General features: G+C 37.9%; 5 protein-coding genes, 2 long non-coding RNA genes and 1 pseudogene across 9 annotated transcripts in view; 4 read left to right on the forward strand and 4 right to left on the reverse strand.

Moving 5' to 3' along the window:
* The first annotated feature begins 20,371 nt into the window (after positions 1-20,371).
* On the forward strand, positions 20,372-21,133 carry LOC137723750 (wound-induced protein 1-like). Its single transcript, XM_068462942.2, has one exon. It carries the CDS (start codon positions 20,481-20,483, stop codon positions 20,943-20,945), a length of 465 nt encoding a protein of 154 aa, XP_068319043.2. The 5' UTR covers positions 20,372-20,480; the 3' UTR covers positions 20,946-21,133.
* A 1,138-nt stretch (positions 21,134-22,271) lies between these two features.
* LOC148697594 (uncharacterized) lies at positions 22,272-23,051 on the forward strand. The gene is made up of 2 exons (XR_015961253.1): positions 22,272-22,658; positions 22,735-23,051. It is a non-coding gene; the product is annotated as an uncharacterized LOC148697594 (long non-coding RNA).
* An 825-nt stretch (positions 23,052-23,876) lies between these two features.
* Positions 23,877-25,820, reverse strand: LOC137722106 (uncharacterized; annotated as a pseudogene).
* An 833-nt stretch (positions 25,821-26,653) lies between these two features.
* Positions 26,654-31,329, reverse strand: PAP28 (purple acid phosphatase 28). 2 transcript variants are annotated; one of them, XM_068461644.2, is made up of 5 exons: positions 30,777-31,299; positions 30,537-30,684; positions 28,983-29,401; positions 28,156-28,634; positions 26,654-26,921 (listed from the first exon to the last, which is right to left on the reverse strand). In XM_068461644.2, exons 1-4 carry the CDS (start codon positions 31,032-31,034, stop codon positions 28,170-28,172), a joined length of 1,290 nt encoding a protein of 429 aa, XP_068317745.2. In that variant the 5' UTR covers positions 31,035-31,299; the 3' UTR covers positions 26,654-26,921; positions 28,156-28,169. The 2 variants fall into 2 exon arrangements, with proteins under 2 accessions (XP_068317745.2, XP_068317744.2); XM_068461643.2 differs by lacking the exon at positions 26,654-26,921 and adding an exon at positions 27,631-27,862 and having other exon boundaries at positions 30,777-31,329.
* Positions 31,330-33,917: 2,588 nt separating this feature from the next.
* LOC137723455 (uncharacterized) lies at positions 33,918-41,723 on the reverse strand. 2 transcript variants are annotated; one of them, XR_015961782.1, is made up of 25 exons: positions 40,995-41,723; positions 40,799-40,870; positions 40,669-40,712; positions 40,482-40,593; positions 40,294-40,365; positions 40,128-40,190; positions 39,731-39,808; positions 39,532-39,624; positions 39,203-39,322; positions 38,962-39,039; positions 38,635-38,844; positions 38,499-38,546; positions 37,924-38,172; positions 37,377-37,459; positions 37,033-37,277; positions 36,750-36,818; positions 36,605-36,669; positions 36,322-36,491; positions 36,083-36,161; positions 35,326-35,581; positions 35,195-35,240; positions 34,747-34,855; positions 34,574-34,636; positions 34,067-34,295; positions 33,918-34,001 (listed from the first exon to the last, which is right to left on the reverse strand). XR_015961782.1 is itself a non-coding variant. In XM_068462653.2 (24 exons), the coding sequence occupies exons 1-24, from the start codon at positions 41,316-41,318 to the stop codon at positions 34,203-34,205; spliced, it is 2,841 nt and encodes a 946-aa protein (XP_068318754.2). In that variant the 5' UTR covers positions 41,319-41,445; the 3' UTR covers positions 33,918-34,202. The 2 variants fall into 2 exon arrangements, 1 of the variants encoding a protein (XP_068318754.2); XM_068462653.2 differs by having other exon boundaries at positions 33,918-34,295; positions 40,995-41,445.
* Positions 41,724-54,183: 12,460 nt separating this feature from the next.
* Positions 54,184-54,819, forward strand: LOC148697595 (uncharacterized). Its single transcript, XM_088691960.1, has one exon. The coding sequence runs from the start codon at positions 54,184-54,186 to the stop codon at positions 54,817-54,819; it is 636 nt and encodes a 211-aa protein (XP_088548086.1).
* Positions 54,820-67,189: 12,370 nt separating this feature from the next.
* On the forward strand, positions 67,190-69,102 carry LOC148697596 (uncharacterized). The gene is made up of 2 exons (XR_015961783.1): positions 67,190-67,548; positions 67,684-69,102. It is a non-coding gene; the product is annotated as an uncharacterized LOC148697596 (long non-coding RNA).
* A 1,360-nt stretch (positions 69,103-70,462) lies between these two features.
* Positions 70,463-71,923, reverse strand: part of LOC137723794 (pentatricopeptide repeat-containing protein At2g38420, mitochondrial-like) — a 2,597-nt gene continuing 1,136 nt past the window's right edge. Inside the window, exon 1 of the mRNA XM_088692809.1 lies at positions 70,463-71,923. This exon is cut by the window's right edge and continues 1,136 nt beyond it. Coding sequence (XP_088548935.1) covers positions 71,817-71,923 — 107 coding nt within the window. The 3' untranslated portion in view covers positions 70,463-71,816.

The following is a 71,923-nucleotide window of genomic DNA, read 5'->3' on the forward strand; positions in this document are numbered from 1 at the left end:
GTAGTGTGGTGGAATATGTGAATGAATTTAAACCTAAAAGTGCCTAAATATAAGAGTGCACAGTGAGCGGGAATGAACCCATTTCACACGTGATCTCAGAGCATAAGTACAGTACAATAAGATAGGGTGAGAATTATACCATCGAAGGTAATCGTCTACCCCAAGATTTGTCAAGAATCTTCGTTACTAAAACCTGGAGGGGAGAAAAACAAGGGTGAGTGGGCCTGAAAATAAAGTTTTAATAAAAACCCTTGAAAATGTTATAACCCCTCGCCGTAAAACATGTATAGTTTCCAAGGTATACATACTACATATAGTATGAAAATACTCATCGTAGCCTGCAAAATATCAATATATAAATACGGCACAATAGTTCATATATAAGTGCATGACGTCATTAATTGTATACTTTCGCATAAGCAAACATATCAACCAAGTGCTCATCGACACATGTTGACACACGAGTTCATGCAGAGTTATTCTGACATGAACATGACTGGGTGTAATAATGATATATGCTATAATCACGTGAAGACTGGCGCTATTCGCGGTCACATACGAGTCGGAGTTGCCTATTGCAACCTGTACGACAGGACTGACACCTACTTGGATCCAAGGCGAGCGTACGGTGCAGATGTGGACATACATGTGAAAGATTGGCCCTGGCCTTGGGAGACCACTAACATTGGTGCATCAAATGATGAGCATAAAACATAAATATAGTCATGCCATAGTGATTCGATAGTTTTAATCAACATAATATCATTCATAGCCATAGGTATAATCATGGCATCAATAAACATACGCATACCTGTGCATACTGTAGGATTTATGATCACTTCGTAATTTTTCGTTATTTCACTAATTCTTATGAGCATTAGTCTAAGCTAGGCATACGTAGTAAATTCTCTTTCAATGTATAAATGGAAACTAACAAATATGTATATACTATATAAAAGAAAAGACCCACTCACCTGAAGTCCACGCTACAAACTCGCTATCAAATCATGTCTCAGAATTCTTATCGATAGAACATGTAACTTACATAAAACACATCCCCAATGATGTTCTAGAATGATTTGTAACCCATTGACCAAGAGTCAACCGTCGGTCAAAGGTCGACGGTAAGGTCCACAACCTTACGTAACTCGATCTGGAAGATCCACACCTTAAATTTCCAATTTGCAACTTCCTAAGAAAAGTTTCAGAATGATCTAACGGTCGGATCTCTGCCAATCGCTAAAATTAAGTGACGACCGATGTTTATATTTACAGACTTAGAAAACCCATCCGGGAAGATTTGTATGTTAGATTCCTGATCCGTTAGTTCCTAATATCCTTAAATAGTGTGTACTATTACTCATTAAAGTTTGGTGACGATCCAATGGTCGGATTGTCTAATTATATAATAACCAACTGGTGGCCCTTAACGGAAATATAACCAAACAATGAAATTTCGTCAATTGGATGTCTAATATGGAATCAGGGCACCTATTTTAGCCTAGGGAGGTCAAGTGGTGTCTCTTCCCACGCGCCGCCTGGACTTGCCGGAAAATTCAACTATTTTAAAAAATTCTCAAATTTTACAAGAATGAAGATCTCAATGAGTAGAGCAAGTTTTATACCTGTGCCAAGTCCAATTTGGCCGGAAAAAGCCTCAAATTTCCACAAACCTGCCAGAACCCTAGAAATGGGTGCACTTCAATTCGTCTGCTTCGGTGTTCCATCGCCCCCAAACTTGTTTGGGGTTTGTTCCTGGCCTCAAGAGGATTCCAAAGGTGGTGATGATTGAAGAGAAATGCTTCAAAAATGGTGGATCACCATCAAAGTTCCCTCACACCCACCGGTGCGGTTCTCGTGAAATCGAAACTAATGTCTTCGATTTTTGGGTGAATATGGAGGAGAGATTAATGCTAACTTGTTTCCAAGTGGTTCCGCGTCGTGAATCACTGGAGAAACGCCGGAGATGGCGTCGGGAATTGATGTGGAACCCGGATATTCTACCGGGTTGCGCGGGTCAAACTTGTCGGGGAAGGTTTTGGCTACCTTCCCCTTCCCTCCTTTCTCTCTTCTCTCTTCTCTTATTGGTCCACTCCCTTTCTCTTCCTCTCTCCTCTTCCTTCTTTCTCCTAGTTCTCATTGGTCAGTCATTCTCTCTTCTCCCCCCGATTAGGTAGCTCTGCCCTCTTCTTCCTCCTCTATTTCTTATTATCTCCGGTTCGTTCTTCCTTTTTTCCTTATTTCTCACAAAATAATCTTAAAATAATAATATAATAATTAGGATAAATATATAAAATAATAAAAAGTAATCTTTATAAAAGTACTTTTTGGATTTGTAATTCCGTAAAACCCCTATCGTTACTCCGATTTCGATTCAGATTATGATTACACAATCGTCCCCGTCGAGAACTTCGAGAGTACGGTAAAATAGTAACTTGCATGCGTCACTAGTCACTACATGGCGGTCAACGAAAATCAACAATCTCGCCAGTAGGGCATTTTCGTCAATTCACTCTTTTAAAAATTAATAAAATTGTAAAATTAGAGACGGGTTATCACAATCTACCCACCTTAAAAAAATTTCGTCCCCGAAATTCAAAATCATTTGTTATACAAAAATAGTGAAAGGACAGCAGAAAAATAAATATGTAAAGAAAAGATCAAGTTAGAGCGGTTACATAAAAGAGAATGTCATTCCGTCACGATCGAATTGTAGTGATTCCTCTTTCAGGCCTCCAAACTTAAGTTTTCCTTATCCTTGAATACAATACTACAATATAAAATCCTTTATGCTCAAGTCAAAATAGAAATATAATAACATATAGTCAAAATACGTATATAATATAACATACAATTTAAAATAGTTGTGCTGAAGTCAAAATTGAACATAGAAAAATTTCACCTTCGTACTTGTAGAGTCACGTACTCCGAGAATAAGCATGTAGTAACTTTGGGTCGAGCCCAAACAATAAATAAATAAACTAACACAAACAGCCTAATGGTTCACTTTCTTAACGAGTCCAACGAATAAGTTATCGATATTATAGTTTGCAGCCTGCAATACCGACAACTCATAGTTGTCTCGATAAGTAAGTAACAAATTCCCGAGGGTGCAATATTACCATCATGCCCCTTATTGGGAAATACACGTAATCATCCAATTAGCGTTTCAATCATGCTCACGTACTGCCTTCTTGAGCGACAATACAAATAGCACACAATTTGCTACATTGTAATTTTGATCATTCAACTACCTATTCACAATACTCTTTTTTCAATCATGTGCTATGCCTAAAATTTCCATACTACATCTCAACAGTGCCATACCTAAAACCAAAAATTGTAACCGTAGTTACAAGCAACTAAAATAAAGATAACTAAGTGTTACAACCATGCTAATTGTAGAAAGGACAAAATGCAACATGTCCACTAAGGTTTGAGTATCTTGTTTCAGACTAATTGTTAGTCTGAGGGTGAAATGTGGTACGTGACAAAGCTTAATACACATGGCCTTCAAGAAGGCTTCCCAAGACTTGGAAATGAAACATGTGTCACAGTAAGATATAGTAGTGACACCTACACCATATAACCAAACAATGCAATTCATAAAGCCATAGTGAGCAGGTTCATATTGAATTTCCCTCGAGTTTAGCAAAATTATGCCAAGAAGAACAATCAAGATTTTGAGGGTCAAACAAGTCCATTAAATCTAGGATACAAGGTAATTGAAATTAATGCATGACGTCTCGTTACAACGGTAGCTTCTGGAACATTCAGTCACCAACAGTAAGGATTTGCTTATCAGAGTATTTGTTGAGTGATTAAGGAACTAATAGTCACAACTAAAATCTTAATGTTCGGGCGATTCACCTAAACGGTCTATTTGCTTCAAAATTAGTATGAAGTGCAATAGGGTAAACATGGTAGGGTGACTGGAATGCATTCCATCGCAAAAGGTGAATATGAAATCATAGTCAAAGTAGATGTTGATCTAAACGCCATAAAAATCTGATAATTTCAAGAATGAGTAATTTTCTCAAGTGATTTAAAATGTAATCCTTCTGGACCAACTGAAAGTAAGCTAACTTTTCAAGTCGGTCAATAATCACCGAAACATCATTGTAATATCCACATGTACAAGATACCTCGTACCAGGAGCTTGTGGTGATATTTTCCATCTCCATTCGAATACAGAAAGTGAGTATAATCACTCGAACGATTTCTTGATAATTTGTAAGTAATGTCAACCCAATGCTTGTGAGTTCCAACTAAAATGAAATAGGACATACCGAAAGCATTTCGGGAGTAGATAATGTCTTTTGTTGCGGTAAACAGTAATTACGTTTACACAACGGGGATGATGCATAATTGTGTAATCATAGATGTTGATTTGGTTCCTGTATCGCTAATGTCAGAAATCTAATTTTTCTCAAATGGACAAGTACTTGTGAGGTCTAAGATTGATAGAGATTTTGGACATGTTTCTCTACAGAGAAGTGTCATCCCGTTTTCAAGTAAAGATGGTAACTGTTAACTCTAAGTCATGAATAATATGGTTCATTCCGAACGGTTCCAACCGCTGTAAAATATACGCGATGCTCTATCATGCTGCATTTACACAACCAAATCATCCAGAGAAAACGTCGTCAAGGATTTCGAAATGATTAATGTCATTGAAAGGTGTAAAGCAAAGGTGAGGTGAGACAACAATTTGGTTGTCAGAAACTTTAATCATATCCAACATACTAAACCAAACTAACTTTCCTTGGTCAATAAGTGAGGAAAAACACTATAACCGAAAAATTGCTAACCAATTGTCGATAAAATTGACAAGACCAAAGATATCTCAAATTTCACAACACTTTGTGAGATTTTCAACTTTCTTCCGCTACAACCTTTTGGGAAAAAGAAAAGAATGTCGTCCAGTGAGAGCATGGCTCCCAAGAAACAAACATGTTCTAAACAAGTTTAACATTCAAAGAATTTGATTCAAAGCTAACTATTGGTGTTTAGAAAATTTAATCTCGTTGTTGGGATAGGTGGGAAAGTCATTAGTAAGACCACTACAAATTCGTTAAGCTATGGAAGAAAACTTAGGTTACAAAAGTTGGTCGGGTAGACCATCAATTCGAAGTATGGGTATTAACAGTTTTAATTGTCACCCGATTGGGTTGCTAAAATCTAGGTATGATTCTAAGGTTCGGCCTTTCACCTCTGCAAATAGGTTCGAGGTTCCCTAGATAAGGTGTTTGGTTGGGTAAATTTCTAATCAGTAAGCTTTTGTAACTAAGTTCTCTCAATGATGTAGGACTTGTTCGAAAAGGATGCAAGGAAAAATTGGTGTAATACGAGAAAGTGGATCGATGGTGTACTTCACTCTACCATTTGGTGATATCCCAAGTAAAATTTTGGAATATGACGCTAGAGGTGTACGTCCTCGAACGTACCATACTACTTCCTTTCACTACGCCACTTGCGAATAGGCCTTCATATCTTTCTTGATACTCAAATCACTCTAACAGTGAGAAATCGACTCGTACTTCGATTTTACTATTTACCTGTGGAAGTGATCGAAAATGTGACTAGTTGAAGAGGTTTTGATTACCTAAGTGGAAAACATGGTTAAAACAACTGCGAGTTTACGGTCCTCCTACAAAACTTGCTCCTAAGTTTCCATGATTTAGTTTCTTTGGCTCAGGTAGTCATTGTTAATCAGTCTATCAGTCGGGCCACTAATTAACGTATATACGATATTTTGATATTGTTCATTACCCTAAAACTATGAACCGACATTCTGGTATAAAGTTATCACTTCCAGATACTAGTACATGTGTCCAGTATCAGAAATCATACTGCCTAAATACTGGTTGACAGTTCTTGGATATTGGACATTATCGTTAATTAGTAGTGCCACCATAGGCTGATTACAGGCTAGAGCCCGCTCGGGTATTTGGTTTTAGATGATTAGTAAGGAACTGGTCCTGTGAGTTGGTTTCATTAATTCTAGAGAAAATACTTACTACTTTGAGGTTTTCTACTGACCGTAGGTATAACAACTCGTACACCTGTGCTTATGCTCGTCGAAATGACGAGTACATCATCAAAAGAAATTCGAAAAACTAGTATTGATCGAAACATCCTAAAGCCGGAAAGGAAGTTGTTATTAATCTACTTTAGAACGAACTTAAACGGTAGTCGATCTTCTTCCTAAAGATCCGGAATGATCATTAATGCGTTTGAAAAGATTAGTGCTATTAGGGACCAAAAGTGATTGTCCCAAGATGTTCTCCCGTCGAGTGCTACCGTTTTAGCATCACATTGTCACATGAGACATTTTTGAAAATTTTGATGAAGTAAACTTCGTGGGAATTCTAATAAATGATATATTAACAGATGTTGCCAAGGAATCAAAACTATTTTTGGTTTCCATTCTCGAAAGGGTTGGTAGAAATGACTAGATGGTAGTAGAATTGGTAGGTAAATCCTCTGTAATGCACAACTATCGATATGGTAGCCTTGCCTCAGGGTCATCAACTTGTCTCAACATCTTTCCTTTGCAGGGAAATTCTTTACTTAAAGTTTAGAAACGGTCGCCAAAGCGATTTTCTCGAATGTCAATAAGTTGCCTAATCCACCCAAAACTTAGGAAAACCTAACACGTTTTTCGTAGTCGACAAGGTGTCAAAATTCAACATTTAGGCTCAAGAATCGAGAATGCTTACATCACGCGTGTGATGAATGTAATACTACCCAAACTTATGCTTTGATACCAAACTAACACACCTCGACCAGGAATGTCCACTTGGACTCCGAAATCGAGTTGTGATGGCTGACACCTGGAAGGTGACGAAGCCATAAAGTGTACTATGGTGGAATATGTGAATAAATTTAAACCTAAAAGTGCCTATATATAAGAGTGCACAGTGAGCGGGAATGAACCCATTTCACACGTGATGTCAGAGTATAAGTACAGTACAGTAAGATATGGTGAGAATTATACCATCGAAGGTAATCGTCTACACTAAGATTTGCCAAGAATCCTCGTCGATAAGAAAGCTAAGCTATTAAAACCTGGAGAGGTGAAAAATAAGGGTGAGTGGGCTTGAAAATAAAGTTTTAATAAAAACCCTTGAAAACATTATAACCCCTCGTCGTAAAATATGCATAGTTTCCAAGGTACACATACTACATATAGTATGAAAAAAGTCACTGTAGCCTGCAAAATATCAAAATATCAATATGGCACACTAGTTCATATATAAGTGCAGGATGTTAGTAATCGTATACTCTCGCATAAGCAAACATATCATCCATGTGCTCATCGACACACGTTGGCACACGAGTTCATGCAGAGTTATTTTCAAATGAACATGACCGGGTGTAATAATGATATACACTCTAGTGCTACAATCATGTGAACACTGCCGCTGTTCACGGTCACATACGAGTTGGAGTTGCCTATTGCAACCTATACGACATGATTGGCACTTACTTGGATCCAAGGCGAGCGTGCGGTACGGATGTGAATATACACGTGAAAGATTGGCCCTGGCCCTGGGCGACCACTAACACCGGTGCAGCAAACGATGAGCATAAAACATAAATATGGTGATTCCATAGTTGTTCGATAGTTCTAATCAACATAATATCATTCATAGCCATAGGTATAATCATGGCATCAATAAACATACATATACATGTGCATCCCGTATGATTTATGATCACTTCATAATTTTCGTTATTTCGCTAATTCTTATGAGCATCAGTCTAAGTTAGGCATATGTAGCAAATTCTCTTTCAATGTATAAATGGAAACTAACAAATATGTATATACTATATAAAAGAAAAGACCCACTTACCTGAAGTCCGCGCTACAACTCCCTAGCACGAATATTGAGGCGTCATGAACAATCGTTGCCTAGAACAATTATCAAATCACATCTCAGAATTCTTATTGATAGAACACATAACTTACATAAAACACATCCCCAAAGACGTTCTAGAATGATTTGTAACCTATTGACCAAGAGTCAACCGTCGGTCAAAGGTCGACGGTAGGATCCACAACCTTATGTAACTCGATCCGGAAGATCCACACCTCGGATTTCTGATACATAACTTCCTAAGAGTTTCAATCAGCTTTTAGAAAAACATCCTAAAGTTTCAGAATGATCTAATGGTCGAATCTCTGCCAATCGCTAAAATTAAGTGGTGGCCGACGTTTAGATTTACAAAATTAGAAAACCCATTCGGGAAGATCTGTATGTCAAATTCCCGATCCGTCAATTCCTAATATCCTTAAATATTATGTACTATTACTCATTAAAGTTTGGTGATGATCCAATGATTGGATCGTCGAATCATATAATAATCAAGTGGCGGCCCTTAACAAAAATATAACTAAACAACATAATTTCGTCAATCAGATGTCTAATATGGAACCGGGGCACCCATTTTAGCATAGGGAGGTTAAGTGGTGTCACTTCCCATGCACCGCTACACGTGATTGCCGGCCGCTTGGACTTGCTGGAAAATTCAACTGTTTAAAAAAAATCTCAAATTTTATAGGAATGAAGATCTCAATGAAAAGAGCAAGTTTTATACCTGTGGCCAAGTTCAATTTGGCTGGGAAAAGCCTCAAATTGCCACAAACCCGTCGGAGCCCTAGAAATAGGTGCACTTCAATTCGTCTTCTCTGGTTTTCCACCGCCGCCAAACTTGTTGGGGTTTGTTCCTAGCCTCAAGAGGATTCCAAAGGTGGTAATGATCGAAGAGAAACGCTTCAAAAATGGTTGATCGCCATCAAAGTTCTCTCCCACCCACCGGTGCGGTTCTCATGAAATTGGAGCTAATGTTTTCGATTTTTAGGTGAATATGGAGGAAAGATTGATGCTAAGTTGTTTCTAAGTGGTCCCGCGCTGTGAATCACCGGAGAAACGCCGAAGATGGAGTCAGAAATTGAAGTGGAACCCGTATATTAAACCGGGTTACGTGGGTCAAACGGGTCGGGGAAGGTTTTGGCTGCCTTTCCCATTCCTTCATTTCTTTTCTTTCTTTCTTCTCTTATTGGTCCACTCCCTTTCTTTTCCTTTCTCACTTTCCTTCTTTCTCCTGGTTCTCATTGGTCAGTTCTCTTCTCTTTTCTCCCGATTGGGCAGATCTACCCTCTCCTTCCTCATTTGTTAAAGTTTGGTGACGATCCAATGGTCGGATTGTCGAATCATGTAATAACCAAGTGGCGGCCCTTAACGGAAATATAACCAAAAAACAAAATTTCATCAATTGGATGTCTAATATGGAATCGGGGCACCCATTTTAGCACAGGGAAGTTAAGTGGTATCTCTTCCCAAGCGCCGCTGCACACGGCTACCGGTCGCCTGGACTTGCCGGAAAATTCAACTATTTTAAAAAATTCTCAAATTATAGGAATGAAGATCTCAATGAGTATAGCAAGTTTTATGCTTGTGGCCAAGTCCAATTTGGCTGGGAAAAGCCTCAAATTGCCACGAACCCATCTGAGCCCTAGAAATTGGTGCACTTCAATTCGTCTTCTTCGGTGTTCCACCGCCCCCAAACTTGTATGGGGTTTGTTCCTGGCCTCAAGAGGATTCCAAAGGTGGTGATGATCGAAGAGAAATGCTTCAAAAATGGTTGATCGCCATCAAAGTTCCCTTCTACCCACCGGTGCAATTGTCATGAAATCGGAGCTAATGTCTTCGATTTTTGGGTGAATGTGGAGGAGTGATTGATGCTAAGTTGTTTCCAAGTGGTCCCGCGCCGTGAATCATCGGAGAAACGCCAAAGATGGAGTCAGAAATTGAAGTGGAACCCGGATATTAAACCGGGTCACATGGGTCAAACGGGTTGCAGAAGGTTTTGGTTGCCTTTCCCTTTCCCTCATTTCCCTTTTTTCTCTCTTCTCCTATTGGTCCACTCTATTTCTTTTCCGCTTTCCTCTTCCTTCTTTCTCCTTGTTCTCATTGGTCAGTCTTCCTCTCTTCTCCCCCGATTGGGCAGCTCTGCCCTCTCTTTCCTTCTCTGTTAAAGTTTGGTGATGATCCAATGGTCGGATCGTCGAATCATATAATAACCAAGTGGCGGCCCTTAACGGAAATATAACCAAAAAATAAAATTTCATCAATTGGATGTCTAATATGGAATTGGGGCACCCATTTTAGCCTAAGGAGGTCAAGTGGTGTCTCTGCCCACGCGTCGCCACATGCGGCGACCGGCTGCCCCGACTCGCAGGAAAATTCAACTATTTTAAAAAATTCTCAAATTTTACAAGAATGAAGATCTCAATGAGTAGAGCAAGTTTTATACCTGTGGCCAAGTCCAATTTGGCTGGGAAAAGCCTCAAATTGCCACGAACCCGCTGGAACCCTAGAAACAGATGCACTTCAATTCATCTTCTCCAATGTTCCACCACCCCAAAACTTGTTTGGGGTTTGTTCCTAGCCTTAAGAGGATTCCAAAGATGGTGATGATCGAAGAGAAATGCTTCAGAAATGGTGGATCGCCATCAAAGTTCCCTCGCACCCACCGGTGCGGTTCTCATGAAATCGGAGCTAATGTCTTCAATTTTTGGGTGAATATGGAGGAAAGATTGATGCTAAGTTATTTCCAAATGGTCCCGCGCCATGAATCACCGAAGAAACGCCGGAGATGGAGTCAAAAATTGGTGTGGAACCCAAATATTAAACTGGGTCGCGCGGGTTAAACGGGTTGGGGAAGGTTTTGGCTGCCTTTCCCCTTCCTTCATTTCCCTTCTTTCTCTCCTCCTATTGGTCCACTCCCTTTCTCTTCCTCTTTCCTTTTCCTTCTTTCTCCTGGTTCTCATTGGTCAGTCATCATCTCTTCTCCCCCGATTGGGCAGCTCTGCCCTTTCATTCTTCTTCTGTTTCTCTTCCTCTCCAATTTGTTCTTCCTTTTTTCCTCATTTCTCACAAAATAATCTTAAAATAATAATATAATAATTAGGAGAAATATATAAAATAATAAATAGTAATGTTTACAAAAGTACTTTTCGGATTTGTAGTTCCGTAAAATCCCTATTATAACTCCGGTTTTGATTCAGATTACGCTTACACAATCGTTCTGTCGAGAACTTCGAGAGTACGGTAAAATAGTAACTTGCACACGTCAGTAAATGATGGTCAACGAAAATCAACAATCTCGCTAGTAGGGCATTTTCGTCAATTCACTCTTTTAAAAATTAATAAAATCGTAAAATTGGGGATGAGTTATCACATAAATTGAGGTAATAGCACTTTAGCAACCACCCAACACCAAAATGTCCCACCAAAGAGAGACACCCGATGGGCGGAGTAGAGGTTGGCGATGAAAAACAAGAAATATATGAGGAAGAGAAGAACATAAAAGCCATGATCTGTGACATGCACAGAGAAGTTGAGACCAAAGCCTAAAGAACACTAGAAATTAAGGTCCAAAATGAAATAGAAATGCATAGAGGCAAAAGAAATAGAAATAGAAGGAAGTAGATGTGATTAGCAAGTAAGAGGAGTTGCCACTGACCTCGCCCAAAAGTAGGAGAGATTTTTTAGTATGACCGGTACCATCACATGTCACTATACAAATAGTGGGATATGTGTGTTAAAAAATTAATAACTTAAAACTAAAATTTCCCACCACTTATATAAAAACACGTGGTATACCACCCATATTCCTGTCACAATAAAAAATTTCTCGAAAAATAGGAGTCGGCAGCAAAAGAGGGGGGGGGGGGGGGGGTTAGGGTTTTTTTATGGCTTTCAGAGGGAGAGAGTAGCACCCAACTTAGGCGTGATTTTAGATGGAATCTAGCAGATGAAATCTCACTCTACCCTTTCTATTTTCTCATTGCTCTCTATCTGCATCAACTTAGGCACTTCAAGACGCTGGTTCTTTAGCTGGCTCATCCAGCTATAACTATCATAACTCTACCACTCATCAAAATAGTACTAATTTCATTCATGTCGTAGAGAATAATGCCAGTCGACAAGACAATAAGCCTTAATGTGGATTAATGATTAATACAACAAACTTAATGCATCATAAGCCGTAATGAATCATTGATTATTCAACCAACAAAATCCTAAAACCAACTTTAAATTGATCCACATTTTAGGTTTATAGACCCAAATTTGGGCCAATTTCTGTTCAATGTCCATTTTCTAAGATAGTGCTCAGCCTAATTTGATCTGAAAGCGCGCATAATATAATCATCAGTGGCAAACTTTGTAGCCTAATTTAGTTTCCCAGTTTTGAATGCTGATTTGGTTAACCTTAATTAACAAGGAATTAGCTTAATTAAGTTTGGAAAATGGACCTCCTCCTACTAATTAAGATAAATATTTGCATCCGAGTTGGCGAGCATTGTATTCTCCATTCCGCACTTGAGTTCGAATCTTCTTCTCGTAGTTTAAATAAGATCTTACACACACACACACGTATGTGTGTGTGTATGCATATGTGTGTGTGTGTGTGTGTGTGTGTGTGTGTGTGTGTGTATAAAAGATAGATAGCATGGATTTTGTGGATGAGAAGTTGTGGATTTGAAGATGAAAAAAAAGGATAAAAGAAAATCAACGCAGATGACATTAAATTGATTTTTCAAACATTCCATGAAAGAGTCATCAGACAACAAGAATCTAGAAAATTAGAAATGATGGATAGAAGACATATTTGAGAAATAATGCTTCGTTGGCTCAATGGTTCCCGTCCATCCATATGAGTTTTCAGTTCATTGGACTCTCAATAATTTGCTAATGTGGGTCACCGGGATTAATTAGAAAAGAATGTCTATCCCCTTGTGCACGAGGGGTTCTGGTTTTAGGGTTGGATCCAACTGGTCTTCATAAATGTATGGGTCGCTCAAATGTCATTGTCATATTTTTGTTTTCCTTAAGTTATGGTTAGGTTTGGTCCAAAATTTAAAAGATGGTCTAAATGTAGGTTTGGTCACTCAAATATGGCCCATATTCACATTATTTTTTTATACAATCATATTGAGAATAGGACTGAATTAAACCTTACATTGAGTCGGTGTGTTGAAGTACACCAAGTGTAATAATACAATTGAAATTTGAAGAAAAAAAATTCAACCAATTAAATTACTATGCTTGATATACCGGACTGTATCTCGACACACTAAAAAATTTCTCGTTTCAACACCAAAATACTTTGTTATATAATTAAGATGGTAATCCAGTATATGTAACCATGCAGATTACAACCCTTCGACTCCTCTTCGACTTTACATACAATAAGGTTATGCATTGCCAGCATGCACAAGAAAGAAACTAGTCAGGTGGGTGGGAGTGGGACTGTATAGGAAGGAAGAAAACAAAAAACACAGGAACTCCATTTTTTACTAGGTTAGGGGTCCACCAAAGAAAATTAAGACAGCTTGGAAGGACATTTTGGGTATCTCCATGTCCATGCCCGCTGAAAGTGATGGCGAGGGAGGCTACCTTCACTAGTTAATGGAATCCTTAAAAAACGACGATACAATCGAATCCAGTCAAGGCCGTCTGACTCAGTTTCCAGCCACCGACAATTATTTTACTATTTTCGGAAGCGAAATAAGTTAAAATTTCACTATAAAATTAAATGAGAATATAAGAACTAAGCCAACTTTTTGTATATGGACCGGAAGACATATGTGGGCCCTTTTTTTATTTTTCTCAATACGTTCTCTTATTTGTGATAAAATTATCAAGTTTAAGACCTGAATAATACAAATTAAATAACGTAAAACACTTATAGCCCGTTGGGCTTTACACGTTAACCAACATGTTCTAATACAATGAAGTTTGAGGTTCCACAACAAAAATCATCAACAATAAGAAAAGTATAATCCAATTCTTTATAAGCACAAACAATGCCTCTTCTTTTTTCATCGTTAAATTTACTATCGAAGATTTTGAACGCTCAACTTTACTCTTATCCATCATCCTACACCCACCTAACCGTATAACTAGGCTAACCTCAGTAATATCTTCTCCTTCCATAATTCTTTCCACTCTGTTTTGTTTTTCCTTAAGGTGCAAAACAAATAATTCGTTTTCAACACACTTAGAAATTAATTATTCCAAGGGAAAAGTTTGAAATTACTGACAAGCATTGCAACCTCTTCTTATTAGTCGATGTTCGTTTAGGATAGGGATGTTACTATTGAGGTGTCCCGGAGCTGTTTTTGGCTGCAATTCATTCTCTTCTGTATTACCTTCGAGATAAAGAAGGAATATACTTTCACATTTACTAAGTTATGTTAAATTTGTGAGCGGTCTTTCCCGTGCACGTAGGGATGTAAGTTGGGTTTTTGGGAAAATGTTAATTCCATGAGCCTTTTTTTAACTAAAGAAGTTTAGGCAACTCTTATTTTGGTGACGTCGTCTGTAACACTTGATAAAAAGAGGTGTCTGAAATTACTTTCCACCTTAATTTATTATAGAGTTTTTTCAGTGTGCCGAAAACACGGTCTGGTACGTCAAATATAATGATATAATTGGTTGGAAACTTAAAAAAAAATTCCAACTAATTGTATTATAACACTTGGTGTACCGAATCAAGTTCCCGACACATTAAAAATTTCACTAATTATTAGGAGTGCTTCACATAATGGTAAAGGTAACATGTATAGAAACTCAGAGTTCTTGAGAGAGAGAAGAGAGAGAGTTTTCTTAGAGATGAAGAAAACAATATTTTCTCATTAATTGATAACTGAATAATACAATCACACACATATATATATATATATATATATATATATATAGCCTTTGGCTATTGACTGTCAACTAACTAAGACTAATTACATTTGTAACAAACTTATAACAACTAATAACAAACTATAGTCATGATGTGGCATCTTCATCTTTACACCCCCTCAAGCTAAACTTGGAAGAATCAAAGGTTCCAAGAGAAAGGTTGGACTGCAGAAACATAAATCGATTTTTAGACAAGGATTTGGTATGAATATCTGCAATTTGATCATGGCTACAAACATACTGAATTGCAACCAAGTTTGCAAGAACTAACTCACGGATATAATGATAATCAATCTCTACATGCTTAGTTTGAGCATGAAATATGGGATTTGATGCAAGTGAGATTGTCGAGATATTATCACACCAGAGAGTTGGTTTTTGAGATGAATGAAAACCAAAGTCTTTGAGCACTTTGCATATCTAAGTAACCTCGGCAGCAGTGTGAGCCAAGGACCTATACTCTGCTTCAGTTAGTGAACAAGCTACGGTGGATTGCTTCTTAGCTCTCCAGCTAATTAAATTGGTTCCCAGAAAAACACAAGAACCACTTGTAGACCTTTTGTCATAGGGACAACCAGCCCAGTCTGCATCAAAGTAGGGTGACAAGTGCATAGAACGACCTTTATTAGGCAAGAGGCCATAAGCAATTGTACCTTTGAGAAATCTCAGTATGCATTTGGCTGCTTGCATATAAATGACAGTAGGTGCATGCATGAATTGACAGACCTAGTTCATAGCAAAGGAAATATCAGGCCTTATCCGAGTTAAGTATTGGAGAGCACCCACAAAAGATCTGTATTCAGTTAGGTTATCAAGTAATTCACCGATGTGATCTAACTTGGTAGAATTGAGAGGAGTATAACATGGTTTAGCTCCAATCATGTTTTTTTTTTTCTGTAACAAATCAAACAAATACTTGCTTTGATGAAGAAACAAAGCATTAGTGGTTCTTTAGACTTCTAAACCCAGAAAGTAGTGCAATGGCCCCAGATCTTGGACATGAAATAGAGTACTCAATTTCTCTATAAACTGCTTGTCGATATTAGTATCAGGCCCACTAACTAGAATATCATCAACATAGACTAGTATTATAACTAGAGTTAGAGCTTTAACTACAAACATAGATGCATCAGATGAAGATTGACTAAATCCTAGAGATTTGAGAGCTTGAAACAACTTGTCAAACCAAGCTCTTGAAGCTTTGTTAAGCCCATAAAGAGACTTTCTAAGTTTTCAGACATGATGTGGCTTGGTAGGATCTTGAAAACCAGGAGGTTGTGTCACAAAAACATCTTCCTGTAAGTCACCATGCAAAAATGCATTACTTATGCCCAGGTGATTGAGAAACCAGTTAAATTGGACAACAAATGATAAGAAAAACCTAATAGTGATAGGCTTTGCAACTGAACTAAAGGTTTCTTGTTAGTCAAGACCTTCATTTTGATGAAAACCCTTAGCAACAAGTCTTGCTTTATATCTCTCAATAGATCCATCATGATTCTTTTTAATTCTAAAGACCCATTTGCAACCAACAACATTTTGGTAGGGTGAGGAAGGAACAAGGGTCCAAGTACCAGTAGACAAGAGAGCATTGAATTCATTTTGCATTGCCAATCTTTAATTTTCAGACTTAAAAGCTTGAAGATAAGTATGAGGAATGATATATGTGGAAGAATGAAAGGGATGCCTGGTGGCAACGAAGACTTTAGGTTTGTACCATTTTTGGATCTGGTAATCATAGGATGAACATTTGGTGCAGATTGAGAAGAATGCACATGCACAGTTTGGGAGAATGAGCTTTGTTGAGGTTGCACAGTTTGGAAGGATGATCTTTGTTGTATAAAGGAGTCAGAGTGCATAGGCACATTAGGCATAGATACAGACACAGGTACAATAGGCATAGATGTCGAGGGCAGAGGAAAATGAACATCAATAGGGGATAACAGAGATGTGGATTGATCAACAGATGCTGAAATGGGCTTAACATCTTTGAAAGGAAATGTAACATGTCATGAGATATAAACCCTATTGGTGTCCAAATCCAAACATCTATAACCTTTGTGTTGTAAGCTATAGCCCAAGAAAGCACACCTTTTGCTTTTCCCATCAAACTTAGCAGAAATGTACGGTTTTAACCATGGATAGCAACTGCAACCAAAGACTTTAAGCTTGGAGTAATCTGGATACTTATGAAACAACAACTCCCAAGGTGATTTAGTATTGCCAGACATAAGTAGCCTATTAATGAGATAAAGGGCAGTGGTAAAAGCTTCAACCTAATAGTGATGTGGGACACTAGATTCAACTAACAAAGTCCTAGTTATCTCAACAAGGTGCTTGTGTTTCCTCTCAACACAACCATTTTGTTCTGGTATGTGTGGACAACTGAGTTGATGCATAATGCCATGAATATGAAGAAATTATTTAAACAGTAAGTTTGTAAATTCACACCCTGAGTCCAAACACAAGATCTTGATTTTATTGACAACAAGATTCTCAACATAAGCCTTGAACATTACAAAGGTAGAATACACATCTGATTTAGCCTTCAAAGGAAAACACCAGCTATATTTGCTAAAATCATCAACTATAAGAAAATAATACCTAAAACCACTTACATAAGTGACAGGTGCTGGTCTCCACAAATCACAGCGTAAAAGTTCAAGAAACTGAGATGTTGATGTAGTTGATGAACCAAATGGCAGTTTATGATTTTTAGCTATAGCACATTTGGAGCAAAAGAAATCAACAGATGTTGTACCTTGAATAGCAAGCTTATTACTAGATAATACTCTTCGATATATAGCAGAAGAAGGATGTCCCAGTCGACTATGCCAAAGTTTGACTGAACTTGTAGCACTAACCAGAGCCTGAGAAGAGCCAGTGGACTGACCAGTGGAAGGACAACTTTGCAAAAGGTAGAAACCATCTTTAACTGGATCCTGCAAAGGTGTCTTCCTCATAGAACGATCTTTTACAATAGAGCCATCAGAGTCAAAACTTAAGGCACAATAATTATCCTTAAGAAATTGATAGGCAGATAATAGATTATGTTTTATTTGAGGAACATGAATGACATTGCTTAATTTAAAAGTAGCATTGGATGAATGCAATGAAGAATAACCAGTATGATGTATAGAGAGACCTTTACCATCACCGATGTAAACTTTGTCCTTCCCAATGTAAAGAGTTGATGAAGAAATGTTGGCAATGTCATTGGTAATGTGAAAGGTAGCCCTAGAATCCAGAAGCCAAGATGGTGAGGGTTTAGAGCTATAATGAACATACATTGCTGGAAGCTTTGCCGGAGGAATCTTTCTAGAAATGTCAGGGTTTATGCGATTAAAGTAGTCAATGGCTTTGTGACGTGTAGATCCACAAATTTGACAAGTTATTGGATTTCCAGAAAAAAAAAATGAATGTCGAAACCCTTGATTCCTTTGATTTTGACTGTAATTGAATGAAAGGCCATGATAATTGCCTCTGTGACTACGATTGTTATGGAAATGTCCAGTATTGTGATGTTGATTGCCTCAAGTAGTAGTCCTTCCACAATAAGAATTGGATCGAGAGAAATGTTGAGGTTAAGCAACATAAATTTGAGGCGGTGGAGTTGGAAGAAAAGGCGATTAAGATTGAATAGAAAACGCATGAAAGGGTTCAGTGCCGGAAGAAGAAAGCTTCTTACGATGAGACATTGAAAGCTCATTTGTAAGTAGAAGGCCACGTAACTCATCCAAAGATATGGAAGAGAGCGTAACATGACAGAATCAATGAATGATTCGAATTCATTAGGTAATCCAACAAGCGTAGCCGCCATTAAATCACAATCAGAGATAGGTGCACCAGCAGCAAAGAGAGAATATGAGATTTCTTTCAATTATTGAAGATAATATGCCATAGATTGAGTGCCTTTCTGAATTGCTTGAAGACGAGATCGAAGTTGGTGGATATGAGCATCAGAGACACCACTGAAACGCTACTCAAGCTTGATCCAAAGATCCCGAGAAGAAGACACACCAATAGTGAAAGGAATTACATATTTCGAGAGTGAGCCAAATCAAAAGATTCTTATCCTTTTCATACCAAATCTCGAAAGCTAGATTAATGGAGCGATCTGGAAGAAATGGTGGGGAATACATCTCGGTGCCATCAACAATGCCAAAAAGTTTGTAGTGCCGGAGAATTGGTGCAAACAGAGCACGCCATGGAAGGTAGTAGGATCTCTTGAGCTAAATCGGAACCATGCTTTTGATGTTTTGAATGGTGAGAGAAGCATACAAATTCAACAAATTAGGGTTTGACGAAGGATTTGGGGTTGGATTCTGAAGAGATTCATGAGGAGAAGAAGAGTCAGACGGAGAAGCCATTGCAATTAGAGACAAGTATTGCAAGAAGAGATCGAGAATCAAAGAAACGAAGCAAAAAAGAAGATCGAATCGGTCGTGAGCCAAAAGGCAAAGGATACCATATAGAAACTCAGAGTTCTTGAGAGAGAGAAAAGAGAGAGTTTTCTTAGAGATGAAGAAAACATTATTTTCTCATTAATTGATAACTGCATAATACAATCACATATATATAGCCTTTGGCTATTGACTGTCAACTAACTAAGACTAACTACATTTGTAACAAACTTATAACAACTAATAACAAACTATAGTCATGATGTGGCATCTTCATCTTTAACATGACAGTTCAAATACGATAAAGATGTATAAATACTATGTCTAGTTTTATTTTGTGAAAAATGTATATATATGAGCTATATTTTTGTTTAGACCAAAAAAAAAAAAAAAATAGAGAAAATTGTTCGATGATGATGCACAGGTAAAGTTACATGAGCAACTTTTCAGTGTTCATTGGCAATTCTATAGCTAAAAAGAACTACAACCACCTCTTTCGTTTTGTCCCACAAAGCATAGAGCCTTATCAATATTTAAATGTCATTATATTTAATCTCATTAAAAAAACATATTATCATTATCTAATAAGCCGAAAGGAGAATAATATCTCATTCTAAATAGTAGATACATCCATTATTTTTGGAGCAATTCCTTACTATTGAATCATACATGTCATGAAAATAAGCGTTCACCACAAATAGTATATTCTCAAGAAGGCTACTTAGCTCTTTACTCGTGCTGTATATCTTCTTATCCGTACGTTATGATTTGAATAAAAAAAAAAATACAAACATGTTTACTTATAAGGATTGAATTTGTAAGAAATAATTAACTGAGCATATCATTCTTATTTATGTGCTTAATAATAATTAAAAAGAAAATTACAGGTATAAGTTTTGATGAGTTAAGAGACTAATGATCATAAATTTTTAATTGATGGATCATTACTACAATTAAATAAAAGTTAAGATACTATTACTACAATTTTCTCAAATAAATCGCTAAAGCAGATAAAAATTATACAAATATAAAACTACGATGTATTTGTAAGAAGAGAGACGATGACCAGTCACAACTTAACAGGGATCTAAATATTTTTTTTATTATTCTTAAACCATAGCCATGTAACTTCAGGCTCCTCGTTTCGCTATAAATAGTGGTCCAATAAAGCCATATTGTCATGCACCCAAATTAGAGAGCAAAAGCCAATAATATTCTTCGTTAATTCCGCTAACTTCCTATCCTCTCCTCACCCCCAACACCCCCCCCCCCCCCTCCTCTCTCTCTCCTCTCTAACAATCTACCAAAAATGCAGAACAATCTCTCTCTCCTCTCTAACAATCTACCAAAAATGCAGAACAAGGCAATTGTTGAAGCTCTCTACAAGGCATTGTCACACGGCAAAACAGACACAGTGGGAAAGCTTCTAGCCAGTGACCTAGAATGGTGGTTCCATGGCCCCCCAATGAGCCAGCACATGATGCGCGTGCTCACAGGGAAGTCCAGCCACACTGACTTCAGGTTCGAGCCCAGAAGCATCACAGAGATTGGAGATGGTGTGATCATTGCCGAGGGATGGGAAGGGGCCAAGGCCTACTGGGTCCATGCGTGGACCCTCAAAGATGGGTTGATTACGCAGTTCAGGGAGTATTTTAACACGTGGCTGACTGTGAGGGATCTGAAGCTGGAGGGGTGGGAGAGCTTCACTGTGTGGGAGAGCATGCCGAATGACCTATTCCACCGCTCCTTGCCAGCCCTATTGCTTGCTATTTAGAATTTTAATTAGAGGACTTGATGTTGTGAATTAGCAAGAAAAAAATATGGGATATGGAGAAAAATTAAATAAAGGGTACTTGTGGTTTGGAGGTTTGAGTTCGAACTGTGCATGATTTGGATGTGTTAAGAAAAATTGAAGTGTAGTTTATCGGATGAAATGGAACAACTCGTAAAAATGTTTTTGAAGATCCAAGTTTCGTTCTTGATTAATGAAAACATTCTTGGTAAAAACAAATTCCAATTTGTCATTAATAAATTCAAAATTTTACTTCTAAATATGAAATGAATGTCTCTGATGAAATAATAATGATCTATATGATGGTGATTTCACATAAAAAGATACGCCAATTTGCTAAGATGCGTGACTCTAAAAAAATGGGTATTGTTTTATAGTGAAGAGATACATCACTCAAATATTGAACTGGATACGATGAATGTATAAAGAGGTACAATCCTTGAATAGATGGTTACACTCTATAAGGATTACATCCATTCAACAAGAGTTACATATATTGAATGGTAACATTTGGTTGTCTATAAATAGGTTTGTAGTCAAACCATTTCATTTTATCCCAACTCAATTGCCTATTAGAGTCTCGGAGAGAAATCTTCCAATGTGATCCCCTTTAACCGACTCTCCCAACAAACTAATACGACCGAATTCTTAAGTTGTCATCCCATTTTAATGTTTCATAAGCTTGGTTTAAGCACTTCAATTTCTTCAAAATGGAACCATTTATTTAATTGTTTGATGAATTGTTGATGTCTTAGTTTGTACGATCTTTTTAATGATAAGAATGTCCTGTGTTGAGAAAGAATCTCACATTGATGGGAGAATGATTTTGCATAGGCTTATAAGTAAGTTGGGCTACTCTCTATATTGCTAATTGGTTCATGGTGAAACCTAAACTTTCTTCGTGGCTTCACACGACATATGTTGTCCACGTGTTAAGCTTAAAAATTGGCCACATGTGAGGGACGTGTTGAGAATGAATCTCACATTGATAGGAAGAAGAACTTTGCATGGGCTTATGAGTAAGTTGGATGCTATTTCTTATATTACCAATTAATTTTATGGAACCTCAACTTTCTTCATCCTGCACCATAGGCTTGAACCTGAGTTTACTCCTCAGCAGCATCACGACCATTAATTAGGGGATTTTGCGAGTTGTCACCAAAATCATAGTGATATTAGCTCTATGCATGCATATTTTGTGTGGTTAAAACGGAATAAAGATGTAGTTCTCCTTTATTTACTGCAGTAAAAACAAGCACAGTAAAACTCCCATCTTTTTCACTTATCAGAAAAAGTCCGCCTCTCAAACTTTCTCTCCGAGGTGAGAGATTTTCTCTTCACACGGGATTCATTCTCACTGTTTGTGTAAGACTTTTAAACCTATGTTTCACCAGTGGCACTGGCCCTAGCTTCAACTGGGGTCGATTTTCGTGTCCTCTTCTCTCCCTTTTCCTTCTTCTCTCTTTGCTTTTACTATGTTTCTCCTTAAATCTAGTCTGCCCAATTCTTCTAACCCTAAGGGTATTTCTCATCCCGGCTATCCCATGGTCCAATCTTCAGCTATGTTTCCTACTAAGATCGTGTGTAGAGTTTCGGAGTTTACTCCGGCTCGGGTGTTTCCAATACCACCACTTTCTCTTTGTTATCTGCAGGTTCTGGCAGTGTTGCTTGTGGGTTTCCTCAAGCTTCATACAGGTAGTTAGCTTATCTCACTCTGTTACCGACTATCCCCTGCTTATATGACTGTGCTCAAGTAACTTTTCGAGGTCAGAGATGGCGTTTGGTGAGGTATTACTCGGCGACGGTGGATTGGGTTTTGCTTGAATGGACTGGAATGCTGATGGTGGAATGGCAGTGGAAGCTTCTCAATTTCTCGGTTGCATTGCAATTCTTTGGGCTTTACTATTTCTGTGGGCTCTTTCTCTGTTTGTTTGTTTTTTAAGTCTTAGGCCCTTTTTTTGTTTGTTAATAGGTGTGTCTTGTGTCTTGTTTGCTTGTAATTTATGTGGTGGTTGTTTAATAAAATCTCCTTTTGACTAAAAAAAAAAAAAAAAATACTTTTATGAAAAAGGTTTATGCTAAGTTTATTTGTCTTTATAGCCAAAATGATCCCTAAAATTTGCATAACACATCACTTTGGTCCTTGAGATTGAAAATCAATAGAAATGGTCTCTGAGATTGTCCACCATTCATTATTTTGGTCATTCCGTTAAAAACTCCATTAAGTGTCCTGAGCTCTTGGTTGAAAATTTAGACAATTTTCAAAACTTCGTAACTCAATCGTTTCTTTACCAAATTTGACCCATAATATATCAAAATAAAGATAGAAAAGTGTAGAACATGATTATACCTATTTGGAAGCCAAATGGTTGCCGAAGTTGGCCGGCAAACAGCCTGAAAAGTGACTGATCTGCGCAAAAACTGGAAAACTTGCCGGAAACTGGGTAAACTTTAAACGTTCATAACTTCTTCAATACTCAACGAAATCGAGTGATTCAAAAACGAAAATCATACTTCTCAATGAGATAAAGAGAATGATATCATTCTTGAGGGCTAATTCGCCGTGGTTTGGCCGGAAAATGGCTCGAAAGTGGCTAACTCGAGACCAATATAGTCACTTTCGTGCCATTTTCCGGCCAAACCACGGTGAGTTAGCCGTCGAGAAAATAAGGATATTTATTTCGGTACTCCCAATTTATCTTTTGATACCTTTGATTCTCCTATGATAAAATAGGAGTAGCGATTTCGGTATACCCTGTTTAGCTTTCAATACCTTAAGTTCTCTTCTGATAAAATAAGAGCAGCAATTTCGGCCCCCCAAATTGCGTTTTTCATAATTTTTCTACACACAACAGTAGTGCCAGAGGGTGCACTGATTGCCAAATTCTCTACCCGTGAAACAAATTTCCAATATGTATTAAAGGTGCAGTATACTTTTATAGTTCATTGCAACATACTACAGGTAAAGTTGATTGAAGACATACGAGAGGATATGATGGAACTGAGGAAGTATATATTAAGATTCAAACAGATTTATGTTTATCAAAAACACATAATAGTGCCTGCACTCTTCCGAGAGCTTCATCACTAGTTCCTTGCTTTTTATGTCTTCGGTTCGATATTTTCTTCTCTCTGTATTTTGGAGGAAACAGGAGCTTCATCAAAGTCTGTTACTGCAGGCTTTCCACAGCATAAGTTATTCGCCGGCAAGTTGAATCTCTTCCTCATTTGGATTCTCCAGAAGCCACCGTACAGCAAACCAGATATACAAAACGACAATGCCAGTTAAAATCAAGGCTTCTCTTGCAATTTCGTTGTCGATATGGGAGGCAGCCAAACTGAGGATCCAAAATGGGGCTGTGCGGAAGAGGAGAAATGTTGCAGTGTGCATATACATGTTGCCAAATCCAAGCCTATCGGTGTTCCACCTGAAAACACAAAGGAGCAGAAAAAAGAAAGATGTGATGTTGCAATATCATCTTGAAAATCAAATAAACCCCCTCTCCATTGGGGTTCAAATTCAGCAATCTTTTGCTCATTTCTAGATTCAAATGTTCGTTTTGTGAGAATATGATCCTGCGATTCGCTATCAACTTCATACTCCGTGCCAAGGGAGCTGACAATGCAGTACACACCTGCAATTGCAGGAGCAGCAATTGCAACTGAAAGGCAGATACCAACACCAATAGGCGGTCGCTCAGATCTTTTGTATCCCAAGTTAAGCGCACACAAGGCATACTGAGCAAAGCAATCCAGATGGAGTAACACAACAACGACCATAATGTTCATCTGTTCACGGGGCTTGTAAGTTCCGTTCTTACAGTATATCCTTTTCGGGTGATGGTAAACATTCATGAGAGTGAAGAGAGCATTGAGAATTTGATTGTTAATCTCATGCCACTCATTTCTCTGTGACTGCGTCGGTAGGACATGGTTTAACATTCCTGTCATCACGAGAAAAAGGATTGCTCCGGAGACAGCAACACAAATTATCCACAAAACGAGTGCCATATTCAGATGATTCTTGATCCATTTTCTGCAGATTTTACTCGGGGATGGCCAATCAATCTTCTGAGAAAGAATCCCTTTGAAACTTTTTCGAAAACCTTGCCTATTTGAAGAAGGTGCAGTACTTGATATTTCATCTGTTCTGTGACCTTTTGTCACTAAGTAAGCCGTCCCCTTTGTGATTTCGAAAAACAAAGCACATTGTTGTCATCAGCCTCGTAACCATCTTAGTGGTACTTCACTCTCAAGTTAAGTCTTTAATCAATCTCTTTTATGCTATCACCATAGCTGGAGTCACATTGCAGCTAAAACTGAAATTTATACAATGAATCTCTTGCATTCGGAAAGAAACTGCAATTCAGAATGCTGAACCAGACTGTACCTCGATCGGTATCTTTTACAAGTTCATGGAATCACGTTCAATATCCTAATATTGCATCAGATATTCAATGCCAGAATCCCAAAAATCATAAACATAAGATGAAGAGTTCAAAACAAACAATGGACAAAACTCAAAAAAATTCCTTCTTGTAAAAGAAGATTACAAACTAAAAATTCATTCGCCATGGAAGTTGAATCACTACACTAGGCAAGGCTAAAGTAGACATCACTAGGGCGAAAACCCATGATCAAATTCATTGAAATCCAGAAAAGAGAGAATTGTTACCTATGAATTCAAAAGATCTTGCTGTGGCTACTGATGATCAGAGAGGAACAGTAGAACACATACATATCAAGTACATTGATGTTGAAATTTGTTGTCTGTCTTCTGTCTTTACCAAGTCCTTCACAAGTTCCGGTCTTTCAACTGGTGACATATGTCATCCCAGTTCCCACCAAAAAAGAAGGATAAAAAGATCTGCAGCTTACAGACAGCGAAAAAACAGTTTAATCTAACCAAGTTCTCGAGAAGTGTTTTGACAAACCTATTACCGGTTTGAAATGTCTTCGTGCATTCTAATTATCTGATGGAAAAGTCCATCGAGGGAAAATGGAGTGAAGAAAGTTTTGGATTGTTTTGCAGGATTTAAGAAAAACAGCACAAAAACTAAGCTGCATCGATTTAATACCACGGTCGCAACTGGCCTTTTGGTACCAATGGAACGCAGGGAATGGAGTGGAATATCAGTCGATATGCTCCCGCGTTTCTCATCCACTAACCTAGAGAATTTGATCTTATCTGTCGAAACAAATAGGCGCTCATTGTTGCTATCTTTTGGTCCCCGAGGAGAGGAGAAGACTAGAAGCTTTGAGGTTAATTCATAGCATGTATTACGTTTGGTATTGATTAAGTAATGAGATCTCTTTTCCCCTCAAATCTTTGTTGATAGTAACAACTCCCAAGTCTGATTGCTGTTCACTGTAAGATGAAACTCTAATTCTTTCGAACCCAAAATCTTAACGTTGATTTGAGCTTGCTTTTGCAGAAAGCACTTCTAGTCAGAACCATATTTGCTAAAAGTGATTTTAGTATTAACTAGTAGAAAATTTTCATGAAACGCATGCTTCTCCAAGACGTGCGTTTAAAATTTTCTACAGAGTGCAGTTAGAAGCACTTATGCTTGTCGAAAATCACTTTTAGCCCTTATAGGACCAATCTCAAACAGGGCATTAGTGGTTGCAACAGATCGGATCCTATAATAGCGGTGACGATATATCTTGTCTTAGGTAGTGATGATATCTTAGTCAGAAGCACTGAAAGGATGACATAAAATGTAGCCCAAAAAGTTCATCCACAATCCAAATGAAACAAAAAAGGCATTTCTTTTACACAACATTCGCCTTCTGAATGTAATCACAGCATGTTATTCATTAAAACAAACAAATATTTACATGAGAAAAAGAAATGAAAACCGCGTAAATTTGCCTGACAGTTGTGAAATTCTGATGCTTTTGCCTTAATCAAGTTTGTTTTCCGGTTGACATTACTATATTACAAACATCTTCTCACTGCATAAACAACAAACATGAACATTGAGTGAACAAATACATATGGTCATTCCATAAGGTCACAGTTGAGAGGGGTACCCTCCAACCCAAATAAAACAAGTTTATCAAGACGAAAACAACAGAAAGATGTCGACAGTAATTTACTAAGACGTATAAACTGTCACGTCCCGATCCTGACATACGTTCAAGATAGACACGTGACGTTACTAATTACATGTATATCTAACATACCCCGCCTCCGGGATATGGCAAAGCTTAACTCGAGAATCGAATCACATTGTAATTTTTCGTATACTTTATGGCTGCATCTAGCCTCCTCGTTAGACTGCCTACGTACCCTAAAAGGATATCAAGCCATTCGTAGTTCACCCTTCGCTACAATTTGACATACATCACAATCCGTTCAAGCCGAAAGGCATAACATTCCTCAATCAATCATTTGGACTTGACAAGCATGAATTATTCGATTCAAGCTACATAACGAGCCCACATGACAATCAAGGTTTATATTTCATTCATCATATAAATCACTATGTTTCAACATAAAATCGCAATTCATAGCATGTAATATATCAAAGAATCAACAAAGCACAATAGTGTCCTCTAGTCACATTGATCAACTAATCTAATCGTATTAATAACAATCATATCCAACGACACTCCACAATCACGTCAATTAATCAAATCCATGAATCAAAGATGCACGGTATTAACGTCAAACTACGTTAATCAATCAATGAAATAACATATCATTTCACAAATTTAATTAAAGAACCGTACATAATTCCCCACTTGGATTACAAGTAATAACATGGTGAATTTCATTTATATTCACAAGGTCTACTGTGGGTGCTCCCCATTCACTCGAATCTAGGGTCGGACTAACCAAGCAGTGTACAGAAAAACTCGTGAGGGCACATGGGCAGTTCCTCTGCTAGTGCCTGAAAATTGAAACGGACAAGAAAAATGTCGACCTAGTTAGCAGTTCCTACTTCCTTAATACACATGCTCACTCTAAACAGTATTGCATTTGATCATCCTCTTGTCAACAGGTTTTAAACTTCCTCAACGGTTTGAAATACCAATTTTTTTTTTCAATTACCAATGAAGAGTGATTATTTGAATAATTACGTGTTCCCTCGATTGCAATGCAAAACCAAAATAGTTCGATTTAATTTCCACTGCAGGCTCAAAAGTAACCCTCAAAAGAATTTTTTTAGTAGAAATAGGATACCTTATGAATCGGGACTATCCTGATGGTTCATATTTCCACAAGACTTGCTCATCAATCTTGCTCAGTTTCTCATCGTCAAGACGCTTCCATGTCTTAATCCTCTCAACGCCCATCCAGCCTTTCTTTCCCTTCCCAAGTTCTGCCAATATGACCCTTGCTCTCCTTGGCCACCTAGCGTTTCCATAACCATGGTACCCGAAGCCCCCACCATAACAAAACCAAATACCATCAAGATTCCCGCAGAAGTCATTGGTATGATCGTGTCCCATGAACACGGCTTTCACATCTCCCATGGATACAAGGGTCTGCAAAACTCCTGAGTTCACTTTTGAACATGCCACAGCCTCCTGAAACTGGCCAACAATCTTTTTGTACCACAGCTGCCGGACCTCTGGAATTGGGATATGAAAAAATACAAGCGCTGGTGGTTTGTCCGGAGGAAAAGCCTCTGCTGAGCGATCTAGATATCCAATGTGGCCCTGTTAGTATGTTTCTTGCAACATGTTAATGAAATCTAAATCTAATGAAACCTCCCTTGTGGGGAAAGGACGAACATGATGAGCAAATCATACAAAATACAATATGAACAACTTGATGCAGGTATGGAATTGCAATTTTGCAAACAAGAGTGGGGGGTTGTTAATGTTTTTTGAAAACATAGGGAACACATTTCCACTAAATACGGAAATGAATATGTGAATTTTAATGAAAATTTCACTTTACCAAGCAAGTATGAAAAGTTTCTCAATTCAATTCATAATCACCAGAACAAATGAAACAAAATGCAGCCGCATTGTTCTTATGCATTGTATTTGTTGAAAGTATACCTGAAATCCCTGAGAAATGTCGCGAAGCCAATGGAGTTGAGATTCCTTAATCCAACCATAAGTTTGAACTCCTTCAACAGTTTCCCTGTCTCCACTGTCAAGAAAGAAAAGATTGAGGATGCTTGTGTTTGCCAAATAGGATCCCAGGGCACCATATACTTTCAGATCATAATTGCCAAATCCATCAATGTTTTTCGCGCTTCCTCCTTTAGAGAGATCCTCAGCTAATGGATTAACTTGCGAAACTGAATAATCCATAAGTGAGATAAAAGACATCAGTTCCTCACGTGTCATCGTAGATTCTTGGTCGTGGTTTCCTAAAATTGCTGCCCACGGAACTCCTGAATCAATGGCAGGACCAAATGCTCTAAGCATGGATTCAGCAGCATCAACAGAGCTTGACCCGAATATATTATCTCCTGTTTGCAAGAACCGAGTCAAAACCGATACTTGTGTGTGCGTCTGCAGTTGAAAGTTGGGCCATAACACATTGTAAACTATAAGTACAGTTGGCTTTCTTTTCAGATAATTGGTGCCTACATTCACTTAGGAACACTTGCATAACTGAGGAATTAAGTTTACCGGATTATGGCTTCGTTGGATGCATGAATTGGGTGGGTTCAATATGGTTACCATACCAAAATCCTCATACGAATTATCATACCAAACTTTGGTATGACAAAATCTAGTATCATTGACATACCAAATTTCTGTTTGTCATAAAATCCGGTTGACATGTATGGTGATGGTGTTGTACCAATTTGCTATAGGATTATTTTTTTGTTCAGGCCCAAAACGATTTTTGCTTTATACAACCAAGATTCATCATTATTTCACACACATTTAACGAGTCAAACCATACATCAAGGATTATAGATATTAGGGTTACAAACCAAACCAAATCAAATAGAAGTCGAAGACTTCAATTTGCAAACTAAATGAAATATATTAAAGATAAATGTTAGTAATTAGTATTATATTACAATTCCCTCTATATATATATATATATATACACACGGTAGGATTTGGATACCAATACCATACCAAATATCTTTGGTTCGATAAAATTACCATTTGGCATACAAAATGGCACAAAATCGGTATGGTAATAGTATGGTACGGTAGAATGGCAAAAAATTCTGTTCCTAAACCAACTAAGGCCACATTTAACTTTTTGCCACCTCGTAAATAATGTGCTGCATGAAGAACTTAGGCCTTGGTATAGAAGGTAAAAAAATATGACGGTCCAGAGGCAAGAGCTGCACCTAATATATAACCTAGAGATAATCAACAAGTTTTAGTTTTAAGCATTCATCCTTGTGTGGACTTTGATGTGACTGTTTTTCTTGGTTTAGATGTTTAATAAGCTTTGATAACCAATTAAGTTGGTTTAGCATCTTAATCAAATTATCATGGAGCAATATCCACAAAAAAAAAAAAAAAATATATATATATATATATATACACCTAAAAACTCAGACAGCCAACCAAAACAAAAACAAAAACAAAACAAAAAATCATAAAACATATGTCGGAGAAACAAAAAAAATGTACCTGTAAAAGCAATGAAATGAGGCTTCTCAGCTTCAATCATCTTCCTCAGGAAGTGGGAGGTGTTGAGATCAGAACACCGGTCAAACTCGGAGTCCAACACATCTCGGCAGCGAGTCAACCTTCCATTCCCGTAATGCATATCAGCCACCTTAATTAACGAAAACCCCATTAAAATCCTAATCATTTAGTTAATCTTATAGATCATACAGTATAAGCATAAGAATACGATGAGTAAATTACCTGCAGGATTTTGAAGGTTCCGTCGGACCGGAAACGAAGGGGAAGATCTGGGCTGGTTTTTTTAACCCTGACAGGCCGATGGCCGATTAGCAAATTGTGAGAGATTTGGGATTGAAAAAAGTAGATGACTGAGCAGAGGAATGACAAATACAGGACCGAGTGTTTCCAGTTTGCTGCCGAGGACGATTCCACTGAAGAGTCAACATCTTCGGACAGCATCTGGTATTTCAAGTTTGCTGCCGAGGACGGCGATTCCATTGAAAAGTCAACGTCTTCGGACAGCCTCGGGTGTTTCCAGCTTGCTGCCGAGGACGCCGATCCCACTGAAGAGTCAACGTCTTCGGACAGCGTCGGATTTGCGGGCTGTGGGATGGCGACCAGTGAGGCAGGGGTGGCCGGCTTAGTGGCTTTCAGGGCTGAGTGGATTGGGGTGGGCGTGGTGGGGAGGGGTGGAGACTCGGGAGTTTTGTAACAACAGACCCGCAGCCATCTAAAATAGCCTCTTTGAAACAAATAACAAGTTAACAACAGGAATGTTTTTAACTTGTTTGGTATTTCTAACAAAAATGTCAGCCATTGTAAACAATAAATTGTCGGTTTTATTTTACAAAATTCGTTTCTCTAGGCAGTTAAGAACAACAGAAATAAAGTGAATTTCTTACATTTTACAACTACTAGCCTCTTACCACACGCTAATTTTATTTTACAAAATTTGTTTGTCTCGGCAGTTAAGAACAACAAAAACAAACTGAATATCTCGACATTTTACAGTAATTAATCTCTTGCCACATACATGTGCGTTTAGCAATTGACTTTTTTATAGTAGATTATGCCTTTTAAAATTTTTAATTAAATAACTAATTTATAATTTTATTAAAAACTTACTTTAAAAAAAAAAAAAAAAAAATGAAGCATAACCATGAAACCACTAACGTGGGAGTTTTTAGTTTTTGTTATTTTTTCTCCAAAGTTCTAAATTTTAAATTTATTCAAAATTAAAATTTGATAAATTACTTTTTAACTCTTTCTGGATAGGTTACGTTTTCATATCAGATTGGTTCTTTGAGAAATTAATATTGGCAATAGATAGGCGTATTAATAGAATTTTTTTTGTCAACTAAAAGAGGGTAAAAGACTATTTAACAAAATAAAATTTTGCTATTTTTTGTTTAAACCTCACCCACAGGTGATTTTAACAGCTCTAATATTTAAAAAAAATTAAAATATATACATTTTAACATCTTTATATTGTTCACTTATTATTTTACATTTCAGCTTAAATATTCTACAAACATACACTTGTTGCTCCATAAATTGTAAATCCGCTTCCAAATACATTATAAAGATGTTAAGTTGAGACTTTCCGTTGAAAGTTTTGAGTGTCGAACCCCATTTGACAATGTTCTAGGACTCACTATTATGTTTTTCACTTATTTTTTTAGTTTTCGGCTCAAATATTCCACTAAAATGCATTTGTTGCTCAATAAACTGTAAAATTGCTTCCAAATTCCTTAAAAAGTTCAACTTAATGCTTAGGAAAAATATTTTGCGAAGATAAAAAAAATTTGTCAAAAAACATGGGTATTAGGCGGGCTCGACGCACACAAAATGAGATGGACTCAGCTCATGCAGAACGAGGTGAACCATGACACGCAAAACAAGGCAGGCTCTGCTCATAGAAAACGATGTGGGCTTTTAGCATGGAAAATGCTTGTGCATGGAAGGAGGCAGGATACGTCGCACAAATCAAGACTAGCCATGTACACAGAAAACAAGGCTGGCTCTGTGCACATCGAAACGACGCGGTCTCCGTGGACACAAAAAAGGGCGGGCTTCTGACACGCAAAATGATGTGGACAACTCGTATGCAGAACAAGGCAAACCTAGGCACACAAGACAAGGAAGGCTTCATGAACACAGAACAAGGTGAACTCCCTGGGCTCAAAAAAAGAGTCAGGCTCCACACAGGGAAAAATATATTTTGAAGAACATGAATATGATAGTTTGTTATAGTGGTAAGAAAAATTAACAAAAATGTAAAAAAATGATTCAAATTCTTGGGGTGGCAAAAAATCACTCGTGACTTTGGCTGGCACAATGTCACCAATCATCGTTGTCTCGCTTATCAACGGAGACTTGCGCTAAAAGATAGGAGGTCCCATATGAACAACTTAGCGTGACTTTCTGCCACCCTAAAGAATTTGAATCATTTTTTTTTTCCTTTTTTTTCTCTTAACACTACAACAAACTATTGTATTTATGCTTCTTCAAAATATACTTTTTCATGCAAAATCTACTATAATATATATATATATATATATATATATGAATAGTTTGGTCTCTGGTGTATAGTTTCTCATATATTTTGTTTAGTTTTTACTTGTATATGCCATGCATGACTTTCTGCCACCCTAAAGAATTTGAATCATTTTTGTTTTTTTTTTCTTTCAATTTTGCTTACGACTACAACAAACTATCGTATTCATACTCTTCAAAATATACTTTTTCATGCAAAATCTATTATAATATATATACACACACACAAACCCTTTATGCAAAGGGATACTCATTTTTTTTTTTTTATAAAAATAAGGATTAGTAGTGAGGTCTACACTACATCAAATTTTAACAATCTAAACCGGCTATTTTTCAAGTTGCACCTTATAGATTATCCTTACAAAATAGTAGTCAAATCAGAAATGTTTAAGACATCTAATTGGGTTCAAAGAAATTAACGAATAATTTGTTATATAAGAAATAATAAAAATGGTTTCGGATTGAATTGAATTTTTGCAAGGATATTGTATGAATCGAGGTTCGAACCTTGAAGTCCGATGTGGAGTGAGCCCCACACCAAACCCCCATATTTTGAAAATATGAAGATCCCTTTGCATGGCCTATATATATATATGAATAGTTTGGTCTCTGGTGTATGGTTTCTCATATATTTTGTTTACTTTTACTTGTATATTGGATTAAAACTCATTGCTTCCAAACAATTTGTGCATAATTTCAAAATTGCCCTTCTCTCGTTAGGGATTCAACAGAAAAAACAAATTCACAACAAAATAAAAAATACAAAAAACCACCCACCTAGTGAGACTATGAGTGGTTAGCAAGTTTATTATTTTCTAAAATATATTTTTATAAAAAACAATAATAAATAAAAAGGACTAATTGCCAGACGCCAGTTGACATTACAATATTATTACAAACATCTTCTCACTACATAAACTACAAACATGAACATTGAGTAAACAAATACAATATTATTACAAACATCTTCTCACTACATAAACTACAAACATGAACATTGAGTAAACAAATACATATGGTCATTCCATAAGGTCACAGTTGAGAGGGTTCCCTCCATCGCCAATAAAACGAGTTTATCAAGACGAAAACAACAGAGATATCGACAGTAATTTACTCAGGCGTATAAACGGTCCTCTCTAATGCTAAATCAAGCAGCTTCCGGAAAAACTCATGAGGGTACAAGGGCGGTTCCTCGGCTAGCGCCTGAAAATTGAAACGGACAAGAAAAATATCGACCTAGTTAGCAGTTCCTCCTTCCTCAATACACATCCTCACTCTAAACAGTATTGCATTTGATCATCCTCTTTTCAACAGGTTTTAAACTTCCTTAATAAGTTTGAAACACCAAATTGTTTCGAATGTGTTTCCTCTAATGGAATGCAAAACCAAAATAGTTCGATTTAGTTTCTGTTGCAGGCTCAGAAGAATATTATCGATGCAAAGTAACCCTCGAAAGAAAATTTTAAGTAAAAATAGAGTACCTGATGAATCAGGACAGTGGAAGGCGTCATTCCAGGCACTGTGTTGACCTCTATCATCAAGACCTTCGGAAAGAAATTGACAACAGAATGAAAATGAGTTAGCAAATAACATGCGCACAATTCTTGCAGAGTACTCCAAACTCGATCAGTTAAGCAGAGAAAAAACATCATACCTCTCCACTGTCCACGTTGACAAATGCATCAATCCGTGAAAATCCTTCTAATTCAAGACTGTTTGCAATTATTTCGATATATTTTTTACATTTCTGCAAGGCCTCGTTGCTGATTTAAGAGGGGAGAAAGAAATTAGACTAATGATTCGAACATGCAAAGCTCAAAAAGGAAAATAGCTTTTTAAAACGCGAGAGAGGATCATACAATATGAACGGAATAAGCAACGTATTGTGGAAGTTGCATTTTAAATGAAATCAGTCAGTTTAGAATAAAATATCCAAGAATGACGCTGAAACATCTGGCGTATGAGAAAAAGTTTTACTGCCTATGTATGGACCTATTTAACGGCAGTTTCTACACATCTTTGACTCGAATAACAGAATGCAGAACAGAGAACGAAGAGCACCACTAACAACAGTGACAGGAGGATAAAGGTTCTGTACAAACCTAATTATAGATGATGGAGGTGGAGTCAGATTGATGCCAGTCCCACCTGCCATATGCAAGCGACTTATCATTAATAACATGTAAGCAGGAAATTAACGAAGGGGCAAAGAAAAAAATCAACAAAAGATTACCTTGGAATTTCTCCTCAAGTGTTAAAATGTCACCACTCTCCCTGACTGTGATGCTAGGAGTCAGCGAGCGCATAGATCCTTGTGTTCCAACAACTCCAACAGTTATTTCAACCCATCTACTCTCTCCGCTCCACAAGATCTGATGCCCCTTTTCATTTCTAGATTTTGATGAAACAATTATATTATCGGTCCTGATAAAAGGCTCGAAGATTAAGAACTCTGGAGGGGGATTTGGCATCTCAATTGTTCCATGCGCCTACATCAGAAACCAAGATCAAACTTGAAGGTGGTATACAGTTTCTATAAAATGGCTAAATAAAATTAGAAGAAGCAATATGATATATGTGTGTGTGTGTGTGTGTGTGTGTGTGTGTTATACATAATTCGTATCTCTCCAGCTAATATCACCTACTAATCCTAGATAAAGATGTTAACTTCCAAGACAATACACACTTAGTGAAGAAGAGTGACAAGGCTTGTGAATACTTGGAGGAAGCCAGAGAATGGAAAGACTTGAATTAGCATGGATCTCAATCACTTAGAGGCAGTCAAGCCAAATGTTGTACAGCCTAAAGGACAAGCTACATTCTACTTTCTCATGGTTATTGATAATAGTCGCAGAAAACATGGAGCAATATTTTTACTTTTTAGTGAAAAATAATATAAACGAACATTTGTAACAAATATATCTGAAATGAAACTCCAGAAAGAGATAAGAGGCCATACTGAGAAGATCTACAATTAAACCATTTTATACCTTAGAGAAACTATTAGGAGGAATCCGGTGAAGACAGTCTTCCAATGCTTTTACATACACTAAAAGGTCTTCAGCGCAGCTGCATGCAAAAATAAATTTGACCCGAAAGAGTACATCATAACTCCATTGCAGGACAAGGCAATTATGGTATTGAATGCATAAAGAGCTTACCAGTCTATTGACTACCATTGAACAAAACATAATTAAAAAAAGGAAAAGGTAAACAAGGATAAACCTACCATAACCTTCCAACCCCCGTTGAGCATCCATCTCTTGCAGGTTTAACACATAATGTTTCACAGTGAAGCTTTGAGGTCAATTCATGCCATAGATTTGGTATTGATGAACTAATGAGATCTTCTTTTCTCCTCAAATCTTTGTTGATAGTAAGAACTCCCAAATCCGACAGCTGTTCATTATAAGAGATCAGAATGCTTTGTTAAGTAGCAAAATATGTGGGTCATACAAACACAAACTATCAAAAAAGCCAAATTCATCTTCTTGGACATTTAATTAGCATACATGATTAAGAGCAAGGGATGTTGCAAGTTTGTCCATACAAATCTTTGATGCCATCACCCCAGGACCTTCAATTTAAAGATTAAAAGGATGGTTAACAACAACAAAAAAGACAACAATGTCCTCAACCGAGTGGATTAGAATGAACCTGTATGTGGAATCCCTTCAGCCTCCAACAAAGACTGAAGTGTGCCATCTTCACCAATGCCACCATGCACTGTAAATAACATTAGATAAACCTCGTAAGTATTTCTGAATCTTCTGATCTCTAAGCACAGTTGCATAGAGCCTAGTCACACTCTAATAAGTTGTTCTTGATTCTCACCAATTCTTCTCATAGAAATGGTAATTATGTTATACTGTACTGATATAATGGAGAGAATCAAATATCATCATTCTACCACTAGCAGATAATGGTTGGCAAAGAAAACCTGAAAGAAAAACTGTAGCCTGAACTTCCTTGGCTAGCTTGATCCACTGTTCAACCGATAATTTTATGGGCAATTCATCAGTGATATCAAATCCCGTAAACCAAGAATGTTTCTTCAAGCCTTCTGTAAGATCGTGAACAACTCTGTTCCTTAAGTGAGATGTATGAGCAACTCGGTCTGGTTCAATTGCCTCTACGCATGCATCAAGAACTTCCTCTATGGTGTGTCTCAGAACAAGAGAGTAACTGTTCACAAAGAAACCTAATTAAATGCTATGAAAGCAGTGTTTAGGGGACTTGTACTTCAAATAAATGAGAAAACTTTCAAGAGAGGGAGAGACTTACGGTAAAGACCAAACGGTTCTGGAACTCAAATCAACCTTGTTTTTGACAATTGTGGGGGCAAGCAAACATGGAATCACTTCAAGCTGTAGGCAACAAGAATGCCAATTTTAGACAAAATCATACTGTCATGCACTTGATTAATTAAATAATACTTTCAATGAAAATACACTTATCTACAGACAGAGTGAATTAGTTCTAAATCATTAAGTACTGAAGATAGTCTCAAGAACTTTGTAAGAAGCTGCCAAAACTCTTCAAACACAGACTCAAAGATTTGATGAAATGTTCCTCTTCTAAATGAAAACAAATGACAAAAGTTATAAGTTTTGAACGAGTGTAAAAGCTAGTTGACTCATGGTTATACATTCAGCAGTTTAATTCCAAAATAGGATTTCTATCCAAATCCTACTCCATACTTCTATGTATTGTCATGAAAATTCAGTCAGTGTCTCCATTCTAAACATTTCAAACCGCAACTTCAGCATATCAAACCATTAAGCATATTGTAAACTAAAAAAACTACGGTCCCCATGAATTGGATGCTTACATCGTCAAAAGCTTGCAAATTAAGCCAAACGTTTGTTCCGCTGATAAGAGATACCTGTCTCTCTGACGAGTCTCCTCCAAAAATAACAAAAACTTTGCGCTTACCCTTGCAAACTGGTTCACTACGCAGTGAAGTTTTTGATCTTCTAGGAACATGATCTGATGCACTACAAAATGGTGCAAGGTTTGGATACCGCGTACAAGCACGACGGATTATGCTCCGGAGAATATTTGAATGAGAAAATCCAACCTGGATCCAAAATGGGGCTTTCAGGCAAGGTCGTGGCACCAAAAGGATTATTGTAACAAGTACTGAGTGAATGGAAAAAACGAATGGTGTGTGGGCTGGGGAGTATCATGCATAACAAGCTTTTCATGATTTGCATGCCATGTATTGCCTATACTCTAAAAACCATTCTTAAAGGAATGTTTAACATTTTCATAACAAATGCTATTGTAGTGATTAATATAAAATATTAAAATATTATGATCCTGAACAACAACAATCAGTTACATGGTCACACCATAAAGAAGCTAAAATGACTCCCGTTACAAGACAATTAAAAACAGGATAACCTTCGAGGCTTGCTGAAATAAAAAGCTGGTCTGCTCCATCCCACTAATCTGATGAATCAACAAAGAGAGTGTTAAAAGATAAGAAGGATCAACACCTGGAATGTATATCATTGAGATTACAAGACACCACTCCTACCAGGTTAATGTCAGTATAGAATATTGTACCCATGTCAGTCCTTCCGAATTTGCTATCTGACATTGTTGGTACATGAATAGAATTAGGGAGAAACCATCCATCAATACGAGCAAAGTCACGAAGACCAAGCTTTCTGAATAACTGAGATGCTCCTTCTCGAATACTTTCGATAACGCCAATAGGAAAACGAGGTGGGGTATGATAAGCAACCTGTTTGGCAATTTATATACTAAAAATCAGAAAGATGAACTAGCGGTCTAACACATATCGTGTGATTCTGTAAGGTCTAGAGGTCTAACACATATCGTGTGATTTTGTAAGGTCTACCTGTTGTGTTGGAAGATATTTCCTCCTGTAGTTGAAAATTGCATCCTTATCAACACTGTCATGGAATTGAAGTTCTACCTGGTCATTTTAAAGACTAATATTAATCCAAATATTCATCGTACAGTAGTCCCTATTGCATACGTAGTATACCTACATCCTCTCTACACAGTGAGGATGATATTTCAACCAATTAATTCCAATACAATGAAATGAAGCAAATGCAATCATGACTCATTCATACCTCGCTTGGTAGTAATACAACAGGATGGGAATCTAATCCAGACCCCACATCAAGAACAATCGCTGTAAACTCACTCCCTCCTTCAAGAAATATTTCTACAAGGACTTTGGAGTCAATTCCCTATCATACATAAAAAGAGCACAAGTTTCATGAGAAATGCTTTTTACTAAAACCTTGTTCTTGCAAAACTAATATCAAGATATTGCACCTTCTTTTTCATAAAAACTCATATTCACATTAACTCGGTCCAACTTCATGTACACTACTTAAATTTTCTTGAAATATTTACAAGAGTTCAAAAAGGACAAAAAAGAAACAACGAAAACTACCTCTGTAATAATTGCATTAGCCTGGCTAAAAGTATCAGCCACACCATATGCAACTGTAACACCAATGCTTGATCCCGCTCGTGCTGGTTTTACCTGAAACAAAGTAATAAAGACGTTATATCTTATAACCTGACCAAATATAAAGTATCACACTAAAAAATGGGTTTGTTTACATTACAACACTAGATATGTGTCTTACCACAACTTTCCCTGACTCAACATCCAGTCGATTTCTTGCAAACCATTTTGACAGTTCAGATTCATCTGCTTCACTTCCCTACAGGTCATTAAAGTCAGAGAAACTGAAGGAGCAAGTACATCCAATGCCAAAATTCACAAAAATGTAAATAAATATCCGAGTTAAAGTCCTTAAAAACCAATATCAATACTAAAAATCAGTGACAGAAACAAACATCAACACGTCAACTAACGATGTCATCACGCATGGACACAGGTTGTGCAACTTACAGAAGACTACCCGGTCTAGGTTGTTGGAAATGTTATGAGTTAGTCACGTACTACTGTACAGATGTTAATCCCTAGTGTCTCTAGAAAAAGCACATCTATCTAGATAAAGAAAATTTTAGCTAAAGTACCTGTACTAAACAACTTGGTACTGTTATAAATCCTTGTTTGCTGAGCTCCAACGAGGCATTGTACTGCGATAACTCAAAATCACACAGATATTGTCATCTTCTTTCTTTTTCCCTTACATATGTATGTTTATTGAAATAAAAATCACTGTCGATTGTCATCTGATACCTTATCGAATGCTTGGCAACATTCACTTGACCCCGTGCCAACAAATGGAACGTTATACTTTTCCAGCAGCTCCTGCAACATCATGTGTTCAAATATTAAATTCCAAGGGAAGAAACAGAAAATAAATGCACCGTTATGTGTATATCTTGAAAACTTGCAATGGTAGTAAAGGTTATGCTATAATGCACCTGAATGCCACCGTCTTCACCAAATTGACCGTGTATGACTGGGAACACTATGTCCACAGAGCCAGCTAGATGTTCAGCGAAGTCAGACAAAGACTGGAAACCTTGGGCAAGGCTACAGAAACAAATACTTGGGCAGATCAACATACAAGGTCACCTAATTCCAAACTTCAAATACACAAGATTTTACCTTTCGAGTTTGAAATCAAAATCCGCGGGAGTGTTTGAGTAAACCTATATAAATGTGCAAAATTAACAAACTCTAGAAGATCAAGTTACGAAATTTTCGAATCAATTAATGCATTTTTACATAAACGAACCTGAGCAGGGGATATTGCAAATGCATTGAGGCCAGCGTCAATGTAATAGCAATTCACATGTATATCACCTCCCTGTTTCAAATTCAAAGCAAACAATTTACTCACTCACTATCTACTTCACTATTTTCTCAGCATCCAAACAGAACCTATAGAAAATCACAGCCAGCTCTACACTCTATAGTGAAGAAACTCTTACCTGAATGTGATCGAGAACTGATCGAGCCGAGTTGAGAGAAATCCCACGCTCCGCCGGGGGACCTCCGCAAACGACGCCTACTCTCAGAACGCTACCTTTCTCCTTCTCTTCTACCTCCTCTCCCCTCTCAATAACTCGACCGCCCACCGCCTCCGCAGTGGCGCGTGGAACTCCGACGCCACGCCACCGCGTCATCGACGAAGCACAGCTTCTCTTCAACCGCAAGAAATTGAAGTTCTGGGTGTACAGCAGCGAGCTCCGAAAAGCGTCGGTTTGCTCGGAGCGAACTGAAACAAGGCCGGAACCAAATGCGATCGTCGCCATCGGGAAATGATCGTCGAGTCGGAAGCGGTAGTGAGTGAGTGAGTGAGTGAGCGAGCACAGCCAAATTGCCAAATTTTGGAGGGAGCACGCCCTGCTTGTTGGCGGTTGGTGTTGCCGTTTGCCTTTGTAAATTGATTTTAATTTCTGCAAATTAAAAATAATAATAAACATAAATATGTAATCCTGCTCACTAATTTTGTTTTGATAAAGGTCTTTTGGATTAATTTTATGAAAACAGTTTTGTCTTATTTTTTTTTTTTAGTGAACTGCTAATTTAATTTCTGAATTATCACGTGAATGAAAATTAAAAAGAAAACTAATGAAAAGGTCTTCAAAACTTTTATTTTTAACCAAAAAACCTTCTACTAACTTTATTTAATGGTAAAGACATAAGAGAAAGAGAGAAAAAAATAAAGGATGATGGGAATCTGAGTCTTCATATCTGCAAATTATTGGAATATTATAATTTAGTTATGATCATTTTGCAAATATATTGATAATTTAGTTGTTCTTGTCTGTGTTTTGGAGGAGGGACAAATAAGTGGAAAGGTTTGGGAATTTCAATAGTTAACGAAATTAAAAATAGCTGCTTATGAAATTGGGCGAGACGGTATTTATGAAATTAGGCCAAGAAAGAAATATTACTTATGAAAATGTACTAATTACTATACATTATTTATAAAACTGGACAAGAATTAGACACTATTTATAAAACATGACTAAGAACTAGACACTACCTATGAAAGTTGACCAAGAACTAGGCACTATTTATGAAACTCGACTAAGAATGAGACAATATTTATGAAACTATACCAATTTCTATACACTATTTATGAAATATGACCTAATAACTAGGCACTATTTATTAAAGTGAACCAAGAACTAGGCACTATTTATGAATCTGAACCAATAAATAGTGTAGTACCGTTTAGTTTCATAAATAGTAAAGTATTGTTAAGTTTCACAAATAGCGTAGTATTGTTCAAGCGCGGATCCCGTGAGTCCTTTTTTTTTAAATATTAAAATTGTGTCATTTTCATTAAAATTTAAGTTCTTTTGTCATCTTTATTAAAATTTAAAGGTTTTTTTATTAAAATTTAAGTTTTTTTTATTAAATAAAGTTATTGCATGATTTTTTTGTTAAAATAAACTTAGCCCAAATCATTTTCATGAAAACTCCCAAAATTAGACTCCTAAACTATTTTTTTTTAATATAGAAAAATTAGTTTTTGAATTATAAGAATCTGTCAATTACATCCCTAATATGAGATTCGAAGCTACTATATTCAAATTTTTGTTAATTTAAGCTAAGTTACTTGCATGTGATATACATTGGAGGGTAGATTGGTAATTTTCATAAAGAAATAATGTATGGAGTTAACTTTAGAGGATAAAATAGACGTTAGATTCACAACCTATATGAAATGTTAAGGGCTTACAGGTGACAAAATGACGGTATTACACTCTAAAGTGTGTTAAGTGACTTAAGTTGACAAAAAATAGTTAAAACAACTTTGAATATAATATTATGGATGAAATTAGCAAATTTTAATGAATTTAGAGACTTATTTTACTAAAAAAAAAATTTAGAAACCTAAATTTCATTAAAGTGATAATTCAAAGAGCACTTTATTTTATTTTATTTTATTTTATTTTGTCCAAACAGTTTTGTCTTATTCTTTAAGGGAAAAAAATCACACCATTAGTCCTCACCTATCACATAATTTTGTCGTATTATTAATTTAATTGCCATCATTAGTTACTTTTAATGTAATTATTCCACTTTAATTAGAAAAGTTCAGGAGTGGTAGAGTGAGGATTTAAGCCGTGGCCCAAAAGGATGTGGATGAGGGAGCAAATCCATAATCTTTTGGTTAAAATAATCTAAAATTAGTTCTAAAATGGTGGAGTGAGGTTTTAGAGCAAATCCAAAATCTTTTGGTTAAGATAATGTAAAATCAATTCTAAAATGTTAAACTGATTGAAATGAAATATCAAAAATTGATACATATATATATATAGACAATATATCGATGAGATATTGGCTACAAATTGAAAACTGATCATTAAAAAAACGGTTTCACCCTCAGTGAAATTATGAACTCGGGCTCAGACTCAAATTAAATTAATAATATAATATTTTAGCAGCTAGAGACTGAAATCAAACCATTTCAGCTAAAAGCCCAGGTTTAATTAACAAAATATAAACTGAAAACTTAACAAAAAATAAAGGAAAATGTTATTCAAACATCTATTTTTACCTCTTACGAATCTTTGTTAATTTTTTCATTAAGAGGAATGTGAAAAGTAAAAATAGATATGTAAATACAACTACCGAAAATAAAACATACTCTAAAAAAGTTTAATCAGGAAATAAAATGGTAAAAAGAGATAAACAAAAGCATAGGCCGAACCCTTGAAAAAACCCAAAAATTGGGTCCAACTTTTATTTGAGGGTGGGCAACATGGATAGGCCAGGTTCAGTCGGAGGATCCAGAGTCCAGAATGTTGTGGTAAATGAAAGTCTGACATTAGGCCCACACTTAAAAAAAATAAAGAAAAATAATTCTCTAAGAATTTTGTTAAATTCCGAATGATCCTATAACCCTTTGAATCATGGGTTTTTATCACCTTTTGTCTTGGACACATACAAAACTCCTCATTTTCGTCCCTTACTTTGAAGGTCTATAAAACTACCTCACGTTATAAACCACACATCAATTTCGTCCTCGTTGTTAATTTCTGTGAAAAATATCATAAAAAATGAATAAGGAGTCATTACATCCTGAATTTTTTACGAGCATTTACATCAAAATACAACTCAACCATGACTCTTGTCATCTGGCCTGGACATTTTATGAGGTATGCATTCGACGGGTGACTTTTTTTTATTTTTTATTTTCTCCAAACTCTAATCTTCATTCTCAGTTGATTACATAAAGTATCACAAACAAATTGTTGTTTAACACAAAACTAACACAAATTAATTAGGGGAGATATAAGACTCTTCCAATGTATTTATTAATTAACTTGTAAGTGAGAGGTCTTATGTTCAATTCTCGCCAAAGACGAATTTGAACTATATTATTGCTAACCTATTGTGAGACTTAGCCTGCCCCCTCCCCTTACTGTAGATAATATCGTTTGTTAAAAAAAAAAAAAAACAGAATTAACTCTAAATGATTGTGTTAAGTATGGCCATGGACGTCTCTTACACACAACCAACCAATATATGTCTAGTCTAAATCTTGATTAGAGAAGAAGCTGATAACGATCTTAAGCTAGTACGTACTGGGGATTCTTATTTGGTTGTTATATCAATTTACCTGCTCTCGCTTTCATTTGACTATCAATCTTCTGAGTTGTGGCTTTAGCTCATGGACCCGTGCATGCATGTTGCTTCTCTTAACAACCTCAATTATTTAAAAATCTCAGGAGAAAGAGGGACCACTTTATATGCCTATTGATGGCCAAGGATTCTCGCTCAGTGTGCTTAGAATGCGGTTGTTATTATTTTACTCAAATTTTAATATGTGTGTTTGTTTATATTAATGTACTTTAGAAGTGAGGCATATAAACCTTGTCCTCCATTCTTATTACAACACGAAAATAGTACATTTTGAAATTTGTGTTCCTAATATCTATAAAGATTTCTCTTTGTTGTTCTTGGTAGGTTATTATTTGATTTTATTTTACAATTCTGTATCATACATCCTAGTTATACAAGGCTATAACTTTCTATGAAAGATATCAAACTTGGGCATTTGAAGGGGTTTGGAAAGTGACCACATTCTCTATTGGTCCTATGTTTCTTCTTAAATGTAAGCTAATGACTTTTCTTGATCGACCCTTATTTTGGTCTCACCCTCATTCGGTCTTAGGTTTCTCCTTTAGAGTAAGAAAGCTTTTCTAGGTTTCGCTTTCCTATCATCCATATTTTCGTCTTATGCACACCCTCTAGAAAAGTTGAAAAGTATGAGATGATTTCTGGTCTCGAGTGTTCTAGCTTCCTACGTGGTGTAGGTGGTTGCTTCACATTCTTTGAAGTCACAACCTATACGTTTGTTTCGTCTGTCGCTAAAAGAATGTGAGGCGCAACTTAGCTTTTAATTTAATAGTATTTCACTTTTTGACATTGAAACTTAAATTCAAATCCCTTGGTTCCGCTTGACAAAGAAAATAATTTGGAGGACATTTGCAAGTTGAACTGTGATGGAAATGTCAATTCTTCTAGCTTGAAACTAAGGAAACTAATTGATAAACCTAGTTTCTGAAACTCAAACAGATGATGCGTATTCCCAACTGTTTTTCTGTTCCAAACGGCCGTAACATGAGATAATTGATCGAGTGCAGAGCCATCAAATTAGGTTTGAAACGGAAACGGTTTCCATCCAAAAACCTCTGCTAATTTAATTGATTTAGTTTATGATATTATGTGCGACCATAGTTTAGTTCAACAAATTAACTACTAGACAGGTGTCTTGGGATTAATTGTTAATCAGCTATCATTATTTGAGAAGAAAGATTTGTCCATGAGTCTTGACATGTTTATCCCATATGGGCTGTGACAAATTTTTATTAATAATTAATGAGAAATCAATCTCTTATATAAACCAAGGATTACATGGTAAAATACGATTATAGGCTTCTAAACATATGGTTGTGTGACAAGCTAAAAGATCCGTTTGAGTGAAGACAAGAAAAGATGAGGATCTTGGACTTGGACAATCGTTCAGACAATTTTCCACTTGATTAGACGAAATATAGTACTAATCATGCTTGCCACTCACAATTGAATTAATGGTGCTACTCGTCAAACATTAAGGCTGCAGACTCATTACACTTCTCTCTTTGTGCATAAAAACATTTAAGCTCGGTCACTTATATGTGGAGGGAAATTAATTGTTTTTATTGAAATGTCTCAATGTCAATATCTCAAATATTTATACATCATTATTCTCATGTCATTTCAAGTGCATGAAGTTCTTTTTTAACTGCACGTAAATGAATATAAGCGGTTGATTATTGTAATTGTGCATACTTGTGAAGGCTGAAGATTACGTAATGCTCACATTTTACTCAATCCCAGTGTACTTACTGTTTGTAACTGGTAATAGTCAGCATAATCCAACTTAGGGTTCTGGATGGAAACCCCAAAACCCTAACAAAGTTGATGCCTAGACCTTACGCCACTATGACGCTGCCTCATGCTCAGGAATCAGGATATTGTTTTATATATCTTGGAGAGATCATAAAGTTATACATGGATGTAGGGCAGGCGGATATGTAACACGAATGGCCCAGTATCTAATTCCAATGATAATCTTCTTTTTGGGTAAGATAATTGAGAACAGATCAAGGACTTGTTATTAGTTGTTATTTTATAATTTCTGTACAAACTGAAGGGACACCGATCGTAACAGCAAAGCTACCATGTCACTTACAATAATATTGCAATAATATGTAGACCTTCTTAACTACTGATATTAATTAAGTTAACTTCTTCAATTAGTTGCAAAATGATGAGCGTAAGATTAGATAAAGGCTTACTGATAAGAAACTTTGTCAATTATGATGCTCCATCACCCGTTGGTCAGGTTGACTCAATCGTCAGTCTGTGAGACAACAAAGATTAAATAATTACACACACTAGGACTTGTAAATATAGTAAATTAGTGATGGAGAAATAACTATTTTCTCAATACTGAAAGATTCTATTTTTAATGTATTTATGTTCACTGTCACCAAAGAGATGAGTACAAATTGTGAATTAAGACAGAACAAAATGTAAGAGCTAAAGTGAAATTTTATGTAAGCTAAAATAAACCTAAAAAAAATGGATAAGTAAATTAGTGTTGGAGAAAATAATTATTATCTCAATACTGAAAAAGGTTTTTTTTTTTTTTTTTTTTAATTTCTTTAACGTATTCCTATATTTACTGCCATGCATAAAGGATGAGTTCACACGGTGAATTAAGACAAAATAAAATGTAAGAGCTACAGTGAAATTTCGTGTCTTTTTATTACAACACTAATCGGGTTATATCCATCGTGCACCAATGTTGCTTTTATCATTTTTTTTTATACAAACACTTGCTTTTCCAGGATCCCCAACAATACATAGTTATCCCGCCAAGTGTTTCAACCCATGTTCTAAGCATAGGTGAAGTTCTCTCGTCCGAAAAGTATCGTCCATTAAAGGCCGTTATAGCTACAGAACTTTCGGTGTGAAATGTTAAGAGAGGAGCCCTCTTACCTACCAATGGAAAGATCTCTAGCGTGGCGTGATAAGGAATCTTTTAAAAGATCTCATGAGACCACCCACTATTATTATGAAAAAAAATATTGCCCCTTGCTGCTAGGAGAGTCAACAACTTTTGTTAGAGCTGTACCTTGAGTCGAATTGATCGTTTCATGTGCAACGTCCATCAATGAAGGAGGTCTCAAATTTTTTATTTTTGATGTATTCCTATATTCACTGTCATGCACAAATGATGAGTAGATATTGTAGAGCCTAAAATAATTCCAAAAATTATAGAGGCGACACGTGGACTTTTTATTCAAGAAGGACAAGATTGCCCTCAATAAATGGGCAAGCTTCTCAGATGCACCCATGCACAGCTCATATCCCTGAAAGATTTAGTAGCTGAACACAACTACCCACAGCTCACCTGCTCTTGACAAGGAATTAAAGATAATGATTAATTATCCAAATCCTATCTTTAATACATTCCTAATTGAAGATTGACTCCAATCAAGTCAGTAATCCTAATTTAATTCAATTAAGGATTATTACCCTTTTATCTCAAGATATTATCTCCTATTAAATATCTTGGGAATATATAGAGAATATTTCTCCATTAAACCCTATATGCCGGCCCTAGCCCTATAAATACCCCACATTCTACCAAATTTTGAGGGCTTTTGCAACCTTAAAAAGCCTTAAACACTATACTCTCTCAAAGAAACTAACTTAGGCATCGAAGATCCGTTGATCTAACCCCACCCACCTCGTGGGTGTGTGAGGCTTAGGTTTTTTATCAAAGGTGTTGATTGTTTTGTAGGTGCATTTTCGTCAAGACTGAAGACGGCGGAAATTTGCATCCACAAATTGGTGCTTTCATTGAAAGCTGATTCAAAATACTCGAATAAGCCTATCGCATTAGTTTCTTGAATTTTCTGTTATGTTGAATTTCTCACACGTCGTATCAATTAATTTTTTCCTAGAAAAGTTTCTTGATCAATCCATGGAGAAAGGATACAATGGTAGGAAATTCAGAAACGACGACAAACGGAACCTCATACGTGGAAGGATTTGGACTGGAGAGTGGAGACGAAGACATAGCCCCATGACGAAGATCCTCAAGGCTCAACGTGACGGCAGGAAAAGCCTTACCGCCACGGAACATAACCTTTGTTGTGACCTAGCAGCCGCGGCAAGGCCACCAAGCCACGACACCACCCACCAAACCATTATGCAACCAAACCCTAGGCAGGAGGCCCCAAACTTGGCAGCTGCCACAACAAGCCCTGGGCAGAATGCCCAGCCTAATGTAGCAGCTGGCCTTGTTGCACAACAAGCTCGAATCCGAGCCCAAAATTTGGCAGCTGCTGCTAACTAAGTAGCTCAGCAGGCCCAAGCCCAAGCCACTCAGCCAGCAGGCCAATATGTGGCAGCCCAACAGTCAAAAGGGCCTACGGCCATGCAGATCCAAGGCGAGCAGGTGCCAGTCCAATGCACCTCACAGCCTGCTTTAACGACCCAACCTGCTGTCCACTTTGATGACCCAACCTGTGGCTCGCTCTGACAATCCGACCTGCAGCCCAACCCATTCCGAAGCCACTTCCAGCGGTCCAGATTCCTACCACAGGTTCTACAATCGACTTAGGGTTACTTACACCCCACTTTTCTGCAGGACTTCCCGCTCTGAGCTTAAGCTTTGTACCTGCAGTTCACTATACTTCCACCACGCATGGAGATCTGGACTCTTCCAATCCAAATGGTGAGTACCACATGTGTCAATAGGTCGCCAATTTGATAAACGCCCTCGCACAGTAGACCACCTTGGTGAACTAACTCCTCGAGCGCATCGAGATGCAACGTGCCCCAGATGAGGTGTCCCAAAGCAGGATAAGGGCGGAAGAACCTGACTCATTCCAATGATGTCCCAGCAAAGAGCTGCTCAGCTCACCACGAATTGAACGTTTGGCTAATCTACACTCTCGTTTGGGGCCTCAGGGAAACGTCTTCTCCCGTCTAGATGCGTAGAAAAACGTTCATTCCCGACTTGGCTCACGAGTTAGTTTGCATTCAAGGTTGAGTCTATGCTTCGACAAGCACTCAAGACCTTCCGGGAGAAGCTTCCACATGAGGCTAAGCCCACAATGAGATTCTTCTACGAGGCAACGGAGTAAGCAGCCGCATGACGCATAAAGAAAAGCACGTGAGCAATCCAGCTCAAATTCCACTGGCAGCCCTCGCCAAGTGCGACTGCGAGTAGCACAGCTAGAACCACATGCATCGTGATTGCAATATAAACGAGCAGGACATGCGAAAAGCAACATAGACAGCAGGTCAGCACCAGGGGCAGCTGAACGCTTCACTACCCCCACCAGGCGTAAATCCAGGAGGAAGTACAAAAGCTTGTAGTAGAGTAGCTTTGCAGATTTCAGCTCATTGACACTACCGACGATGCCCTCCGTAAAGACGTGGCCAACCTGAGCAGGTTACCATTTACAGACGAGATCAAGCGGTTGGAGCCACTACGACCCGCCACATTTCACTTGGTTTATAGGAGATGAAGATCTGAACAGACACTTGATGCACTACCAAAGTGCCATGACCCTCTACGCTAACAATGACGCTCTCATGTGCAAAATCTTTGCCATGACTGTACAAGGCGATGCTTAAGACTGGTTCCACACCCTACCGCCATGTTCAATCCGAAACTTTGATGAACTTTCCTTGGTTTTCACTAAGGAATATTCGTCTTATCGCTCGATCAAGAAGAGGTCTGACCATATTTTCAGCATAAAAAAATGATCTGAAAAAGTCACTCTGTACCTATGTCAAGAGATTCAAGGCAGAAAAGGCAAAGATTATCAGATGTAATGATAACATCGCATGTTCAAGGACTCCTAGCATATCATCCACTTTTTGGAGAATTGATTATGGGCGAGAACCTGTCCCTGGCAAACTCTTATGCTTTGGTAGAAAAGCATTCCCTCTGGGATAAAGAAAAGTGTTCCCAGAAGCTGCTTGAGTAGCCGCGCAAAGAAGCAGAATCGACTCAAAAGAAGGTGAGCAATAAATTGCTCGATAACAAAAGCAAGCCAGGTGACAAACGTAGGGACCGGACCCCAGCTAAGGGGGCGCAGCACCCAAGACGTACACTAGGTTCTCAGTCCCAGTCAGCCAGATCATTCGCGACCTCAAGGAGAAGCCACGGTTCAAGCCGCCACCACTTTTAAAAAGCGATAACTCTAAGATATACCAGACCAAGTACTGTGCATTCCATAGAGGTCTTAAGCACACAACTAATGATTGCACCACATGGATGAGGTACCTTGAGCAACTCGTGAAGGAAGGCAAATGTGACTAGTATGTCGACAGACCAGCTGCCCGGCCAAGGCGAGAAGTAGATGTCAATGTTGAACCCCCAACTAAGACAATCCGAATCAACAGAATCTTTGCCAAATCCAATCATCTGGGGGTTACCAATAACTCCAAGAAAAGGAGTATCCAACATGCGAGATCTATCAATCAGGTTCAAGCCATAGATGTTGTACCTGGACCAATCGTCATCTCCACTGAGAATGACGTTAAGAGAGTAGACTTTCCCCACGACGACACCCTAATGATTTCTGTACAACTGGGCCATGTCATCGTTGACAGAGTCATGGTGGACAACGGCAGCTTAGTCAACCTAATACAACTGTCATTCATCCAGTAGATGTGCCTGGAAAACACGATCCAACGCAAAGCAAAGGTCTTGACCGGATTCAACGGATTCACCTCAACTATCATTGACGCAATCATACTCGATGTAACCAGCTCACCGATTATTTCATTGCAGACCTTCATGATCGTCAGCGACCCATCTCCTCATAATGGGATATTGGACCGACCATGGCTATTGAAGATTGGAGCTGTAACCTCGATTGAGTACCAGAAAATCTGATTTCGCATCTCGGGAAGAACAGTTGGAGAAATCAAAGGCGACCAGGCCATGTCCAGGCAAGCACTGTACAAGTTCTCAAGGAGTCGAAGAATAAGTATTTAGCCCTAACAGTAGCAGTTGAAGTGTAGAAAGACGACTTCACCTCCGCCAAATATCAATTACAGCAGGCAGGTCAAAAAGATGGCATCAAGGTCGACAATGCTCTGGAAGATGAATCAGGATGGAAACCCGAAGAAGACACTAATGACATCATTCTTGACCCCTACCAGCCGGAAAAGACGTCTAGAATCGACTCACGTCTGAGCTCAACAGAGAAGGAAGAGTTCATGGCTTTCCTTAGGGAAAATCGGGTTATCTTCGCATGGTCACCCTCTGACATGCCCGGTATTGATCCAGAGATAGCTTGTCACAAGCTGCACGTCGATCCCGCTTCCAAACCTTTGATCCAAAAAAGACGACATTTCGCACCCGAGCGAGTGACAATTATTGAGGCGGAGATCAACAAGTTACTAGAGGCTGGATTTATTGAGGAACTGGCACACTCAGCATGGCTAGCTAATGTCGTGCTAGTAATGAAAAAAGAAAAGGGCAAATGGAGAGTATGCGTGAATTACACCGACCTCAACAAGGCATGCCCTAAAGACAACTATCTGGTTCTCTGAATCGACCTGCTTGTCGACTCAACATCCGGGAACCAGCTGCTCAGCTTTTTGGACACATACTCATACTACAACCAGATTGCCATGCACAAGCCTGATAAAGAAAATACCGCATTTGTGATCGAGCGAGGCACATACTGCTATAAGGTCATGCCCTTTGGCCTTAAGAACGCAGGAGCAACCTACCAGCAACTTGTAAACACAATGTTCAAGAAGCAGATCGGAGTTACCATGGAAATCCACGTCAATGACATCATGATGAAAGGTAAGCAGAGGTCATACCATATTCACAACTTGGCAGAAAATTTTGCTATTCTCCGAGAATATAACATGAAGCTCAACCCAGCCAAGTGCACATTTGGCATCTCCTCGGGATGATTCTTAGGGTACTTTGTAACCCAACGAGGAAACGAGGCTCATCCAAGGCAGATCAAAGCGATTATAGACATGAAATCGCCCATAACTTTGAAGGAAATCTAGGATTTAAAAGGACAAGTAGCCGTACTCAATCGCTTCCTTTCACGATCTACCAACCGATGCAAGCTTTTCTTCAAGGCAATAAAAAATGCGCAAAATGACAAGTGGGACGATGAGTGTGAGAAAGCATTTCAGGACCTGAAGCAATACCTGACATCACCTCCACTACTATCCAAACAGGAAGCAGCGGAGAACCTATACATTTATCTGGCGGTATCAGAAGTAGCAGTAAGTTTTGCCCTCATACGAGAAGAGCTAGGGGCCCAATTGCCTGTATTCTACATATCCAAAGCTTTCCTCGATGCGGAAACCAGATACCCGAAGAATGAAAAACTAATTTTGGCGTTAGTTATTGCAGCTCAAAAGCTTAGACCCTACTTTCAAGGGCATCTGATCATCATCATGACCCAGTACCCACTGCGATTAGTCTTACATAACCCAGACATTTCTCAACGAGTCATGAAGCGGGCGTTGGAACTTGGTCAATATGGCCTAGTATACCAACCCCGCACGGCGATAAAAGCCCAAACATTGGCGAACTTCATAGCAAAATTCACCTCTAGCTTGAAAAATGCAGCAACACAGCCCGAAAACACCCCAGAGGTAGTCGAGCATGCCATAGCCATACCTGCCTCACCAAATAGAGATTTTTGGCATTTGCAAGTTGATGGATCATCCAACTATCAAGGCTCGGGAGTAGGTCTAGTTCTCACTACCTCAAACGGCTCGATGCTTGAGTAGGCGATCACTCTGAGCTTCAAAGCATTAAATAATGAAGCGAAGTATGAAGCCCTACTAACAGGTCTCTGATTAACAAAAGACCTAACGGTGATGAAGCTTACGATATATTCTGATTCCTAGCTGATTACCAACCAAACCTCAGAGGGGTACGCAGCAAAGCATCCAAAGATGGCCTGATACCTTGAAGAGATACGATAGCAACTAGCGATGTTTCAGACATACACACTCACTCAGGTTCCACGAGCAGAAAATGCCTACATAGACGTATTGGCAAGCCTAGGCTCTATGCTAGACCATCAACTCAGGCGCTTCATCTCAATCGAGTACTTGGAAAAGCCAAGCATAAATGAGGAACCAGCTGTCGAGGTGGCACAGATTAGCACAACCCTGAGTTGGCAAGATCCCATCATCGACTACATAGTCAATGGAACACTCCCCGTAAATAGATTGGAGTATTGGAAGCTCCAAATGAAGGCAGAACGCTACTATATGTAGAATGGCATGCTTGTTCAAAGATCATTTTCAAGACCACATATTCGCTGCTTATTGCCTCCCGACGACCTGAAGATTCTTAGCTTAATCCACGAAGACGTCTGTGGAAACCACTCTAATGACCGTTCATTGGCGCAAAAAGCTTTCAACACTGGCTATTATTGGCGAACCATGCATTAAGATGCCAAAGAGTATGCACAAATGTGCGACAGCTGCCAGCGTTTCAAGCCCGTGCCAGCACTGCCTACTAATGAACTCTACCCGCAGACAATCATATGACCATTCATGCAATGGGCGATCGACTTGGTAGGACCAATGCCACCTGCTACTGGGGGTAGAGGCATGATGATCATAGCAACCGACTACTTCACAAAATGGGTCGAAGTCGAACCCATAACCATAACTACCCAGATGGATAAAGCGCTTCATATGGAAAAACATCATCTGCCGCTTCGACATCCCACACTCGATTGTCACCGACAATGGTACACAGTTCATGGCAAAAACTTAGCGAAGTTTTTCAAAAATTATGGCATCAAGCAGCACATGTCCACGCCCCGATATCCACATGGCAACGAGCAGGCCAAGGCATTTAACAAGACCATCCTCAATTGCCTCAAGAAGACCTTCTCAGACAAGAAGGGCAAGTGGCCAGACGAGCTTCCCAATGCTTTATGGCCATATTGCACCACCAAAAGGCGAGCAACCGGCGAAACTCCATTCTCACTAGTGTATGGTTCTGAGGCAATCATTCATCCCAACGTCGTAGCGCCAAGCATCAGTATTGTACTACCGAACCTTAAGCAGGACGAAAAGGAGATGGCCACCAACTTAGACCTGGCAGAGGAGATGCACAGAAGGTTATCACTCGCATTACAGCTTATCAACAACATCTCATCTTCAGCTACAACAAAAGGGCAAAAATCCTGCAATTCCAACCAGGAGACTTAGTCCTCAGAAAAGCCTTCATCATCACCTGACCGAAAGGCTCTAAAAAGATAGCTTCCATCTGGGAAGGTCCGTACAAAATCAGCCGAGTAGGCGGAAGGAGCAGCTACACCCTCACCACTACGAGCGACAAAGAAATCAACAAGCTATGGAATGCCTACAACCTGAGAAGGTACTACATGTGACCTCCCACCATTCTTTGGACCCTGTTCAAGACAAAAAAGTTCAAAGACTTAAGCAGCTCGACTAACAGAGACCTCGCATGCCAAGGATTATCAGTTGTTATGACATTATTGCCTATGAGCAAAGTCAATAAAAGCCTTTATTTTTCAATGAAGATCGAATGAACTATTCGCAAGCCTAGGCCAAATGCATAAAAAAACCAACCATCTCATGTGATAAGCAGAAAACACCTGTTGCCTTGCAGACATGGTGTAGGACACCCTCAGCTCGGCGGACATGATGTAAGACACCCACTGCCCAGCAGACATGGTGTAAAACGTCTGATGCCCGGCGGACATGGCGTGAGAATGCCCACTGCCCTGTAGACATGGGGTAAGATGCCTTCTGCCCTGCAGGCATAGCATGACCATCCATGTGACAAGCCGAAGATGTCATCTGCACGTTTTGACATAGTGTATCCGGAATATCCAGATGTAGATGGGTAGTATGACTGCTTAGTTTCCCTTGATGTTAGCGACTACCTGAGCCAAACGACCCCTAGAATTGACCAAAATAGTCTTTCCACGAGAATAGACTTAGCCAACTGAAGGATTCAATTTTTGCGGGACACGGGTCTCTAGCCGGAAGATACAATTAAGTGCAGGACCCCTACTCATGAAAGATGTCACGTGAACAAGATGGTCCGTCCTCAACGTGCAAATCTTCATGAAGTGGATTGATTTTAAAGTGTTGTAATACTAGTTAAGTGACCTGCGGAATTAAAGTTGTGACTCGGAAGAATATGGTCTATGAAAAACGACTTCGCCTATATTTCACCCCAAAAAATGCCTTTGAGAGCCAAGGATGATGTCTGAAGTGGTTACACGGAATGTTTACTTCTATAAGTAAGACGCTCGGCTGACGACCATACAGCTATAAGCCTAAGGTAGCCGTAAGCTGATACCTACACCTGCTATGACTACACGGACTTGCCTGTTTACTTGCAAGCAGCACTTCCGGCCGACAGTCTATGGTTTAAGTTTTGCTGGGACAAAGTCGAGTGTCATGACTATAGTAGCTACGCAGACCTCATCTGCTTCCAAAGAGAAGCACGAGTTCGGCTGACGGTTCTATAAGTTAAAAATCTTGCATCGCGCCTCGAGATGGCCAAGGCTTAAGAAGCCATAAAGTCGAGTGTCATGATTATAGTAGCTACGCAGACCTCCTCTACTTCCAAAGAGGAGCACGAGTCAGGCTGATGACTCTATAAGTAAAAAATATCGCAACATGCCCTGGGAGGGCCAAAGCTCCAGAAGCCACAAAGTCAAGTGTCACGACTATAGTAGCTACGCGAACCTCCTCTGCTTCCAAAAAGAAGCACAAGTCCGGCCGACGACTCTATAAGTTAAAAATCTCACATCGCGACCCAAAAGGGCCGAGGCTTAAGAAGCCACAAAGTCGAGTGTCACGACTATAGCAGTTACACTGACCTCCTCTGCTTCCAAAGAGAACCACGAGTCCGGCCGACGACTCTATAAGTTAAAAATCTCGCATCGCGCCGTGGGAGAGCCAAGGCTCAAGAAGCCACAAAGTCAAGTGCCACGACTATAGTAGTTACGCAGACCTCCTCTGCTTCCAAAGAGAAGCATGAGTCCGACCGACGGCTCTATAAGTAAAAAATCTAGCAACATGCCCCATGAGGGCCAAGGCTTAAGAAGCCACAAAGTTGAGTTCCACGATTATAGCAGCTACATGGACCTCATCTGCTTCCTATGAGAGGAATGAGTCTGGCTGACGACTCTCTAAGTCAAAAATCTCGCAACATGCCCTGGGAGGCCAAGGCTCATAAAGCCACAAAGTCGAGTGTCACGACTATAGCAGCTACGCGGACCTCCTCTACTTCCTACGAAAGGCACGAGTCCGGCCGACAGCTCTATAAGTCAAAAATCTCGCAACATGCCCCAGGAGGGCTAGAAGCTCAAAAAGCCACTAAAGTCGAGTGTCACGACTATAGTAGTTACGCGGACCTCCTCTGCTTCCTACGAGAAACACGAGTCTGACAGACGGCTCTATAACTCAAAAATCTCACAACATGCCCCGGAAGGGCTAAAGCTCACGAAGGTATCTAAAGCCGAGATTCACAGCAATAGTAGCTACGCAAACTCACCTACCTCCTATGGAGACAACGAGTTCAGCCGCCGGCCCTATAAGTTGGAAATCCAGCATTTTTTCCTTTTGCAGGTAAAGCTCTAGAAGCCACAAAGCCAAAACTAAAGTCTAAAGTGATCGCGCAAATCAACTGCTCTATTGGAGTAGCCCACTCGACTGCCCGTCCTACGGCAAAGTTTTGCAAGACGCCTCAAACAGGCAAGGCTCCCAAATCCCTGAAGCTGAAACTGAAACCTAAGCGACGACGTGGGATGAACTACTTCATTGAAGTAAGTTCACCCGACCGCCCGTCCTATGGTAAAGTTTTGTAAAAGACATGGCGAAATAGGAGGATGGAGCAAAAACAAGGAAAGCTGTTTATTAAATTTCTAACAAATTGATAAACCGGCTCGAATGCCAACAAAGTCCAAGCAAAACAGAACAAAAAGGAAAATAAGAAAACTCCTAAGTCTAAGCAAAAAGACTACTCATTAGCAACCTGTGCAACCACTGGTTCCTCGACTACCACGTTTTCCGTAGCCGTGCCATTCCCAGCAACTAAAGCTTTCATCAGTTTATCCTCAGTCGCTCCTACCTGGACTGCTTGACCTTCAATTGCTTCACCAAAGGCAGCCTTAAACGAGAAATCAAGCAAATCAACTGGAGAAATAGAGAAAGTCTGGAAGTCTTTCTCGGAAAACTCATAATTCGACGGCCTGCCCTAAAGATGGTCTACATAGCCAAGCTTGTAGAAATCGACCTGACAAGAAGAAAGCGCCACTTCGTGACCAACTTTCTCATTCTTCAACTGCGCATTCTCCTCAATAAGCCCAGTATGAGCACCCTGCAGCTCATCCAACTCTTTTTTCAGGTTCACGTTAGCAGACAACGCACCTTGTAGATCCACTTCTTTGGACTTAAGCTTACTGGCAATCTCTTTGAGACGAGACACTTCAGCTTGCATAAAGATAAGCTCCTCGTCCTTGGCAAAACAAGCAGATCGTAGCTCCGAATTGACACACTCAAGGTCATCGACCACCAAAGAAACATGACTGATTTCCTTCTTTGCAGTTTCCAACATCACCTGAGTCGCACTAAGCCTAACATTCAAATGGGCGGCCTCCTCACGAGTGATCTCCAACTGCAAAGAAGTAGGGGCAGAGACATTAGACCCCTTCAAAAGGGCGAGTTCAGATTCGAGCTTCTTGATCTTTTCAGCAGTCGAACGAAGCTGAGCCATCACCACCACTTATGGCCGATATCATCCTTCACCCGCTTAACGCGAACCCTAAATGGAATCGCATGATTGTACGCCTTAAGAAAATCCCGAAATAGCTTATCAGAATTAATCTTGACATGCGCAACCTTGAAGTAACCCACCTTACCGGAAGAACCACCTTGAAGATATAAAAGTGGAGGATATTCGTCACTTTTGCAGTCGGAGGAAGACATCTCAGAGTCTCTGCAAAAAGCATGAAGAAAAAATATATATTTAGAAGGCAGTTTTTTTTTAAATAAAAAAAAAAGAAAAAAGAAAAGGAAGTATGCATATATATACCCAAGAAAAGCAGCACAGATGCGGCCCTCCTTCCTCTCATCTCCTCCATGCGCAAGGCACCCCAGGAAGAAAACCCAGGCCTCATGGCCCAGGTCCTGCGCACAGGAGGGCCAACCCACGTCAGTCCCTCACGTTCTCTTCCCACTACCCAGGCACCAGCATAACAACCATGGAGACCTAGCCTAAGCTGGTCTCCCCACGTCAACCAACACCCTTGCTACACCACCTGCAACCCATGGCCTCCCTGCCACACCATTCATGCATCATTGGCACCCACCAAGCCAAATTTTCAAGCCTCAAGGCTCCCAAAAATTCAAGAAGAAGAAAAAATTTAAATTTTTCTTACCTTGGTGCAGCACGGAAAAGAAAAAGAACAACGAAAAACGACTCTTCACAAGGGCAAGAAAAGAAGAACACTAGGGGAGGCAGAAGAAAAAAATATCCTCTGGCTTCTCTTTCTTGTTGGAATAATGATTGTTCTCCAAATTTATTTAATCCACTATTTAACGCAGAATTAAATAGGTATTGGGGCAATTATTTTCCTTTTCCTAGAAGAAGTCTATCTCCAAATCAAGGAAGAATATCAAGTTCAAATTGGTAACAACTCTACAAACCCAAGCAACTTGAGATTTCTACACCTACTGGCCTTTCCATGCGAGTAGCACAGTAGGTGTGGGGGCATTTGTGGAGCCTAAAATAATCCCAAAAATTCTAGAGGCGACACGTGGACTTTTATTCAAGAAGGACAAGATTGCCCTCAATAAATGGGCAGGCTTCTCAAATGCACCCACGTGCAGCTCACATCCTTGAAAGATTCAGCAGCTGAACACAACTGGCCACAACTCACCTGCTCTTGGCAAGGAATTAAAGATAAGGATTAATTATCCAAATCCTATTTTTAATACATTCCTAATTGAAGATTGACTCCAATCAAGTAAGTAATCATAATTTAATTCAATTAAGGATTATTACCCTATTATCTCAAGATATTATCTCCTATTAAATATCTTGGGAACATTTAGAGAATATTTCTCCATTAAACCCTAAATGGCCGGCCCTAACCCTATAAATACCCCACATTCTACCACATTTTGAGGGCTTTTGCAACCCTAAAAAGCCTTAAACACTTTACTCTCTCTGAGAAACTAACTTAGGCATCGGAGATCCGTTGACCTAACCCCCTCCCCTAACTCATGGGCTGAGGCTTAGGTCTTTGATCAAATGTGTTGATTGTTTTGCAGGTGTATTTTCGTCAAAACTGAAGATGGCGAAACTTTGCATCCACACGTATGGTGAATTAAGATAAAATAAATTGTAAGAGCTAAAGTAAAATTTTAGGTAAAGTATAACATTATATTAAAAAAAATAAACCTAAAAAAATCGGGTCATAAAACATGATGAATGTTTTGTATTATAAGTCAATATTTAAGCACTCTTCTAGAAATATATATCATTTTGTAAGTCTCATATCTTAGTATTCATTTGAAACGAAGTAAAGATATTGCAATGTATATTATTTTTTGTCCACTGTGAGGGATAGTGTACCATGCCATGATAGTGGCTGCGAGTGATATGTCCATTAACGAGGACTAGAGTTGCCTAATGGCAGCTTTACCTACTTTCCATGCTTGTCTCCTGCCTTTTGCTGAGAGCCAATTCACTAACCACTAACTCAAAATTTACTTAATACAGACCCTTTTCACTTATAATCATAAACTAATATTTCTTTTGGCATGTGATGTCAAGTATAGCTTACAGAATTGACATCTCTGAGATTTTATAATCCTAATTCCCAAAAGACATTCCAAGTGTAATCTTCCCACCACTGCTTTCGCATTCATAAATCTCAGTTTTATTTGGTTAATTTTGTCTCTACTACTCACATCTCTATCACTGCCTTATAAGTGGAGTGGAATGCCAGGTCAATGGGCCGCGCGCATCCAACATATTTAATACATACTTTTTGTGTTGATAAGATACAAAAATGCTTTACTTAAGAATTTGATTCAAAGATCCAAAATACTATTAAGCAATCAGATTAATTGCTGTGGTTGGACCAAGAGAAATTATAATATAAAAGAGGTTAATTGTATTTTGCTAAGCATAACGATGTGGTTAATTAATATCATAGCAACCTTCTTTTGTTTGATATCACCATTTGGCCTTAATAGTAGAAACAATGTTTTAGAATTCGCTAATGCATGTTTGGTTCAAAGAGCTATGCCTTGAGATAGTTTTTTTAGTGTATTCTTATGCATCAACAGTTAACAATTATTCACATATGTGTAAATTGTTAATCTTTTATTTTCATGGTTAAGGAGAAATGTGTGCTAGCGACCGGTCCTCATCAATTGTTTCACTTCTTTATTGAAAAGTGATTTACACACATTTTTCTTTATCTTCCGTACATTTCAATTCATTTATAATCACTAGATTTAATAAATTAAAAATAAACCAATGAACATAAATAAACATATATGTGCAGAAGAAGAAAGGAAGTGCTTGCAAATGATTTCTCCTGTACTACTATCCTTTATCACAATGGTCTTGAAACATTGGTTATTCACTAAAATGAATTAATTTCTTACGCAAAACTTGATCAATAATTATTTGGGTGCTAGCTAGCTTGCTAGTAATGAAAAAGCAGAGAAATGTGTGAACAAAATTTTGTATCTACCTATTTATCTATTAGCTTTTTCCTTGGACCATGTTTTGCTCTACATATTGGGTATTAGTTTTGTTGTTTTCTTACCGGTTGCTAAGATTTCCACAATCCTCTGAAGTGAACATGGATGTCTACTCACGAATATCTCTCTCTTCTCTCACCCAGAGTCATAATCCTTAACCCCACATGGTCCTCAATAAGCCAAGGGGGTTACAAACTCTTGCAATATTATTGATCATACAGTGCCAAATACATATAGATAAATAAAAATTGATCAATGGTTTATACGTCTTTCTCTCTTAACGTGACAAGTTACGTCAAATAAAAAATAAACACAAATATATATACAACCGGTTACAACTAAACTTGGATGAGTAAGAAAGGTTCGAAACTCATTAACCTAGCTAGTTTTGTAGCTTGATCCGTAAAAAAGAAAAACTGTGCTAAGTCTATTTCCCTGCATCTGATTTCAAGGACAAGAGAAGCATATATAGATCTAGTAACAGCTGCACATAGGGAAGTGCACTTGGAAAGAGACTTGGGAACCAACTTGATAGGAAGTGGGTCTAGTAAATCGACTATTAGTACAATTAATCATCAGGTCATTAAACATTATTCATCACCTTTTAACAAAAAAGGAAAAAGGAAATCAAAGGGAGATGGATTCAGATGACTCAGAAAAAGTTGTACTAGGGTATTGATCAAAACAAAAAAAAAAAAAAAAAAAAAAATTAGGGTTTTCACCAGAAAAGGTTTAGGGCTAAACTTTTAGGAACCTAAGTAAATTATTACCATTCTTTTAGGAACCCAAATCGTGCCAGGAAAGTTTTATTCATGAACCAAAGAAAAAAAATATAAAGAGCAAGTTCAATGCTAATTTTTTCTCAATTTTTTAGTGTAAATATATAACTATATTAGAAAGAAAGAAAAAAATATGAAGAGGGCTTATTACTTAGTTCCAATTACAACCTTTGTCTAGAAGACTAAAAGTGCATCCCAAATAATATTAGCACTAGCTCTTTAAATACTACTACAAAAAACACTTTGCCCGACGAAATAAGATTTGTTGCGCAAAGTATGATTTCGTCGCTCAAAACCTTGCGAGAAGAAATTTTTGTCTCGCATGATTGGTCGCGTAAAGCTCGTTACGATAGAGTTTGTGCGACGAAGATAAATATTTGTCGCACAAAGTGCCCTTGTCCAACAAAATATTCGCCGCGCAAAGTTTTTGGTTTTTTATTTATTTTTTGTTTAATTAAATTAATTTAATATTTTGGACAAAATTAATTGTTTGTGAGACGAAATATTTTGTTGCGCAAGGTATTTTATTTTATTTTTATTATTTCTCTTATTTTAATTTAATTATAGTAATTGTTTGTGTGACGAAATATTTGGTAGCGCAAGATCTTTCAAATTTTTACTTTCTAATTTAATTTAATTGTATCTTTATTGTAACATCCCACATTGCCCAGGGGAGTGATCCTTATATGTATGTTCTCATCCCAACCTAACACGAGGCCTTTTGGGAGCTCACTGGCTTCAGGTTCCGTAGGAACTCCGAAGTTAAGCGAGAAGGGGGCTAGAGCAATCCCATGATAGGTGACCCACTGGGAAGTTGCTCGTGAGTTCCCAAAAACAAAACCTTGAGGGAATGGTAAGCCTAAAGCGGACAATATCGTGCTACGGTGGTGGAGCGGGCCCGGGAAGTGATCCGTCCCGGGCCATGATGTGACAATTGGTATCAGAGCCTAACCCTGGCCGTGATGTGCCGACGAGGACGTCGGACCCCTAAGGGAGGTGGATTGTAACATCCCACATCGTCCAGGCGAGTGATCCTTATATGTATATTCCCATCCCTACCTAGCACAAGGCCTTTTGGGAGCTCACTGGCTTCGGGTTCCGTAGAAACTCCGAAGTTAAGCGAGAAGGGGGCTAGAGCAATCCCATGATAGGTGACCCACTAGGAAGTTGCTCGTGAGTTCCCAAAAACAAAACCGTGAGGGAATGGTAAGCCCAAAGCGGACAATATTGTGCTACGGTGGTGGAGCGGGCCTGGGAAGTGATCCGTCCCGGGCCGGGATGTGACATTTATTTTGTTTAATTACTTTAATTTAAATTGACATATTCAAAATAAAATTACATATGAAAAATAGTGATCAAATTATCCATAATATATATTATATTAAAATTGTACACATAAATTAACAGAGTACAATAATAAAATCCTAATACAAGTCTAATGTGGTCGTAGTGGCGGAAGATATGGTCCGATAGAGTCATAAACCTCAACTTTCGCTGTCAAAGTCTTGACAATTCCCTACGAACAAAACAAACATAGTCAAATAACCAAAAAACAACATAAAATAAAACCAAAAAATTGGCATAATCTCCCATACAATTAGCCTACCCCAAACTCCACCCCACACCAAACCCAATTAATTAACTCCAAAAACACATATTAATGAAAAAAATTAAAATTTGGGGAGAAAATACCTTTTGGCAAGATTGAGAGTGAGTAAGAGGAGTGAGTGTGCGAGAGTTAGAGGAGATAGTGAGAGAGAAATGAGAGAGTGAGTGAGAGTGAGAGATAGAGAAGAGAGAGTGAGTGAGAGTAAGAGATAGAGAAGAGAGATTAAGTGAGAGGAGTGAGTGTGAGAGAGGGTCGGATTTGGGGAGAGGAAAAGAGAGGAGAGGTAAGAGAATAGAGAAAGACATTGAGAAAATTGTGGAGGAGTTATTTTAGTTTTAAAAACCGTATCACTTTGTGCGATGAAGGATATGAGTTTGAGCGATGAAATTGGTTGCGTAAAGTCTTAAAAAAAAATTCCCGCGTCACCTTTTCGGCGCCCGCCCAAATTTTAGGGTTTTGCGCAACACAATTTTGGTTGCACAAAGTCTGAAACAAAATTTTTTTAAAAAAAATTCCCACGTCCCATTTTTGGCACCCATCAAAATTTAAGGATTTTGCGAGATGAAATACATGTTCGTCGCGCAAAATTTTTATAAATAATAAAAAACAAAATAATTCTATTTTACAAATTAAAATAAATAGAGTTTAGGCGACCAAATGTTGATTTGTCACGCAAAGAAAATAATTTAATTTAACAATATAAAATATAAATTAAATAAAAAACAAATAAATAAATAGGATTTAGGTGACGAAATATTGATATTCGTCGCACAAAGTTTTTAAAAAATAATCAAAACTTATGAAAATAACTATATTTTAAAATTTATAATATAAAATTAATTAAAAAAATTGGTTTAGGCAACGCAATATTTAGATTTCGTCGCACAAAGGTTTTTAAAAAATAATTTTTTATGTTTGTAAAGACTTTGCGCGACAAATTTTAAAATTTTGTTGCGCAAAGTGATTTTGAGCGATGATGTTTGTTTCGTCGCTTAAAATTTCATCGTGCAAAGTGACTATGCACGAAGATGTGTGTTTCGTCACGCAAGGAGTTTTTTTTACTAGTGAAACCACTCTAAATATACATCAAGAGTCCAAGAATATCTTGCTAACTTAACTATTTTCGACACCATTACCATCAAGTCATACAAAAAAGTTTATGTTCACGGGATTACACTTCAAACGCAGTTTCTGCATATTATTAGGTTAACGACATCAGCAATCAGCATCATCTTCTCCATCCTGGTTAATTGTTCTATCAGAAACGAAATTGTTTCAGAAGTTGAGACAGATAAAAATATACTAATGTTGAAGACGGATATGACACTACATGTTTCGTCGCAAGCACAAGCCTGCTCCCAGGAGAACTATGGCCTTCAGGTCATCGTCTTAGGATTGTAAAATTTTCTGTTCCTAATATCTCTTAAACTAATTAATCAAGAGATAGAAACCTAATCAGATAGCTTGTGTTGGAAGGGTTAATTAAGACAGTATTGGGACAGCGGTAGTGGACCAGTGTTAGTTGGATGAAAGGTAAGATGCATGATATGTATGCACTAGAGCCTCTATAATCATGTTTTAAGTTTGAAATGGAAGGCGATTATGTCCAACACAAAAGCTGCAAGTGTTACTAATTCACACATGTTACAACATATGTATTTATTTATTACTATTAATTAGATTTTCAGCTATAATATCAATCATGTCCTCTAATTACTTCACAACTCGTGAATTAGTAAAATTACGCAACATTATGGCCATCAAATGCAAATATTTTTCTTAGTGGTGCTGGTATGGACTAACAAGTGTGGCAGATGCACTATATACTAATGCAGCTAGCCAATATCTAGATAGCATGATCTTCAAAATAATATTAACACCTACTTTGTTATGAATTAAAAACAATGATGTCAGTGACTGAGATACAGAACCGCACTTTCTTACTCGGCCTTTTTCTCTGATATTGATTTTAGCTGGTTGGAAAGCCACTGACCTTTGTGCACATGCACTCCAAAATCTTTAGGGTTTATGTGGACAGCAGTCACCATCCCATTAAGAAAATGTTCACACCGGCAAAAGGCAAAACTTACAGTACTGGGTACTGCCAAATGCATGGCTGATCATATATTCCTACAGTTCAGGTGGGTATATATGATCATAAAACTTTTAAACAAAATATTAATGCGCCTACACTAATAATATTGTAGTATCTGAGATTGGCTAATAGTGATATCGTGATATTGTGGTGATGTGGTCCTGTTGTTGCAAGGTATCACAATTTGTGTGGACCCCTAAGGTCAACTCCAATTGAGGGCTGGCCAAATGGCTCATTTTAGCACTTTTGATCATCCAAGATATTAATATTTTAATGAACAGTACATGACCATATTTGCCTCCATCTCCAACCGAGGGCCAAAGGGTCATATGGCTCATTTTAGCCCTGTCACAAAAAACCGTCTTCAACCGAGGGTCAAATGGTCATAGGGCCAAACATAATTTATTATTTAAATTTAAAATTTACAACAACTTAAATTTATGTTGTATAATTTGTATGTTGGTTAATGTTATTTAATGTTATTTCATATTGTTTAATGTTGTTTCATGTTACTTAATTTAATTTAATGTTGTATAATGGCTTAGGAAGTTATAGAAAAAAATAGAATTTAAAAAAAAATATGAAACAAATTTTGTAAAATAGAAGTTATAGGAAAAAAAATGGAATTTAAAAAAAAATATATATGAAACAAATTTTGTAGAATAGAAGTTATAGGAAAAAAATAGAATTTAAAAAAAATATGAAACAAATTTTGTAAAATAGAAGTTATAGGAAAAAAATAGAATTTAAAAATAGAAGTTATAAGAAAAGAATTTTGTAAATAAAAAATTAATAATAAAACTGTAAAAAAAATTCAAAAATAACGGCTAGCTGATGTCAGCTAGCCGTTGTATTCAAAATTTTCCCAACTATTCGTGTCGGTTATAACTAACACTATTTCTCTTATTCCTGTCAGTTATATCCGACAGTTTTAAGCAAAAATTTTCACCAGCCTTTTGGCCCTTTCAGATTCCATGGGACCCATGAGCCTTCGGTTGGAGACAGTTTTCGAGTTATTTTCAGCCATCTGGACCCTTCGGTTGGAGATGGCCTAACACATCATGGGGTCCTACACCCAACTAAGCCTTGCAGTACTATTTCTTTTTAAAACATTTATTTAAATTTTTAAATTTGCTTCTCGAGTCTCTTTTACATGCAAATTATAGTTTAATACATACAGAAATAATTTATTAATTAAGGCTTTTGCTATTTTATTGAATATGCTTCGCGTAAAAAAAAAAAAAAAAGACACAAGGATCCCCTTTTATACACATTTTAAAATGTGATCGATAGGTAAATGGAAATGACTAGTTACATCAAGGAAGGAGCCAATTATTTCCTTGTTTCGCCATATACCCTTAACACCCCTCATTTGCCTGTTTTGTTATAAATGAGTGGGCTAGCAGGACAGAGAAGTGCAGAAGAGTGTCTCAGCTGATTCACCGTTTTGATTAAGATCACTTCTCTCTCTCTCTCTCTCTCTCTCTCTCTCTCTCTCTCTCTCTCTCACTAACCTAATGAGCTTGTTTGTGAGAAGGGTAGCTCTAGGTAGCTAGCTAGCTCGTCGTCCTCTCAGTCGAGTGTTGAGGAAATTCTGAAATATATATGAGAAAGGTGAGTTGAGCAAGATGGAGAAGCAGGGCACGTGCATTTCTAACTCATTCGATCGCGTATACTGAGATATATATGTATATGTATGTACTGCTTTTTATTTAGCAGCTCGGAATTTATTACAAGTTTATATGTGTGTCTCATATCCAGTGATGAGTTAGTTGTTCATGTGCCCCTCTTCCCCATCATGACCACTCCACCTTGTTTCTTCCATGAAGATTGTCACCGTGGATCATAACCATGCAGACATTTCAATTCAGTTGTTCAATAATGCCGAATAATTAGCTCCACTTCAGGTGATCGTTTTCGCTGCATTTTCTTAATTATATATGTAAATACACTTAGCTTGATATTTTTGAATTTCCAAATTGGATAAAGAACTTGCAATGCTAATGAATACTATTAACTGCAAGGATAAAGAGATCAAGAAATCTTAATGTGTTTCTGCAGTGTTCATAGGTTTGAAATAGTGCTCCAATAATTTTTCAACAAAATTCGTGGCAAATTATATTGAACTTTAACTTCAGTATTTTTGGTATTTTGTTTTGGTTTCCAATTGCTCTCTCTCTCTCTCTCTCTCTCTGATCTAGATTTATTTCGGTATGTGGTAAATATGCAGATGATAAATTGATAATCACTGTATGAAGAAGAATGCTATCTGGGTTACCTTTTTGTTACGATCATAAGATTAGTGCAGCAACCATTTTCATATAATTAAGGGCATAAGCAACCATGAAGCTCAATAATTTCCCTATTTTCTTTTTATTTTTTGAAGGATTAGCAGCTTGTTAGATATCTAATACTAAAAAGATCTAAATTTTAAATAATACAGTAGCTAAATTAATATTATGTACCCTTAATTCTGATAAACACTAACTTTTTTTTTTATATAAAAATTCACCCAAAGTGACAAAAGAGCAATTGCTTTTTAGGTTTTCATTTGTCCCCCTAGCTCGTATGAGGAGGAAAGTTATCCAATTGTGGAAGTAAATAATGCTTTTGAAAAGCAAGCAACCCCGTCAAGGTCTAACAATGATATATTTGGACAGTATGAAGTGTAATTACCATTAATCCTTTTCACTTTCTCACTAATTAACCTTTTCTTTTCTTCTCTTAATTTCTGGCATCCTTCATATTGCTCCTGTTGTCATTCTTGTGCGGATACTGATCGAGGTAATTCAACATATTATGAGGGACTTTCCTGCAACGGTGATATGCTCTTTTTTATGTCTAAATGACGAAGAGGGACTTGCCTGCAACAGAATTTTAAAATTATGAGTAGGGACTTGCTTACAATGGAGATATACTTTTTGTGGTATTCCTTTTCCGTTGTCTTTCTCACTTTCTCATGAATACAAGATAACGATGAGTGAGAAAGACACGTAAGGGCTATTATATCACCGTCGCAGGTAGGTCCCTCTTCGTCTTAACGACAAGACAACGAGATGCTTCTACCAAACTAGTACAACTCTGCTTCGTGGTTTTGCAAGAGGGTGCTATAGGATGTGTGGTTTGTGTTGGTGTATGAATGAAGTTTGAGTGTAATTTGTGTTTGTAGAAAGTAGTTGAAGTGTGGTTCATATGTATATATTGTGCGATTTTTCATACTTTATCGCAATTTAAATATTTTTAAGTAAGTAAGTTCACATAATAAAGCACAACTAATGTAAACAATTATTTTTGGAAATTGTTATTAGTACTATAAAAATCTCATTTGGCACTCTAAATTTTTTGCAATTGGAAAGAAAAATACATTTATAAGGAGTGTAAAATGAGATTTTTGAAGTGCTAATAACAGTTTCCATATTTTTTTAAATTAACGGAAAGAAAAAATTAAGGTAAAACGATATTAACAATTTTTAACCTAAAATTTAGGTCGTACCATTAGAGAAAAAATACGGTTTCTAGCTAAAATCTAAAAGCCAAATTCCAAAATTTGTTTTGGCCTTAAACTAACTATTGGAGTAGGTCCTATCGGTGAATCCTACCCCCTTTAAATTAAATTGGAAACATGGTACCACCACCAAGGAAACACCACAACATCTGTCTCTATTCCTTCTCATCCACGTCCGACTGACAACGATTCGCAACACAAATGCATCCATAGCTTCTTGATATGTTTCTAATCCAACTTTTCAACTGTGTAATTATTTCTGCTTAGTGGTTTTATAGCTGATTAACTTCAAGTTAATTCAGTTCTTGAGAGTGTGACTGCAGATTTTTTTGCTCTTCCCTGCAAATAAGAAGCCCTTTCACACCGACAAAACTTTTCATGTTTTTTTTTTTTTTCATGTTTTGGAAAGGCGACAAACAGCGATCTTTGGATGCTTCAATGATTTGATTTCACTGGAAAAAAAAGTGCAAGGCCAGAAAAATCTGATCCTTTTCTCTCTTTTATTTGTTGGTTTTTTACCCTTAAAGTAAATGGCTGCTATTTTTCCCACACAAAGCAAGATAAGATGGCACTTCTATCTTTTTTCTCTCAAAAGTTTTCAATACCTTGACTTCAAAACTCACATTATGAATTGAAGGGAAGTAGGTGATGAGGTTTTGCTTCCGCATGAGTGACATCGTGGCTTAATTTTGGCTCAAACGAACTACACAGTCCAACTGCTTGGATTGAGTGATCGACATCCGTTGACAACGGTCAAGTATGTGTTGGTATCAAGTGTCTGTAGGTACTCAAGGAAAATTAAAATGGTTGCATTTCGACTTTAAGAACAAGCAAATGTTGGTATCAAGTGTCTGTAGGTACTCAAGGAAAATTAAAATGGTTGCATTTCGACTTTAAGAACAAGCAAAGGACCAACCAGTATCATATATACCGAAATCGAGATTGGAAGTACCAACATATCTACCGAAATCGAAACTTAAATACTTAGTTCTAGAAAGTTGCAAATCATAGCATATTGTCTAACAATCCAAGCACTGAAAAAGAAATAAAAATAAATAAATAAATAAATTTAAAAAAAACCGCAAACTTATAAGCATGGGTAATTTTGAAGAGTTCAAAAGAATAATTTCATTGCTTTTTCGCAGAAATTGTCATAATCTATTATGTACAAGCAAGGTATCAACCCAAAGGTAATGCTTCTGGTAAAGAAAAAACCAAGAACAAGAGTACACTAGCATAGCAAGTACGACAGAAGATTCTAGGTTGGTACAAATGCATATACAGTTTTATGCCAAACATTCTCAGACGAAGAAATGGACAAAAGACCGGCACAAGTACAGCACGATGTGCCGGGCTCAGGTGCCTCTCTTAAGCAAAAGATTAGAAGTAAAGGAATCTGATGCACATGGATGCAGCTAACTTATGCTTCAGCCTTGCATTGTGCTGGTGAAGTCAATCAACTGTCGCTGTGAATTCTATATGGCACAACCAACTAATGGTAAATTTATAACAGAGAGATGCACAACTTACTGGTCCTCTGTTTGTGCTATAATTGGCACCACCAAACCAGTCCAAGTAGTCTCTTTCAAATCGGGTTTGGATCCTGACCTAAGAAGCAGTGCTTCCCGAGCCTTTTCTCTGGGAGCAACGTTCTTGTCAACCATTCTCTTCAGCAATTCCATTGCTTTACAAACCAAACCCCTTTGCCACAACCCGTAAATTACCTCACTGAATGAGGAACAAAAACGAATGAGAACCTTATTTAACATTGCTTCCACAAAGACAAAAGCTTCATCAACGTCTCCTTTGCCCAATAGGCCATCCAACATAACCCTAACTCCCTTGCTCTACTAAGCTCCCCGTTTTTACATAATGCCTTTACCAAGATGTTATAAGTAAACGAATTAGGCTTGCACCCCCAGCTCTCCAGACACGAAATCATGTTTAATCCTGCCTCCATATTGTTCTGATTGCACAATCCATGATAGACAATGCCTTTTGACGATGGGATTTGTCTACTCTGTTTTTTCCCTTGCATCTTTTTCACTCTTACAGTTTTGCTACGCCAAGGGACCTTCAAGTTAAATACACATGGTAAGTATAAACATCAGATGCACTGTTTACTGGTGATCCAAGTCAGTGCGTCATCACCTATGGAAGTGCTACTATTGGCTCCACCAAACCCGCCCAAGTAGTCTCTTCTAAGCTGGGTTCAGATCCTGAGCTAAGGAGCAGTGCTTCCCAAGCCTTTGCTCCGGGAACAACTTTCTTGGCAACCATTTTCTTCAGCAATTCCGTTGCTTTACAAACCAAACCCCTTTGGCACAACCCATAAATCACCACATCGAATGAGGAACAAAAACAAACAAGAACCTTATCTAACATTTCTTCCATAAAGACACAAGCTTCCTCAGTGTCTCCTTTGCCAAACAGACCATCCAGCATAATCCTATAAGTCTACAAGTTTACCCCAACACCATTTAACGTCATCTCACGCATAAGATTTCTAGCCCTCCTAAGCTCCCCACTGTTACACAGTGCCTTCAGCAAGATGTTATAAGTAA

This window comes from Pyrus communis, chromosome 4, assembly GCF_041283825.1.
Source record: "Pyrus communis isolate YQ-2024b chromosome 4, ASM4128382v1, whole genome shotgun sequence".
In the NCBI taxonomy this organism is placed as follows: domain Eukaryota; kingdom Viridiplantae; phylum Streptophyta; class Magnoliopsida; order Rosales; family Rosaceae; genus Pyrus; species Pyrus communis.

Bases quoted from the DNA above. Each gene is read 5' to 3' on its own strand.
- LOC137723750 (XM_068462942.2), top strand. From the start codon at position 20,481: ATGCAGAACAATCTCTCTCTCCTCTCTAACAATCTACCAAAAATGCAG.
- PAP28 (XM_068461644.2), bottom strand. From the start codon at position 31,034: ATGGAATCGCCGTCCTCGGCAGCAAACTTGAAATACCAGATGCTGTCC. The intron at 29,402-30,536 runs GTACATTTTTTT...TCTTGCAAACAG, and splicing joins TCATTTCATTGCTTTTACAG to GAGATAATATATTCGGGTCA. The intron at 28,635-28,982 runs GTATACTTTCAA...ACATACTAACAG, and splicing joins ACATTTCTCAGGGATTTCAG to GGCCACATTGGATATCTAGA.
- LOC148697595 (XM_088691960.1), top strand. From the start codon at position 54,184: ATGCCACCTGCTACTGGGGGTAGAGGCATGATGATCATAGCAACCGAC.
- LOC137723455 (XM_068462653.2), bottom strand. From the start codon at position 41,318: ATGGCGACGATCGCATTTGGTTCCGGCCTTGTTTCAGTTCGCTCCGAG. The intron at 38,845-38,961 runs GTAGACCTTACA...ATTGCCAAACAG, and splicing joins AATATCTTCCAACACAACAG to GTTGCTTATCATACCCCACC. The intron at 36,162-36,321 runs GTAGGTTTATCC...TTTTGCATGCAG, and splicing joins ACGGGGGTTGGAAGGTTATG to CTGCGCTGAAGACCTTTTAG.